Source organism: Archocentrus centrarchus, chromosome 15, assembly GCF_007364275.1.
Source record: "Archocentrus centrarchus isolate MPI-CPG fArcCen1 chromosome 15, fArcCen1, whole genome shotgun sequence".
NCBI classification, from domain to species: Eukaryota; Metazoa; Chordata; class Actinopteri; order Cichliformes; family Cichlidae; genus Archocentrus; species Archocentrus centrarchus.
In genome coordinates this window covers 380,876-452,964 of record NC_044360.1, presented here as the reverse complement: position 1 = coordinate 452,964, position 72,089 = coordinate 380,876, and the positions used below count along the sequence as shown (strand labels likewise).

At 45.6% G+C, this 72,089-nt stretch overlaps 1 protein-coding gene and 1 long non-coding RNA gene across 2 annotated transcripts; both read left to right on the top strand.

Annotated features, from left to right (window-relative positions):
- Window positions 1-18,928: 18,928 nt before the first annotated feature.
- prkn (parkin RBR E3 ubiquitin protein ligase) lies at window positions 18,929-71,062 on the top strand. Its single transcript, XM_030747733.1, has 11 exons — window positions 18,929-19,535; window positions 20,666-20,829; window positions 42,857-43,121; window positions 51,209-51,324; window positions 51,412-51,495; window positions 51,872-51,987; window positions 52,081-52,217; window positions 52,471-52,532; window positions 70,229-70,459; window positions 70,537-70,654; window positions 70,722-71,062. The coding sequence occupies exons 1-11, from the start codon at window positions 19,529-19,531 to the stop codon at window positions 70,823-70,825; spliced, it is 1,404 nt and encodes a 467-aa protein (XP_030603593.1). The 5' UTR covers window positions 18,929-19,528; the 3' UTR covers window positions 70,826-71,062.
- LOC115793029 (uncharacterized) lies at window positions 54,858-56,046 on the top strand. Its single transcript, XR_004021090.1, has 3 exons — window positions 54,858-55,198; window positions 55,302-55,314; window positions 55,851-56,046. It is a non-coding gene; the product is annotated as an uncharacterized LOC115793029 (long non-coding RNA).
- Window positions 71,063-72,089: the final 1,027 nt, after the last annotated feature.

Sequence of the window (72,089 nt, the reverse complement as noted above, 5' to 3'; positions counted from 1 at the left end):
TTGATATAAAGTGCTTGTCCACTCTATGGTTCAACAGAAACTTTTCTAACTGGTGAGATTCTTCTGAAAGATTCAGAGAGCCAGCTTTCCTCAGGATGTAATGTCTAATCTGAAGATAGCTATAAAAAATCTTATTTGACAGGCGATATTCAGACTTCAGGGATTCAAATGTTTTGAAACTTCATTATCAAACAGATCATATTTTCTTCTTATTCCTGTCCTTTGCCAACCTGTAAAGGTTAATCCCATGTTTTGTAATGAGAGCTCTGGGTCATCCAATGTTAATAAAATATTAAATGAGCTACCTTTAAACATTGTTGTCATGTCCTGGGCCGTTGGCCCAGCGTTTTGTGTTAATTTATTTCCTGAGTTTGTCCTCCCTGTATGTTTGTCATGTTCCCAGTGTTGTGACTTGTCTGCGTGTTCCTTGGTTTATCACTTCCTGTTTTATTTTGCCAATGTGATTTCCTTGTGCTTTGTGTTTAGCTTTGCTTCCCCTGTGTAATTAGTTTCATTTGCCTCACCTGTTGTTCCCTGCTGTTTCCTCTTGCCCTGATTACCCATTGTGTATTTAAGCCCTCAGTTTTCATTTGTTCTCTGTCGCGTCGTTGATGTTTTGTGCCCGCCTGTTCCTGTGTTCCCTGTGCCTGCCCTTCGTCTCCCTGTGACTCCCTTCCAAGGTTTTTGTATTTGTGTTTCCCCGTTGAAATAAATCCCCTTTTTAGTTATGTTTGCTTCTGGAGTCCTTCATGTGAGTCCTTCCTCGTCCGTTTCCTCCCCGGCCATGACAGAACGACGCGACCATTACAAAACCCCCTCCGGCTCCAATTTTTTCGACGGCACTCGTCTAGCGCTGGGGGGCCCGGCGTCTTTGAACAGTCCCCGTCATCGTCACTCACCTGCCTCCCCTTTCGCTGATCCCTCCCTTCCTCGGCAGCCGCGGAGGAGAGGGAGTTCCCGGCAGCAACGGCGGAAGGCACCCCGAGACCCGAGCGGTATAACGCCGCGGACCGCTTCACCACTTCACACCCAATCCTCCGTTTCCGTGAGTAACACTGGCTTCAACGCTACTATGCCTGCGGACAATTATTCCCGTCACCCCCCTGCCTTTCCCCTCCCTGAGGTGGCAAAGCAGACCATTATCTGTTGGGTGGATTCACTGGTTATGGACCTTCTGGCTGACCCATGTGAGCAGGAACAGCAACAGCTCACGGCCCAGCTGCAAGGGCTAGTCGATGATTACCCTTGGTTATTTGGCTCTCTGCATGGGTTAGTGCAGGATTTCTTAACCTCCACCCTTCACCTACAGCAGTCCCCAGTGTCAGCTCATTCTCAGTCCCCAGTGTCAGCGCATTCTCAGTGCCCGGTGTCAGCTGTGTCTCAGTCTCCCCAGTCAGCTGTGCCTCAGGCTGCTTCCACGCAGTCAGCTCCTCTCCCTAGCTCACAGTCAGTCTCCTCGCAGTCAGTCTCCTCGCAGTCAGTCTCCTCGCAGTCAGTCTCCTCGCAGTCAGCTCTAACGCCCTTAGCTCCTGCTCTCTCTAGCTCGCAGTCTGCTCTTTCTGTCTCCCGGCCTGCTTCCACGCGGCCAGTTTTGACGTACTCAGGCCCCTCTAGCCTTCAGTCGGTTTCCCTAATGTCTGTTCACCCTAGCACTCTGTCAGTTCCTCCAGTGTCAGTTCCTCCAGTGTCAGTTCCTCCAGTGTCAGTTCCTCCAGTGTCAGTTCCTCCAGTGTCAGTTCCTCCAGTGTCAGCTCCTCCTCAGTCGCAGTGTTCCCAGTCAGCTGTAGCTCCAGCTCCTCCTCAGTCGCAGTGTTCCCAGTCAGCTGTAGCTCCAGCTCCTCCTCAGTCGCAGTGTTCCCAGTCAGCTGTAGCTCCAGCTCCTCCTCAGTCGCAGTGTTCCCAGTCAGCTGTAGCTCCAGCTCCTCCTCAGTCGCAGTGTTCCCAGTCAGCTGTAGCTCCAGCTCCTCCTCAGTCGCAGTGTTCCCAGTCAGCTGTAGCTCCAGCTCCTCCTCAGTCGCAGTGTTCCCAGTCAGCTGTAGCTCCAGCTCCTCCTCAGTCGCAGTGTTCCCAGTCAGCTGTAGCTCCAGCTCCTCCTCAGTCGCAGTCTCAGACCCCTCAGTTAGCTCCAGCTCCCTCTGCTCACCCTGCTCCCGCTCCCTTGGCTCCAGCTCCCCCTGCACCCGTACCTGTTCCGCGGGTGGGGGCAGCCACGGACGGGCTGACCTCTGCACCCGTACCTGTTCCGCGGGTGGGGGCAGCCACGGACGGGCTGACCTCTGCACCCGTACCTGTTCCGCGGGTGGGGGCAGCCACGGACGGGCTGACCTCTGCACCCGTTCCTGTTCCGCGGGTGGGGGCAACCAGGTCCAAGCCTTCGCATCGGTTTTCTGTGTTAGCTGCAGCAGCAGGGTCTCAGTCAGCTCTAGCTCCAGTCGCTCTCCCTCGCCTTCAGTCAGCTCCAGTAACTCTTCCTCGGTCCCCAGTGTCAGCTGTTTCAGTGCCCTCTCAGTCAGTTCCCTCAGCCCCTGTCTTAGTTCCTTCGGTTTTGGTCCCAGTTCCCTCAGCTCCTGCTCCTTCTGTAGCTCCAGTAGTGTCAGCTCCCTCTCAGGCCCCAGTGTCAGCGAGCTCTCGGTCTGTCTCCACGCAGCCAGATCTCCCTAGCTCTCGGTCTGTCTCCACGCAGCCAGATCTCCCTAGCTCTCGGTCTGTCTCCACGCAGCCAGATCTCCCTAGCTCTCGGTCTGTCTCCACGCAGCCAGATCTCCCTAGCGCTCGGTCTGTCTCCACGCAGCCAGATCTCCCTAGCTCTCGGTCTGTCTCCACGCAGCCAGATCTCCCTAGCTCTCGGTCTGTTTCCACGCAGCCAGATCTCCCTAGCTCTCGGTCTGTCTCCACGCAGCCAGATCTCCCTAGCTCACGGTCTGTTTCCACGCAGACAGATCTCCCTAGCTCACAGCCCGCTCTCTCTGGCTCCCGGCCTGCTTCCACGCAGCCAGTCGTCTCCCGGCCTGCTTCCACGCAGCCAGTCGTCTCCCGGCCTGCTTCCACGCAGCCAGTCGTCTCCCGGCCTGCTTCCACGCAGCCAGTCGTCTCCCGGCCTGCTTCCACGCAGCCAGTCGTCTCCCGGCCTGCTTCCACGCAGCCAGTCGTCTCCCGGCCTGCTTCCACGCAGCCAGTCGTCTCCCGGCCTGCTTCCACGCAGCCAGTCGTCTCCCGGCCTGCTTCCACGCAGCCAGTCGTCTCCCGGCCTGCTTCCACGCAGCCAGTCGTCTCCCGGCCTGCTTCCACGCAGCCAGTCGTCTCCCGGCCTGCTTCCACGCAGCCAGTCGTCTCCCGGCCTGCTTCCACGCAGCCAGTCGTCTCCCGGCCTGCTTCCACGCAGCCAGTCGTCTCCCGGCCTGCTTCCACGCAGCCAGTCGTCTCCCGGCCTGCTTCCACGCAGTCCCCTGCACCTCTGCTATTCCTCGAGCAGCCCCTGCTGCTCAATAAAGCAGCAGTGTGCCCTGTTCCGCGGTCCCAGCCTACGCATCCGGTGCCTCACTATGTAGGCCCCGTTCAGCCCATGGGCTCAGCTCACTCCAAGCCGATGGGGGTCGCCGCTCATTCCGAGCCGATGGGGGTCTCCGCTCAGTCCGAGCGCTCCGCGCCAGAGGGTCCCGCTCAGTCCGAGCGCTCCGCGCCAGAGGGTCCCGCTCAGTCCGAGCGCTCCGCGCCAGAGGGTCCCGCTCAGTCCGAGCCGATGGGGGTCGCCGCTCAGTCCGAGCGCTCCGCGCACGAGGGTCCCGCTCAGTCCGAGCCGATGGGGGTCTCCGCTCAGTCCGAGCGCTCCGAGCCAGGGGGTCCCGCTCAGTCCGAGCCAGTGGGGGTCTCTGCTCAGTCCGAGCGCTCCACGTCACCCGAGGGTTCCCCACCAGAGCCCGGGGTCGCCCTTCTCCGCCGCCGCATGCCCCGCGGTCGGCCTCCAGAGTCTGCTCCCCGTCGCCGCCGCCGCACGCCCCGCGGTCGGCCTCCGGTGACCCCTCCTCGTCGCCGCCACCGCTGGGAGCGCGGTCGGCCTCCAGTGACTCCCCCTCGTCGTCGCCGCCGCCGCTGGGAGCGCGGTCGGCCTCCAGTGACTCCCCCTCGTCGTCGCCGCCGCCGCTGGGAGCGCGGTCGGCCTCCAGTGACTCCTTCTCGTCCTCGTCGCCGCCGCCGCTGGGAGCGCGGTCGGCCTCCAGTGATTCCTTCTCGTCCTCGTCGCCGCCGCCGCTGGGAGCGCGGTCGGCCTCCAGTGATTCCTTCTCGTCCTCGTCGCCGCCGCCGCTGGGAGCGCGGTCGGCCTCCCTCGTTGGGATTTTGCTTTGTGGCCCCTTGGCCTCTGCGGCCTCCTGAACTGTGTTTTTTGTTTTTGGATTTCCCACTGACTCCCCTGAACTGTGGACTGTTTTTTCCCCTGCTGTTTTTTGTTTTGTCATTGCTCCTGGACTGTTCCTTGTTTCGGCCCCCTGTTTTGGACATTGGAGCTCTCCGGCCTTGTGCCGTCGCCTTTTGTTCTGGTCCTGTGTTTTTGTTTTCTTCCTGTCCGGGTTTGATTTGTTTTGTTCACGCCCTGTGATTTCTGTTTTGCTCCCTGTCTTTGTTTTTGTTTCGGGCCCTCCCTCCTGGTCCCCCGCCTCCCGCCCTTGTCTGGTTTAGTTTCTGGTTTTGGCCGTCGGGAGCCGGCCTTTGAGGGGGGGGTACTGTCATGTCCTGGGCCGTTGGCCCAGCGTTTTATGTTAATTTATTTCCTGAGTTTGTCCTCCCTGTATGTTTGTCATGTTCCCAGTGTTGTGACTTGTCTGCGTGTTCCTTGGTTTATCACTTCCTGTTTTATTTTGCCAATGTGATTTCCTTGTGCTTTGTGTTTAGCTTTGCTTCCCCTGTGTAATTAGTTTCATTTGCCTCACCTGTTGTTCCCTGCTGTTTCCTCTTGCCCTGATTACCCATTGTGTATTTAAGCCCTCAGTTTTCATTTGTTCTCTGTCGCGTCGTTGATGTTTTGTGCCCGCATGTTCCTGTGTTCCCTGTGCCTGCCCTTCGTCTCCCTGTGACTCCCTTCCAAGGTTTTTGTATTTGTGTTTCCCCGTTGAAATAAATCCCCTTTTTAGTTATGTTTGCTTCTGGAGTCCTTCATGTGAGTCCTTCCTCGTCCGTTTCCTCCCCGGCCATGACAATTGTTTTCATTTCCCCCCATGCCCATATTACATTTTTTATTAGGAAGTTGTCTTTAACCATACATGGTAATTCATTTGGGTGTCTCCCTAACAAGTTTAATGAGGACAAAGGTCTGCATATTGCTGACTCCAACTCTATCCAAGGACATTGTAGATGTCCATTAGTCCAGGGAACTAACTGGCCTGAATGGCCAATATATAGTATTCTATATTTGGTAAGCCCCATCCTCCCTGTACCTTTGGCAGTTGTAGAGTAGCTAATTTTACTTTAGGCTTCCTGCCAGCCCAGATAAAATCTGTCATTGCTTTATTGATAACTTTAATATCCTCCAATTTTAATATCAAAAACAACATAGATATGGGATATATAATTTTTTGGGAGTACTGACATCTTAATAAGATTAATTCTGCCTAGAAATGATATTGGGAGATTCATCCATCTGTTTAGACTGTCTTTAAGTCATTTTATCAAAGAGTTAATATTTTTAGCATACAATTGGTCAATTTTCTGTATTATTCTAACTCCTAAGTATACAATACCACTGGCTCCCAGCAGAAGGGCTTAACAGATATAGGTTCAGTGCTGCCTCTCTCACCTAAGGACATAATCTCTGATTTGTCCATTTTAATTTTATATCCAGATATTACACCGAACTCTCCAATACACTCAATCACAGCTGGTAGTGATTTACTTGGATCTGTTAATGTTAATAGGATGTCGTCTGCATATAATAGAATTTTATGTTGCTTCATACCCACTGTTACTCCTTGAATATAGGGGTTTTGTCTAATGGACATTGCCAAAGGCTCAATATCCAGAACAAAGAGGAGAGGTGATAGTGGACTTCCCTATGCTGTGCCTGTGTTTAATTTAAAGAGAGCCATCAGGAGACCATTTGTTAAAACTGAGGCCATTGGAGCTCTACATAAAAATTTGATCCAAGCCAAATAATTTGGTCCAAATCCAAATCGTTATATTATCTCGAACATATTTTCCTACTCAATTCTATCAAATGCTGTCATCAGCATCCATAGAAATGATTGCCCCTGGCATCTATTAACATTCAGATAGTGAATAATATTTAAGAGCCATCTTTTATTATAATATGAGTTTCTTCCTTTAATAAAACCTATTTGATCTGCATCCACGACGAACGTCAAAACCTGCTCCAGTAACAGGAATGTGTTCATTCTCCAGGAAAATGAATGTTCAACGGCTTTTATGGAGCACATGGCCAAATTTACAGGTGCACGATCCAAGATAACTATACGACCGATATCTATCTGATCAACCAAGTGGTCAAGACCTCCAGACATAAAAATATAGTCAATCCGGGATGCCAACTGATGTGGCTGAGAATGGAATGTATACTGCTGTGCCAGGGGATTATGCTGCCTCCATACATCTCTAAGATCAAACTCCTGTATAATATTTAAAAGAACCTTAGCATTTTCAGATTGATCTATCTGTGAAGGATACCTATCCATTTGGGGGCATAGTGCACAATTAAAATCACCTCCCATAATTATATTGATATAGTCCATAGCTGCAAGTTAGCAGTATAAGGATGTATAAAATCCTTCATCTTGGACATTAGGTGCATATATGTTTCCTAACAAGATATCCTCTCCATACAATATTCCTCTTACTAGGACAAATCTTCCGTCTGTATCATTATAGGAGGCTGTGGCAGTAAAAGGTAAATTTTTTATGTATTAGGGTAATCACCCCTCTCTTGTTAGTTGAATAAGATGAAAAAAAGATCTGCCCCACCCAATCTCTGCAATACTTTTTTTGCTCTTCATCATATAAATGTGTTTCCTGAAAGGAAAGCTATCTGTACCCCATCTTTTTAAAGAGTATTTAGAACAGATTTTCTCTTTACTGCATTGTTGGATCCCTGGATATTCCATGTGCTTACCGTAACTGACATCATACATAGGCTACATCCCGAGCTAATGACTTTAACCAAAAAGCCTTTATATGACCAGTCTATGACTTCTAATAGAACAACACTATAATTAACAACACTTAATTGCACCTTAGACCTGTAAAAGTGCAATTACCTGAAGCAGTCTGAACCTTCAGCTCCATGGATTCACTTTGGAGATGGCAGTTTGTTAACATAGTCGTTCATTTGCTCCATGTTTGTAAGGGATCTTGAAGACTGCTGGGTACAGAAAAGAGTACCTTATCCCTGCTTCACGTAGCACTTGATGGGCATTTGCAGACTCCTTCCTTTTTCTTACGTGACCCCCCGAAAATGAACTTTTTAAATCTCTCAGATGCTGGCAGGAGAGGGTCACTCCCGAACATCTCCCTATCACCTACAAGAAAAACAAGATTGATCCAAGATGGCGCCGGTGCGAGTGGCTTGCCGTCAGCTATCGTCAGCTGTGTTTGTGTTTTTGTTATTCGTCATCAGAATAACTCTCTCTGACGGTGTATGATCGCCAGGAATTATTGGATATTCAAAACCTCACTAAAAACTTGATTGGTTATGACCAAAAGAACCAAAAAAGTGGTCTCCCTCCGTTTTTAGCAAATATACCATATTATCTTCTTCATAGACCCATAGATCACTGCCGTAGAGAGGGCATCTTTGGCACCGTGGAAAATGCAGCGGCCGACTAGTTAGGCTGAAAATCTTCCTGGCATCGTACCCTCTGACTAGCTGGCCCGCTCATGCCTTCATAGCCAAACATGGATCAATGCATTCCTACTCTGTCTCTTGGCCTCCCGTGGGGTCTGCTAACATCTGGTTGGTTCCTGCTATCAGCTTCGATGGAGGGAGTGTTTTTCCTCGCCGTCGTTCACTTTGCCGTTGCAGAGGGGGAGCTAACCACTGTAACCTCCGATCGCTGTGACCAGCACCTCGGACGGCTCATCTCCCGCCCCCCACATGGTTTGGTCTGGTTAACGCAAGATCCCTTTCAAATAAGACATTTGTTTTAAAGGAAAAACTGGTAGAGGGGGAGGACTTACGGTGGTTTTTAAGAAAACTTATAGCTGCAAACCACTGTGGAATGTCCAGTTCTCCAGCTTTGAAATATGTATGTTTGAGCTGGGTCGATCTAACCCAGTATTGTGTGCAGCTATTTATCCATCCATCCATCCATTTTCTTCCGCTTATCCGAGGCCGGGTCGCGGGGGCAGAAGCCTAAGCAGAGAAGCCCAGGCTTCCCTCTCCCCAGCCACCTCCTCCAGCTCATCCGGAGGGACCCCAAGGCGTTCCCAGGCCAGCCGAGATACATAATCTCTCCAGCGTGTCCTGGGTCTACCACGGGGCCTCTTCCCGGTGGGACATGCCCGGAACACCTCACCCAGGAGGCGGCCAGGAGGCATCCTAATCAGATGCCCGAGCCACCTCAACTGGCTCCTTTTGATGTGGAGGAGCAGCGGCTCTACTCTGAGCCCCTCCTGGATGGCCGCACTCCTCACCTTATCTCTAAGGGAGAGGCCAGCCACCCTTCGAAGGAAACTCATTTCTGCCGCTTGTATTCGCGATCTTATTCTTTCGGTCACTACCCAAAGCTCGTGACCATAGGTGAGGGTAGGAACGTAGATCGACCGGTAAATCGAGAGCTTCGCTTTTACGCTAAGCTCCCTCTTCACCACGACGGACCGGTGCAGCGTCCGCATCACTGCAGCTATTTATCGTGCTCCCAAATACAGCAAGGACTTTATAACTGACTTTTCCGAATTCCTGGCTGGGATTATGCTGATCTATGACCGGGTTTTAATTGTGGGTGATCTGAATATTCATGTCTGTTGTCCGACTAAGCCACTGTCCACGGACTTTTTAAATCTTATTGATGCTTTTAACCTTGTACAGTCTGTCACTGGTCCAACACATGAGCACGGTCACACGTTAGACCTCGTTTTATCATACGGCCTGTCTGTTAGCAATGTTGCAGTTTCTGAAGCTGTTTTCTCAGATCATAACCCAGTTTTATTTGAGATTTCGCTTCCCTGCTTGATACCTAATAAGTGTATTCGCACCTGTTGTGTTGTTAAACCTACAATGGCTGTTCAATTTCAGAATCAGAATCAGAATCAGAAGGTTTTTATTGCCATATGGGTGAACAGGTTCACAGCATTAGGAAATTGCTGCGGTACTTCGTGCTTAAAGAAAAAACAAATAAGTATAAAAACTATAAGACAATATACAAGTATACAAATTGCAAATATACAGAGATATTAGAGCTATAACTATAACACAATATTACAAAATTACAAAATATACAGTGCAGAGACTAATTAAAAGATAAAAGAATGTAGACTATATTCCACTAATATGTACATCAGTGCAGTCAGACAGGTGCATAGACATAGGGTCATCAGCGTTTGTGGAGGGTGGTGGTAACAGTCTTAGGGTTATTGTTCATGAGTCCAACAGCAGAGGGGAAGAAACTGTTCTTATGGCGGGAGGTTCTGGTCCGTATGGACCGTAGCCTCCTGCCTGAGGGGAGAGGGTCAAAAAGTCTGTGCCCAGGGTGAGAGTGGTCGGCTGTGATCCGACCTGCACGCCCCAGTGTCCTGGAGGTGTACAGGTCCTGGAGAGATGGGAGGTTACAGCCAATCACCTTCTCAGCAGAGTGCACAACGCGCTGTAGTCTCTGTTTGTCCCTAGTGGTGGCTCCAGCGTACCACACAGTGATGGAGGAGGTAAGGATGGACTCAATGATGGCAGTATAGAACTGCACCATGGTCCTTGCTGGCAAGTTGAATTTCTTCAAGTGCCGCAGGAAGTACATCCTCTGCTGGGCCTTTTTGACGACAGAGGTGATGGTGGGCTCCCACTTGAGGTCCTGGGTGATGGTAGTTCCCAGGAAGCGAAAAGAGTCCACTGTGGTGATGGGGGTGTCAGTCAGGATGATGGAGGGTAGAGGGGCTGTGTGCTTCCTAAAGTCCACTATAATCTCCACTGTCTTCTGGGCGTTCAGTACCAGGTTATTGTGGCTGCACCAGGACACCAGACGTTTGACCTCCATCCTGTAGGCCGACTCGTCCCCGTCTGAGTTGAGTCCGATGAGAGTCATGTCGTCTGCAAACTTAATAAGCTTGACAGACTGGTGGTCAGAGGTGCAGCAGTTGGTATACAGGGAGAAGAGCAGAGGAGAGAGGACACAGCTGTGAGGAGTGCCAGTGCTGATGGTCCGGGAGTCCGAGACATTCTTCCCCAGCCTCACGTGCTGCTTCCTGTTCATCAGGAAGTCAATGATCCACCTGCAGATGGGATCTGGCACGTTCATCTGGGACAGCTTGTCTTGGAGGAGATCAGGGATGATGGTGTTGAAGGCAGAGCTGAAGTCCACAAACAGGATCCTGGCGTAGGTTCCCTGGGAGTCCAGATGCTGTAGGATGAAGTGCAGAGTCAGGTTGATGGCGTCGTCCACAGACCTGTTGGCTCTGTAGGCAAACTGCAGGGGGTCCAGAAGGGGGGCTGTGAGGGACTTGAGGTGGGACAGCACCAGACGCTCAAATGACTTCATGACCACAGAAGTCAGTGCCACAGGTCTGTAGTCATTTAGTCCAGTGATCCTTGGCTTCTTGGGGACAGGAACAATGGTAGCGGTTTTTAAAGCAGACAGGCACGTGGCAAGCCTCCAGTGAGGAGTTGAAGATGTTCGTGAACAATGGGGCAAGCTCGTTAGCACAGTGTCTCAGTGTGGCAGGTGAGACACCATCTGGACCTGGAGCTTTGCGAGCTTTGACACTCCTGAACTGCTTTAGCACCTGGTCCTCCTGAATACAAAAGACTGTGGGGGTGGGGGAGGAGGGGGACTCTGGGGTGGGAGTCCTTGATGATGTGGGCTTCTCTGAGGTGTGGGGAGTGGGGGAGGTTGGGGGGTGAATATTTGTGTTGGCTGTATTGTAGTTGGGACTGGTGGAGGTGTGAAGGCTGCTGAACTGACCATCAAAACGACAATAGAACTCGTTCAGTCTATTTGCAGTTTGTAGGTCGTCTGTGGAGTGGGGGGTTTTAGGCTTGTAGTTGGTAATCTGCCTAAAACTTTTCCATACAGAGGCCGCGTCGTTCTCTGAGATCTGCTGCTGTATATTCTCAGAGTGATGTGATCTAGCAGTGGCCACTTCCTTGCTAAACCTGTACTTGGCCTCTTTGTAGCAGTCTTTGTCCCCACTTTTAAAAGCCTCCCTCTTCTCTATCCACAGCTGCTTCAGTTTGGGAGTAAACCAGGGTTTGTCACTGTTATAACACACCCTGGTGCGTGATGGCACAATGCTGTCCTCGCAGAAGTGGATATACGAGGTTACAGTGTCCGTGTAGTCATCCAGACTGTCACAGGCAGCCCTCATTGAGTCCCAGTCTGTAGTTTCGAAGCATGTGCGGAGCTCCTCCAAAGCCTCACGGGTCCACTGCTTTGTTGTCCTCACCACAGGTTTTGAGAGCTTCAGCCTCTGTCTGTACGCGGGGATCAGGTGGATCATGTCGTGGTCAGAGAGGCCGAGTGCAGCGCGGGGCACTGCGTGATAAGCCCGGCTTATCGTGCTGTAGCAGTGGTCTAGTGTCTTCTCCTCTCTGGTCGGACATGTGATATATTGTTTATATTTGGGAAGTTCCTGTCTCAGGCTGGCTTTATTAAAGTCCCCAAGTACGATGATAAGAGAGTCCGGGTATGTCCGCTCCATGCACAGCATCTTTTAACGCTGATACCGAAACCGAGAAGCCCTTCCCGTGTTTACAGACCGAGGAACTTACTTCCTTGTTTCTCTCATCTTGTAAAAACATCCTTGATACTATTGCTCCGTTTAAAACCATACGGCTTAGGTCAAAACCTGAGCTGTGGGTAAATGATATAACTCGTGCCGCCAGATGAGAATGTAGGAAGGCAGAACGCAAATGGAAGAAGGATAAACTACAAGTGTCTTATGATGCTCTCAAGGAAAGCTGGCGGAGCTATCAGAAAGCTATGAAGGCTGAAAAAACTACGCACCAGACTGGTATTATTTTAAATAATGCTCACAAACCAGTTAAGTCTTATCTTAAACCCCTCAATATGAATCTTTTATTTTTTTTCAGCCTCCTGCGAAAAAATTCTCCAGTTCTTTGTGGATAAGGTTACTGTGATCTGAACAAACATCTTGGCTCTGATCTATTGATCCATCTATTCCTGTTGAATGCCCTGCTGTTTTCAGTCAATTTGAACCGGTGTCTCTCCCTTTTCTTGAGAAAATAATTTCTGAGCTAAAACCCTCAGCCTGTCCCACTGGTATTATTCCGACTCGCTTATTCAGGGAAGTTTGGGACACCATCAGGCCTAATATACAATCTATTATAAACAGTAGTCTTGTTTCTGGTGTTGTTCCCTTATGACAGACACCCTCTCTATTTTTAAGATTAGGCTTAAAACTTTCCTCTTTGATAAAGCTTATAGTTAGGGCTGGATCAGGTGACCCTGAACCATCCCTTAGTTATGCTGCTATAGGCCTAGGCTGCTGGGGGGTTCACATAATGCACTGTGTCTTTTCATTCACCTTATTTACTTTGTTTATACTCCACTCTGCATTTAATCATTAATTGTTATTAATCTCTGGCTCTCTTCCACAGCATGTCTTTTCTCTCCCCTCAGCCTAACAGGTCGTGGCAGATGACTGCCCCTCCCTGAGCAGATGACCCCCCCCCCCCCCCTCAGCAGATGACCCCCCCCTCCCTGAGCCTGGTTCTGCTGGAGGTTTCTTCCTGTTAAAAGGGAGTTTTTCCTTCCCACTGTCGCCAAGTGCTGCTCATAGGGGGTCGTTTTGACTGTTGGGTTTTCTCTGTATTATTGTAGGGTCTTTACCCACAATACAAAGCGCCTTGAGGCAACTGTTTGTTGTGATTTGGTGCTATATAAATAAAATTGAATTGAACTGAATTGAATTGAATAAGTAGTCCTGTTTAAATGATGTAGTGGAGGAGCGGAACCTTTGTGCCCCTCTCAGTCCCAGCTGCATAAACTGGTGCAACGTCCTGCTCACGTTTATACGCAGTCTGGAGAAAGAAAAGAGTGTTGGTGTGCTTCTTACTCTTCCACTCTACATTTATTTAACAGACGTTCTTTTTGTTACCGGAGTGTCTGTGTCAGCTGGGACCTGCAACACTGACAGTGAGCCCAGCTGTGGTCAGCTGACAGTATCATGTGACCAGAGACCGGACAACTTGTTACGAGTCGAACAATGAATCTTTTTTCTGATAAACAAACAACAGAACGAGGATGTGTGAGTGTTGACCGAGGCTTGTGTGACTCACTGGTTTCACTGGTCTCTACCTTGGAAGTGAGGGGACTTCTGCTCACTTTGATCAGTTTATTCTTTGGTCACATGATCAGTGCGCAAAGCTTCAGCTGACAGACTTAAAATATGAGAATGATGATCAGAATACCACCAAAGAACTACAGTTCAGAAGAGTACTATAGAGTACTGGCATGTAATACAGAGTACTGAGGGGTAATATGGAACACTGGAGTACTTGTACGGGCACTTTGTTTTCAGAAGAATTTGTGGAATGACTGAAATCTGTGGATCTCTCTGCCCACTCTGGGCTCTGATTGGTGGGAACAAGCAACATCACTGTCATGTGACCTTTAGGTGACCTTCAGACTGTGTAGGTCACATTAATCTCAGATCAGAAGGTCAAAGGTTTAAGGCTGCACTGATAGAAACACAGCCACCTCTGTTGGTTTGCGCAGAGCTGAAGCAAGGGACCTGGGATTGGTTCCATCTTTGAGGTAGAGAATGTGCTGGTTTGAGGTTCTTCTCCTTCTGGTGGATCCAGAAAGTTGTGAAACATCTCCACTTGTGACTCATCTGTGTGGAGTTCAGTAACCCTAAAAGCTTCTTAGTTATTGCTCATCATTATCATCCCCTTTCTGACTTTGTCCCCTGCAGCTGCAGCGTTACCTGCAGATCCTGGGTGAAGTTCTCCTCACAGCGAAGCTAATAATTCTGAGATTTTTTTCAAACTAACCTTCAGATTCAATCATATCCACGGCCCTAAGTCTGATTTTTCTTTAGATGATGATGATTTAACAGTTTATAAATAGTTTATAAATATTTTGCACAGTCTGTCATGGTGTGATGTGTGGCAGATGAGGTTGGACCTGGAATGCAGGACTCATCAAAACTGAAACTTAGCATGATTTTATTGAGAGAATAGGGCAGAAAATAATAAACACAACTACACTAGGGCTGGACAGGTGCCAGAACTAAAACTAAGGAAAATACAGATGGGAAGACACACAGCAGGGAACTCGACAATGATGCAACAAAGAACTGACACAGACTGAGGACTTAAACACAAACACAGGATAACGAGAGGATTGGGAACAGGTGGAGACATGGCTGGGAACAAGGGTGTAGGAATGAGTTTACTATTGGGGGGGGACACATATCGAAAACTCGACAGATCCATAAATACTCTGAGCAAAGCATAAAAAAATGCTATATTGATCACGTCTATCGCAATACATATTGCTATTGATTTATTGCCCAGCCCAAAGATGTATACATTACATCTCATACGCTGTCAACTCTGTTTACAGCATCACCTGACCCTTACAGTAAAAGTTTTCATTTGTTTTAAAACCTGACCTCGAGCCCTGTACCACCCTCTCCTTCTCCTTTGTGCTGCATTGCTGCTCCTAAACATACAAAATGGTTTCAGAGATGAGGAGCAGCTCCTGAACCTAAAGGTGGCTCATTTTATACTAAACGAGAAAAAAATCCACTTATTGGTCACTCTGTACACTCTGCACATGCACACAATCACTTTGCACTACAGCTGCTACAATATCTTATTCTATTTTATGTGTGTATATATAATATATCATGACTCTACTTTATTTCTATCTGTATATTGTCTTTAGTCTCTTTTTATATAGTTTAAATAGTTTTTATATTCTATTTATTTAAGTGTTAGTTCATGTGCAATATTGCTTTGGTTTATATGTGAAATATTGTGGGGCCTGGGCCTAAGAGTTTCATTACTGTTAGTGATGTGCCATTGTTACCTGGACATGATTATAAACTAAATTAAACTATACGTGAGAACATATCTCCTAATCTTCCTTTGGTGCATTTCCATGCATTGATCTTCAGCTATAGCCAGTCCTTAAGTCTGATGCATTTCCGGGTTCAAATGCTCCTAAATAAACAGCAATGGTTTAACCAATGATTGTTCACTGTTAAAGATGATTGTAACATACCTTATCAACTGCAGCCATTTCCGCTTCTCTTTCTCATCAGTAAAATCACAGCTGAGTGTATTTTTTTCGAGTCGGATCGTTAAAATAACCAGGGACGCAGCATTGCGGCATATTGATCACGTGACAGTTTGGACCCGGAAATGGAATTCTATGTCATCACTTAACAACCAGATATACCCACAGATACATGATTTCATCATTATTATACGTTCACACATGTGCACTCACCTGTATACACACCTCATACTCACCTGCTGCAGGTTCTTCTGCTCGTATAAATAGCAAAGATCACTGGGTTCAAAGTTTCATTTATTTCATAAAAATATCAGAATTTCTCATTTTGGATCCTCTGTTTTAAATATTTTAAAGAAAATACAAAAACCACCAAGCCAATCACAACTCAGCCAATCACAAGTCACACCTCAACTCATTATGATGACCCTCACACCTGGCTGTAGTACAGCAAGTACTTTGTGTAATATTACTGTATCAGTACTGTGTATCTCTGTATCTCTTTCTGTCTCTCTGCTAAAGGTAGCGCCGTTGAGAAACGGTTGCATGACCTCAGACATCTGTCCCCCCCCCTGTCTGTGTTATGTTTTTGTTTTGGATGGATGTTCTGTTAACTGCAATTTCCCCGTTTGTGGGACTAATAAAGGCATTCTTGATTCTTGATTTAGTAACACTTTAGCAGTAATATGTGTAGTAGTACTGTAGCAGTCCTGTGTATAGTAGTACTGGTAATTCTCTGTGTGTTGATGAATCTTTTCAGGCTTTGGTTCCTGAGAAGGTGCAGCAAGTGTTCCTGCTCCCATTGGTCCCTCCTCTCTGAGACTCCTCCTCCTTCTTTTCCTTCTCTGTCTGATGGAGTGTGATGTATGGAGGAGGTCCTGGGAAAAGGTCGTGGTTGGTCTTGGCCCAGGTTTTGGCCCAATGTGGTCTGATGTGGTCCAGCCAGCCGAGACCCCACAAATCACCACAAGATGCTTTCATTAAAAGAGCAGCTCCTCTTAGGTAAGTGAGGAGGAGGAGGAAGAGGAGTCAGGGAGATGCCACCATGCCCTCCTCTATCTTTCAGATTTTCTCCCACAGTCGGGTCTTTAAGGCGTTCTGGATTAGCTCTGGGGTGTTTGGGTTCCATCCAGACCTCCACATTGCTTAAAAGGAGGTCAGGGTGCTCCCCCTCCTCCTCCTCCTCCTGGTGTCTTTGTCTCTGTTCTCAGCAGCTTCAGAGTCCTCAGAGTGTCTTTCAGCAGGGAAGAATGGCAAATTGTCTTCATTAAGGAAGACTGCTTGTTTCAGGAAGTCCAGGCTGGGGGAGGGGGGGAGGGGGGAGGTGTGTGTGTGTGTGTTGGGGGGGGGGTGAATGTCACAGTGAAGGAGTCTTTGTGTCGGGTGTTTTCCGCCCAGCGACAACTGATTCATATTCAAATGGAGCTTCTGAATGGACACACACACACACACACACACACACACACACACACACACACACACACACACACACACACACACACACACACACACACACACACACAGTGTGATGTCATTCTGGGAGCAAGAGAGAAATCAGGAGGCAAGCGTGAGGTCTTGAAGAAAATCATGTTACAAACATGTCACATGACCATTGTGCTCCACCAAACCAGAACATCAGAACCAGAACCAAACCAGCAGCTTCTCATTGGTCCAGCAGCCTCAGCCAGCTGTGTTCTCATTGGACACTCAGGGTCAGGTGGGTGGTCCCTTGGTTTTGAGTTATCTTGTGATTCCTGGCTTGTTTTGTTATATTCATATTTCTGGGTTCTTTTCTGGTTCTGTTCATGGTTTCAGTTATATAGTTTTCCCTTAGTCTCTGTGTATTCTCGTCTCCTTGTGTTTCCGAGTCTGGTCCTGGTCTCTGATTTTTTTATTTATATTCATGAATCAGCTCCTCAGACGGAAATCTCATGAAACACAGCAGCTGAATTTCCTGCGATGTGATGATGTTTTTCCTGTTAAAGTTTTTGTTTTATTAACAAAGTCCAAACAGAATCTGAAAAACATCATTCATCTCAGCACATCCTTCATAAACACTTCATATTCATTCAGTAAGGTGAGAGTTTTTGAGGCGCTCTGTCACCTTGCTCTGCACACTGATGATGCATGAAACTACAGCCCCCAGGATCTAAAGAAACAGGTGATTCTGGACCTGCAGTACCACAGTTAAAAGGATGTGAGATGACTGAGCATCAGCAGAAAGAACGGCTTTGCAGAAGGCTCACGGGAAGGAAAGGTGGTGCTCCAGTGTGGCCCCACCTTTCTTCAGTTTTCCTCAGTCCAAACAGCCGACCACATTTACTGCATGAGGCACTCCTGCTGCATTCTCACCAAGTGAAGAAGGAAGGGTAATTAAGTTCATTTGGGTACCAGCACACATGGGCTTAGGGCAAAGAAAATGGCAGATACTGGGGCAAGACAGGCAGCTAAATGTGACAAGGTGCAGGTGGAGGGTCTGTGTGCTTTATGGTTATTTGCTTTAAAAACGAAAAACACATCGTTTCTTTTTTTTTCATTTCATACTCCAAATCCATATGATGTAAAACAAATTTTGTTACTTTTTTCTGAAATCAAAACATAAATTCACAAAGAAACAGAAAAACGGTCCGTCTTTTATTTTTCTCAAACCGGAAATACGTTTTTTGGCATCAGAGAAACTTCTCATTGATCACCGTGAAGTTACTGCAGGATGGAGCAGTGCGTTGTTTGTGTCTTATGGGCTCGACACACGGGGAGCGACAAACGACAGCGACGAATGGGTCGCATCGCCACTGGGGTGAAACCGAACACACGGGACGCGATAGCGACGGCAGCTTTGCGAATCGCGCTCTTACGTCACTCGTCTCCAAGAAATGTGATTGGTTATGAAACTGGAGGGATTTAGACATTTTCAAAGCAGTCCGTGTCAGACACGGCAATAAAGATGAGGAGTCTGAAGATTTTATTGGAACTGACAGAAATCTTGCTGTTAAGTCTCCTCTACAAAAGAAAAAGACGCGTTCATCCTATATTAGCACAAAAGTCCTCTCTAGCGGTCTGTTTAACGTTAGTCTTGCACCAACACGTTCTCATACGGCTGCCTTTTATGTTTAACTCGATAATCACTGCGTGAAGTGTCATATAATATAGGAAAGTCAAACACAGCTAAAACGATGCTTTCCTTCCTGCTGAAAGTGGTTGCAGACTGTAGCATGTAGCATACTCTTCGCTCATTGGTCAGTCAATGAAACTCTTGCTGATTGGTTTAGTGCCACGCGACAGCGACAAAAGTAGAACATTTTCCAACTTTGTTGCGTCGCGTCGCCTGGTCGCGTGTGCACGTCTACGTGTACGAGCTCGAAATTTCACATGCACGAATGTCGCCGGTCGCTTAGCTGGAGGAGGGCAAGCGATTGTCGCCTCATCGCACAAGCTCCATAGGAAATGAATGGAGAGCGAGCGACGTCGCTCCCCGTGTGTCGAGCCCTTTAGACTTTTGACACCTCCACCTGCAGATGTGCAGTCCACTTGAGCCACGCTCCTCGGGGAGAACCTCCTTTTTCTCCATTGCGATGCGAAATAACCGCAGGGTTGGCTGTAGCAGAGTCCCCTTCCTGCTGTGGCTCCAAAGCCGTCCTAACCGACAGCTCTGAAAACCGTAAACTGCAGCAAGCGTCAAATACGCGCCTTGAGTTTTCTTGACGACGGTGTTAAACTTCCGGTTTGAGGAAAATAAAAAGACGGGCCGTTTTTCTGTTTCTTCGCGAACTTATGTTTTGATTTCAAATGGAAAAAGGAAATATAATTCGTTTTACATTGTATGCATTTGGAGTATAAAATGACAATTAAAAAACGACCTGATTTTCGTTTTTTAATATCCGTTTTCAAAACGGAAAAACGAATGACCAAAAGGTACACGGACCATTTGTGACTGGCAGTCATTATATCCCTGGAGTCTCCTACCATCACCCCAGCCCAGTAGGTGGCGGTAAGACACCTGATTGTTGGAGTGAACCACCGAGGAAAACGAAGAAGATGAGAACTTCAGCTCCCAGAGTGCATCGCGGGCCACAGATCGTAAACACACATGAAGGACGAAGAGAGCAGAGAGAAGCATGATCGGTGAGTTCTACCGAATCGGACCGGTTCCGCTACTGATCCGGGTTCCGCTGAGGGTTCTGTGTGTAGATCAATAATAATCAATAACCTGATCAGAGGTCAGGTGAAACACACACTGACTGACGTTTTTACTAACCCTAACACGTGAGCAGGTGATCCCCGTGAAGCGTTTTGAGTAAAACTTCGACAGGTGACAGGTTAAAGCTGTTCACGGATTAAGAAACGCGCCTGTGTCTGCGGATTAATACATTTGACCTTTTAAACTTTCCAGTGAAAACAGAGAAAGTTCAGTTTAAACCCAGTTTCTCAGTTCAGGTGGACCAGAGGAGCAGCTGCCGATAGTGAGGGTGACGTTTAAAGATAAACGCAGAGAAGAGCTGAGCAGGCGCTGTGAGACCCACAGCTTCACCCGAGGTTTAACTTCAGTGAGGAAAGACTCACCTATGATAAAACACACTGAGGCCTGCAGGTAAAAGGATAAAAATGAAATAAACTGATCACACGACGAGAAACAAAAGATACAAAGTATCTGTTTCTGCCCCCAAATCCAATTTTACCTTCAAACTGTGAGAACAGTGACTGTTATCAGTGACACCTGAACCTCACAGTGAACATCTGGACCCGGGTTACAGGTGTTTGCATATCCAGGTTACAGATGCAGAATCATCTGTCTGAACATATGTGCTTTCAGGAAGGGTGAGGTGAGCTCAGGTGCAGAGGAAATGTCTCCAATGTTAAATCATCAGATCTATAGTGTTTTCTCTGAGCTGCTCTCTGATTGGTTCTTCCTGTTTCAGCATTTCTCTTCCAAGTTTCCTTTTTCATTTTGCCGGTGAAGTCACTAACGTGTAGCACTGCAGGTAAATGACACCTGAGTGCATCTCCTTCTGTGGCAGCATGGGCGCCACCGTGAGAGCAGAGTTTCTGCTGTGAGTTCTTTGCTGACCTTTGACCCTCAGGAGGAGCAGAAATGTCCTGGTGCTCCTTATAGTCAGTCAGCCGCTAGCCAGAGGGGAAGGAGGAACATCTGGAACCTGAACTGAGACACAACTGGAGGAAGAGGAATCTGGTTGAAACGCTCTGGTTCATCTGTGTGTGTGTGTGCGCGCGCGCACGCGTGTGTCTCTCCTCAGTGTTTGTGCGCTTTAACCTCGGCCCTGGCGTCCCCGTGGAGCTGCAGGAGGAGGCGAGTGTGGCTCAGCTGAAGGAGTTGGTGGGGAGTCAGCAGGGGGTGCAACCAGAGGACCTCAGGGTGCTGTTTGCTGGGAGGGAGCTGCAGAGCACCGCCACCCTCCAGGTATTGTCAAGAGTCAGAGGTAAGAGGTCATTTCAAACACCAGACTTTGGGTGTGTTCCAAAAGCCTTCTCCTATCTTCTTTTCCGTGACCTCAGTGACATTTTCCTTGAGGTCAAGGAAAGGTGGGTTGGAGAGTTGATATGGACTTAGGAAAAGAAAAGCACTGAGAATTGGAATGGCCTCACATCCGTCTCCTTAATAATGTGCACCGGATGTCTGCCATGTTGGAACCAGGTACTGACTCGCCTCAAACTGAGAAACACTCAGATATGAAGTTAAATGTGAGGACTGTTTAATGGAAAAAACTTTCTAAACAAAGGCATCTGAACCCACTAATCACATTCATCAATAATGCCTCAATAATGAATCAGTTAAAATCTAAAATGATAATAATATATCCATCCATCCATTTTCTTCCTCTTATCTGGGTCGCGGGGGCAGAAGCTTGAGCAGAGAAGCCCAGACCTTCCTCTGCCCAGCCAGCTCCACCAGCTTATCTGGGGGAACACCGAGGCTTTCAGCTGAGAAATATAATCTCTCCCGTGCATTGTGGGTCTGCCCCGGTCCCTCATCCTCCTGGTAGGACATGCCGGGAACACCTCACACAGGAGGTAGCCACCTCAGCTGGTTCCTTTCGACGTGAAGGAGTAGCGGCTCTACTCGGAGCCTCCCCCGAATAGCTGCACTCCTCACCCAATCTCTAAGGCAGAGCCCAGCCACCCTTCGGAGGAAGCTCATTTCTGCTGCTTGTATCTATGATCTCATTTTTCATCTTTAAAATAACTAACAATTTTAGGCCTATTAAAAATTTCAGGCCTAGATTAACAGAGTTATGGCTTTTTCTATAACCTCTGGAGCTTGAAAAAGGCGACTGGACTTCTTTTTGTTTCTTGAAGACGTTTCACCTCTCATCCGAAAGGCTTCTTCAGTTCTCAACCAAAAGGTGGAGAGACCCAGGTATTTAAACCCCTGTGGGCGTAGTCCCCTGGAGGTGGTTATGACCCTCTATTGATCATGTGCGTGAACACATGTGCCCAGGTCTGAAGGGGGCGTGGGTCATATTTAATCAGTGGTTTCAGTTGAAACCAATTTAGGACTCCGCTCCATTGTTTCCTGTGGCCTATTGAGGTCACTGGAACAAAGGTGCGAATGGGGGTTGAGACGTCTGGGAAGGGAGCTCAGGACAGCACTGTAAGCGGGGGAAAGTTGGTGACGTAATCCACCTCCTCTGTTCAATGATGGTTGTTCACAGTGGACATAGATGGCTTCTTTCACTCCTCTTTCAAACCATCTGTTTTCCCTGTCCAAAATGTGGACATTGGCATCCTCAAAAGAGTGCCCTTTTTCCTTCAGATGCAGATGTACTGCTGAATCTTGTCCTGTCGAGGTGGCTCTTCTATGTTGTGCCATTCGTTTGTGAAGAGGCTGTTTGGTTTCACCAATGTAGAGGTCTATAGATCATGTGCGTGAACACATGTGCCCAGGTGTGAAGAGGAGGAGGAGGAGGTGGATTACGTCACCAACTTTCCCCCGCTTACAGTGCTGTCCTGAGCTCCCTTCCCAGACGTCTCAACCCCCATTCACACCTTTGTTCCAGTGACCTCAATAGGCCACAGGAAACAATGGAGCGGAGTCCTAAGTTGGTTTCAACTGAAACCACTGATTAAATATGACCCACGCCCCCTTCACACCTGGGCACATGTGTTCAAGCACATGATCAATAGAGGGTCATAACCACCTCCAGGGGACTACGCCCACAGGGGTTTAAATACCTGGGTCTCTCCACCATTTGGTTGAGAACTGAAGAAGCCTTTCGGATGAGAGGTGAAACGTCTTCAAGAAACAAAAAGAAGTCCAGTCGCCTTTTTCAAGCTCCAGAGACTACTATGACCTGGATGACTGAGAATCTACACAGACATACTTTTTCTATAACGATGTCAGGACTGCAGTTCCATCTGGTGGCAGATTGCTGCGTAACATTTAGGACAGTGAACATCAACTGGCGGTCCGCGAGTCACATCCGGTCCACCAGAGATTTCCATCCGGCCCCCAAATATTATTGACATCAAGACTAGCCTAGTGAGGAGGAAAAAATATGAAGATTTCAGATGCAAAAACCATTAGATGCCACCTCTGACAAAAAAGAGATGCTATTTATGTAATCCTTTCCACACGTACGCCAAACAATCATGTCGCGTCATTACCCGTTATACACCCGTCTCTGACTAGTCTGAATTATCAAAAGTCTCAAAACACCATAAAAGCCTCCATGTCCCTAGAACAAATCAGAATGCAAGATCGGACCATGTGACTTGAAGTATTTTCAGCACTGCACTGCACTGAGCAGCTGGCTTTTGTTGGTGGTGATCAGATTGTTAACACAGCCGAAGGTGAGTCTAACCTTGTTTTGTGTAGATAAATGTTTGGCGATTAAACTTGTTTAACTAAAGGAAGTAAAAGTCGTAACGAGATTTCCGTCGGTCAACCTGCGGAAGGATCGTTACTGGTGTAATCCCCGGCCTGGGCGTCTCCTGTTCTGTGAGGGTCTCTCACACGGTCTGCTCTCGGGGGACCGGATGGGTAGGCGGCTCGGCGTGTACTCGCATGCGGTCATAGTCACAAACCACGCAGGCTATTGTCTAATATTCTGTTATTGTTAAAATAAATGTGCTGCCATTTTGTGCCATTGCGGTTGTACTGTGTGAATCTATGTCAAAAATCTTTTTTATCATAGTCTGATATTTGGGCTCTTTGCTTTCATTCACACTGATCAGAGGACAGACTGAAGATTTTACTGATTTTGCCTCAAAACAAAATATTATTTATTAAAAAGTAAGTAAATTACTATATTTACATTTTTTTTAAAGGCATCTCACATCACCTGTGAAATGAAATTAATCAAATTTACTATAAGATCCAGATAAAGAAAAATGCTCCTTTAAAAGAAAACAGTCCAGGCAGAGTTAGAGGGCTTTGCATCTGAACTCTTCACGTTTCTATATTCATGTAAAATAAAATCAACAATAAAAACGCTCCTGAAAAGTAGATTGTGCAGAGATAAACTCGTTCTCATGTAACATTACATATTCCTGTGCTCATCATATCTATAATGAGGACATCTGCAGCGTTTACATAACAACCGTCAACATAACAGAGAAGAACATGTGAGTGTAAGACTTGCACATCACATCATTAAAAATAGTATAATTTTGAAAGGAAAATTGGTATATTAAATGATAACATATTACTTAGGATACAATATTAATTTTATTTTGCTTTATGAGGGCATCTGGCCCTCACAGGGTCTGCAGAGAAAAATTCTGCCCCTTGGACAAATGTAGATGATGACCCCTGATTTAGGACAAAAATTTACTGGCATTTGGCATCAATTACAATCTGAATTAAAACCGCAAGCGGTGATATCGGGCCCTCGCACCCGGCGCGCGTCGACCCGTGGCGCGCTCCAGCCAAGCCGCGCGTCGACCCGTGGCACGCTCCAGCCGAGCCGCGCTCTGAGTTTCTCGCAGACGAGAGAGTAGTGGGCTCACCCGGCTGCTGACGGCTCAGCAGGCTAGCTGTACCTCCCGTCATTCGTCTCCCGCTTCCACTAGGTGGCGTCGGTGAGTGCCCACTAATGAAAGTATCACAATGCTCTATGTAATGCCCGCAGCCATCAATGAAATTATAATGATCATAGGATAATGGTTATCAGTATTCTACTGATTTCATGTCACCACTAGGTGGCGTTATGAGTGTGAAACAAAGCTGATAGATGGGTGTGTCCAGTCTCCCTTACCCTCCCATTAAGCCTGTGAAGTTTGAGGCACATCGGACAATGTATGTCAGAGATGTAACAATTTGGTGCACTGTGGTATATGAGTAAAATCCCACATTTAGAGGGTTGCTACGGCAACACCGTTCAATGTTCTACAAAACCATGAATATCTTTTGATGGGCTACTTGTGTAGATGATCTGGAGCCATTTTGGTGTGACTGGATGAAAAGCTGTAGTAGAAGATGATTGAAATAGCAGGCCTGAAAAATGTGAAAAATGCTGCAAAAATGACACCTTAATTAGAACATGTCAGGCTTCCTGTTGGATTTCGGCTATCGGTCCAAGAGACTTTTTTGTACGTGTTAGGATGTTACTTCAGCATGCACGATTTCAGGTACACAGACCAAGCACTGCCCTGGGGCTGATGTTTAGAACCTATCTGGGCCTGAAATGGAAAAAAAGTCCAAATTCAGAGGGTTGCTACGGCAACACCGTTCAATATTCTACAAAACCATGAATATCTTTTGATGGGCTACTTGTGTGGATGATCTGGAGCCATTTTGGTCTCACTGGGTCAAATGCCCTAGGAGGAGTTGAGGCAAAAAGGCCTGGAAAAGGCGAAAAATGCTGCAAAAATGACACTTTAAAGTGAACGTGGCTGACTTCCTGTTGTGTTTCGGCTATCGGTCCAAGAGACTTTTTTGTAGATGTTAGCATTTTACATCAGCAGGCACATTTTCAGGTACATAGAGAAAGCACAGCCCAGGGGCTGATGTTTAGAATTTCTGTGAATTTGAAATTGAAAAAAGTCCAAATTCAGAGGGTTGCCATGGCAACACCGTTCAATATTCTACAAAACCCTGAATAACTTTTGATGGGCTACTTGTGTAGATGATCTGGAGCCAATTTGGTGTCACTGGGTGAAATGCCCTAGGACAAGTTCGTTCAAATAGCAGGCGTGGAAATCGCAAAAATGGACACCTTCAATTGAAGAAGGCCGACTTCCTGTAGGGTTTGGGGTATGGGTCCAAGAGACTTTTTTGTACGTCTTAGTATGTTACATGAGCATGTACATTTTCATACATGTAGATAAAACGTAGCTCCGGGGCTACTCAAAAAACTTGCTATTTTAAGATATTCCGAGCTGCCACTAGGCGGCGCTCTAACGTTTATGGACTTTATGCATATGAGTATGTTCAGGGCAGCATGCTTATCACACCACTGAAGTTTGAGCCAGATTGGGCAAGTTGGCTTTGAGTTACAGCCATTTTTGTGTTCATGGCGAATCATCGAACTTTGCCGTCCCATAAGGGTCACGCCCTTTTGTGAAAAACTCACAGTTTTGAAAACACAGTAAGTCCAACTTCTTAAGGCTTTCCAGGTGAAATTTGAGATGGTTCTGCTAAACCACCTTGGAGCTGGACCTCCAAGTGTAAAATATGACATTTCCTGTTCCCACTAGGTGGCGCTGCGACTGATATTAAATATTGTCATATGTATGTGTTCAGGGGGGCACCCTCATCCTACTGGAGAAGTTTGATGCACATTGGATCATGTAGGTATGAATGAGAGGCAATCAAAATTTCATGGCGAATGATCAAAGTTCAAAGGGGCATAAGGACCCCTCCCCCTTGGCAAAAACTCACCATTTTCGAGATTTAGATTCCCCCGGGGGTGTAGGTTAGACAAACCAAATATGAAGATGATAACGTCTAAAACCTCTGAGTTATTAGAAAAAGTGTGAGGGCTGCAAATCGCCAAATTTGCATAATTAATTCAAAATGGCGGACTTCCTGTTGGGTTTAGGGCATGGCTCCAAGAGGATTTTTTGTGCGCCTGGACATGATATACATGTGTATGAAGTTTCATTCATGTACGTGAAACACAGCGGTGGGGCTCCAGTTTAGGGGGCGCTAGCGAGCCATTTGGGCGCGCCCTTGCCCGAGCCCATTAAAATACTTAAATTTTCACCAGGTGTGACGCATGTGCAAAGTTTCATGAGTTTTTGAATATGATAAAGCCCCCAAAAAGCCAATTCATTTGCCTGAATAATAATAATAAAAATTAAAGCCGCAAGCGGCGATGAGCGGGCCCTCGCACCCGGCGCGCGTCGACCCCTGGCGCGCTCCAGCCAAGCCGCGCGTCGACCCGTGGCACGCTCCAGCCGAACCGCGCTCGGAGGTTCTCGCAGACGAGAGAGTAGCTGGCTCACCCGGCTGCTGACGGCTCAGCAGGCTAGCCGTACTTCGCGTCGATCGTCTCCCGCTTCCACTAGGTGGCGTCGGTGAGTGCCCACTAATTAATATGTCACAATGCTCTATGTAATGCCTGCAGCCATCAGTGAAACTGTAATGACCATAGGATGATGAGTATCAGTGTCCTACTGATTTCCTGTTGCCACTAGGTGGCGTTATGAGTGTGAAACAAAGCTGATAGAGGGGTGTGTCCGGTCTCCCTTACCCTCCCATTAAGCCTGTGAAGTTTGAGGCACATCGGACAATGTATGTCAGAGATGTAACAATTTGGTGCACTGTGGTATATGAGTAAAATCCCACATTTAGAGGGTTGCTACGGCAACACCGTTCAATGTTCTACAAAACCATGAATATCTTTTGATGGGCTACTTGTGTAGATGATCTGGAGCCATTTTGGTGTGACTGGATGAAAAGCTGTAGTAGAAGATGATTCAAATAGCAGGCCTGAAAAATGTGAAAAATGCTGCAAAAATGACACCTTAATTAGAACATGTCAGGCTTCCTGTTGGATTTCGGCTATCGGTCCAAGAGACTTTTTTGTACGTCTTAGGATGTTACTTCAGCATGCACGATTTCAGGTACACAGACCAAGCACTGCCCTGGGGCTGATGTTTAGAACCTATCTGGGCCTGAAATGGAAAAAAAGTCCAAATTCAGAGGGTTGCTACGGCAACACCGTTCAATATTCTACAAAACCATGAATATCTTTTGATGGGCTACTTGTGTGGATGATCTGGAGCCATTTTGGTCTCACTGGGTCAAATGCCCTAGGAGGAGTTGAGGCAAAAAGGCCTGAAAAAGGCGAAAAATGCTGCAAAAATGACACTTTAAAGTAAACGTGGCTGACTTCCTGTTGGGTTTGGGCTATCGGTCCAAGAGAGTTTTTTGTAGATGTTAGCATCTTACATCAGCAGGCACATTTTCAGGTACATAGAGAAAGCACAGCCCAGGGGCTGATGTTTAGAATCTCTGTGAATTTGAAATTGAAAAAAGTCCAAATTCAGAGGGTTGCCATGGCAACACCGTTCAATATTCTACAAAACCCTGAATAACTTTTGATGGGCTACTTGTGTAGATGATCTGGAGCCAATTTGGTGTCAGTGGGTGAAATGCCCTAGGACAAGTTCGTTCAAATAGCAGGCGTGGAAATCGCAAAAATTGACACCTTCAATTGAAGATGGCCGACTTCCTGTAGGGTTTAGGGTATGGGTCCAAGAGACTTTTTTGTACGTCTTAGGATGTTACATGAGCATGTACATTTTCATACATGTAGATAAAACGTAGCTCCGGGGCTACTCAAAAAACATGCTATTTTAAGATATTCCGAGCTGCCACTAGGCGGCGCTCTAACGTTTATGGACTTTATGCATATGAATGTGTTCAGGGCAGCATGCTTATCACACCACTGAAGTTTGAGCCACATTGGGCAAGTTGGCTTTGAGTTACAGCCATTTTTGTGTTCATGGCGAATCATCGAACTTTGCCGTCCCATAAGGGTCACGCCCTTTCGTCAAAAAGTCACAGTTTTAAAAACACAGTAAGTCCAACTTCTTAAGGCTTTCCAGGTGAAATTTGAGATGGTTCTGCTAAACCACCTTGGAGCTGGACCTCCAAGTGTAAAATATGACATTTCCTGTTCCCACTAGGTGGCGCTGCGACTGATATTAAATATTGTCATATGTATGTGTTCAGGGGGGCACCCTCATCCTACTGGAGAAGTTTGATGCACATTGGATCATGTAGGTATGAATGAGAGGCAATCAAAATTTCATGGCGAATGATCAAAGTTCAAAGGGGCATAAGGACCCCTCCCCCTTGGCAAAAACTCACCATTTTCGAGATTTAGATTCCCCTGGGGGTGTAGGTTAGACAAACCAAATATGAAGATGATAACGTCTAAAACCTCTGAGTTATTAGAAAAAGTGTGAGGGCTGCAAATCGCCAAATTTGCATAATTAATTCAAAATGGCGGACTTCCTGTTGGGTTTAGGGCATGGCTCCAAGAGGATTTTTTGTGCGCCTGGACATGATATACATGTGTATGAAGTTTCATTCATGTACGTGAAACACAGCGGTGGGGCTCCAGTTTAGGGGGCGCTAGCGAGCCATTTGGGCGCGCCCTTGCCCGAGCCCATTAAAATACTTAAATTTTCACCAGGTGTGACGCATGTGCAAAGTTTCATGAGTTTTTGAATATGATAAAGCCCCCAAAAAGCCAATTCATTTGCCTGAATAATAATAATAATAATAATAATTAAAGCCGCAAGCGGCGATGAGCGGGCCCTCGCACCCGGCGCGCGTCGACCCCTGGCGCGCTCCAGCCAAGCCGCGCGTCGACCCGTGGCACGCTCCAGCCGAACCGCGCTCGGAGGTTCTCGCAGACGAGAGAGTAGCTGGCTCACCCGGCTGTTGACAGCTCAGCAGGCTAGCCGTACTTCGCGTCGATCGTCTCCCGCTTCCACTAGGTGGCGTCGGTGAGTGCCCACTAATTAATATGTCACAATGCTCTATGTAATGCCTGCAGCCATCAATGAAACTGTAATGACCATAGGATGATGAGTATCAGTGTCCTACTGATTTCCTGTTGCCACTAGGTGGCGTTATGAGTGTGAAACAAAGCTGATAGAGGGGTGTGTCCAGTCTCCCTTACCCTCCCATTAAGCCTGTGAAGTTTGAGGCAGATCGGACAATGTATGTCAGAGATGTAACAATTTGGTGCACTGTGGTATATGAGTAAAATCCCACATTCAGCGGGTTGCTACGGCAACACTGTTGAAGATTCTATAAAACCATGAATATTTTTTGATGGGCTACTTGTGTAGATGATCTGGAGCCATTTTGGTGTCACTGGGTCAAATGCCCTAGGAGGAGTTGATTCAAAAATGAGGCCTGAAAAAGGCGAAAAATGTTGTAAAAATAAGACCTTTATTTGAACATGTGAGGCTTCCTGTTGGGTTTTGGGTATGGGTCCAAGAGACTGTTTTGTACGTCTTTGAGTGTTATGTCAGCATGCATAATTTCAGATACACAGACCAAGCTCAGCCCTGGGGCTGATGTTTAGAACCTATCTGGGCCTGAAATTGAAAAAAGTCCAAATTCAGAGGGTTGCCATGGCAACAGCGTTCAATATTCTACAAAACCATGAATATCTGTTGATGGGCTACTTGTGTAGATGATCTGGAGCCATTTTGGTGTGACTGCCAGAAATCCTTAAGTAGAAGATGATTCAAATAGCAGGCCCGAAAAAGGCGAAAAATTCTGCAAGAATGACACATTAACTTTAAAATGCTGGACTTTCTGTTGAGTTTTGAGTATGTGTCCAAGAGACTTTTTTGTACGTGTTAGGATGTTACTTCAGCATGCACGATTTCAGGTACACAGACCAAGCACTGCCCTGGGGCTGATGTTTAGAACCTATCTGGGCCTGAAATGGAAAAAAAGTCCAAATTCAGAGGGTTGCTACGGCAACACCGTTCAATATTCTACAAAACCATGAATATCTTTTGATGGGCTACTTGTGTGGATGATCTGGAGCCATTTTGGTCTCACTGGGTCAAATGCCCTAGGAGGAGTTGAGGCAAAAAGGCCTGAAAAAGGCGAAAAATGCTGCAAAAATGACACTTTAAAGTAAACGTGGCTGACTTCCTGTTGGGTTTGGGCTATCGGTCCAAGAGAGTTTTTTGTAGATGTTAGCATCTTACATCAGCAGGCACATTTTCAGGTACATAGAGAAAGCACAGCCCAGGGGCTGATGTTTAGAATCTCTGTGAATTTGAAATTGAAAAAAGTCCAAATTCAGAGGGTTGCCATGGCAACACCGTTCAATGTTCTACAAAACCCTGAATAACTTTTGATGGGCTACTTGTGTAGATGATCTGGAGCCAATTTGGTGTCACTGGGTGAAATGCCCTAGGACAAGTTCGTTCAAATAGCAGGCGTGGAAATCGCAAAAATTGACACCTTCAATTGAAGATGGCCGACTTCCTGTAGGGTTTGGGGTATGGGTCCAAGAGACTTTTTTGTACGTCTTAGTATGTTACATGAGCATGTACATTTTCATACATGTAGATAAAACGTAGCTCCGGGGCTACTCAAAAAACTTGCTATTTTAAGATATTCCGAGCTGCCACTAGGCGGCGCTCTAACGTTTATGGACTTTATGCATATCAGTGTGTTCAGGACAGGGTGCTTATCACACCACTGAAGTTTGAGCCAGATTGGGCAAGTTGGCTTTGAGTTACAGCCATTTTTGTGTTCATGGCGAATCATCGAATTTTGCCGTCCCATAAGGGTCACGCCCTTTTGTCAAAAACTCACAGTTTTGAAAACACAGTAAGTCCAACTTCTTAAGGCTTTCCAGGTGAAATTTGAGATGGTTCTGCTAAACCACCTTGGAGCTGGACCTCCAAGTGTAAAATATGACATTTCCTGTTCCCACTAGGTGGCGCTGCGACTGATATTAAATATTGTCATATGTATGTGTTCAGGGGGGCACCCTCATCCTACTGGAGAAGTTTGATTCACATTGGATCATGTAGGTATGAATGAGAGGCAATCAAAATTTCATGGCGAATGATCAAAGTTCAAAGGGGCATAAGGACCCCTCCCCCTTGGCAAAAACTCGCCATTTTCGAGATTTAGATTCCCCTGGGGGTGTAGGTTAGACAAACCAAATATGAAGATGATAACGTCTAAAACCTCTGAGTTATTAGAAAAAGTGTGAGGGCTGCAAATCGCCAAATTTGCATAATTACTTCAAAATGGCGGACTTCCTGTTGGGTTTAGAGCATGGCTCCAAGAGGATTTTTTGTGCGCCTGGACATGATATACATGTGTATGAAGTTTCATTCATGTACGTGAAACACAGCGGTGGGGCTCCAGTTTAGGGGGCGCTAGCGAGCCATTTGGGCGCGCCCTTGCCCGAGCCCATTAAAATACTTAAATTTTCACCAGGTGTGACGCATGTGCAAAGTTTCATGAGTTTTTGAATATGATAAAGCCCCCAAAAAGCCAATTCATTTGCCTGAATAATAATAATAAAAAAAAAAAAAAAAAAATAAAAATAATAATAAACGAAGCAATTACAATAGGGCCTTCGCACAGTTCGTGCTCGGGCCCTAATAAACGAAGCAATTACAATAGGGCCTTCGCACAGTTCGTTCTCGGGCCCAAAAAAAAAAAAAAAAAAAAAAAAAAAAAAAAAAAAAAAAAATAATAATAAACGAAGCAATTACAATAGGGCCTTCGCACAGTTCGTGCTCGGGCCCTAATAATAAACGAAGCAATTACAATAGGGCCTTCGCACAGTTCGTGCTCGGGCCCTAACAATTAGATTGAATGACTAATACATCTACTAACAGAATGGCAGTGGTGCAGTGGGTAGGCGCTCGCCTTGCAGCCGGAAGGTTGCAGGTTTGAGCCCCTGTCCCTGCGCTGTGTTGTGTCCTTGGGCAAGACCCTTAAACCACATTGCTTAACGGTAGCGCCGGTCTCTGGCTGCATGACCGCAGATGAGTGATTTGGAACGATCATTTTTTTGTGTGCCTTGTGTGCACAATGATAGTGAGTTGAATCAAACAACTAGTAATGTGCATGCCTAGTTGGAGGTACAAGGTGCAGAAGATCCATCCATCTAATTTCTTCCGCTGGTCCTTTTCAGGGTCACGGGGGTGGGTGGTGGTGGAGGTGGAGCCTATCCCAGCTGTCATAGGGCGAGATGCAGGCTGCACATGTACAAGTCTCCAGCCTGTCACAGGGCTAACAGAGACAGACAGACAACCATTCACATTCATATTCACACCTATGAGCAATTTAGATCACCAGGTAACTTAACCCCAGGAATTGCATGTCTTTGGACTGTGGGAGGAAACCGGAGTACCCACGCAGACACGGGGAGAACATGCAAACTCCACACAGAACAGAACAGCGCGGTTAACACTGTTTTTTCACAGAAAGAAGGTCCTGGGTTCAATTCAACCTTGTCAGCAGAAGATGGACTACAAAATGATCATGTTATATCACAGTTTGCTCTCACCCGGCTGTTCTCAGCAGGTCATTTAGATGAAAATGACAGAAGCAGGAACATTCAACCTGCAGCAGCTCAGAGCCTCTTCAGATGCCACAAAGCTGCTGAAGAGGTTCAGCGCCAGTCTGATATGTACTTGTTTCCCTTTCAGGAGGAGAATATTTAAATGAGTCACTCAAATCTGAATTACAAAGTCTGCAGCACACAATTGACTGCAAACTGCACAAAATGTAACAGTGAAAATGCAGCTGTTGATGAATCCGTGTTAGTGTGCTAGATTCATGCCTTATGCTGCAGTGTGCTGTTAAATAAAGTGATGTGGCAGTAGCACAGGAACAGGGACACTCTGACCTAACAGTGAATGGTGTTCATGTGCAGGTCAGCTGGCCGCCTCAGCGCTCCACCTGAGTCTCAGTCCGCAGGACTCTCTGCACAGTCCCAGCATCTTCTATCAGCAGAGTTCTCCCTTAAATCAAAAGCATGTTGATCCTCCTTCAGCCTCCTCTCACTGATCTGAGCTGCCAAACAGTTACCAAACAGTATTTGTAGAAAAGATAAAGATAATCACAGAATATCTCTGACAGCATGATTACAAGAGTTTTCATTTAATGAGTTTTGTAAATACTGAAAATGTATTTTGTTGTAATCTGTATGATATCTTTACTAAGTAGAAGTATCTGGATCATTCTGTGGAAAAGTAAAAATATTGGATCTATCTTTCATTAGCTCCAGTTTTCAGCATCATAATTGCTTTAAAAGCATTAACATAACTACCTCTCTAAATTTCTGGAATATCAACAATTGAGGTCCATCATACAGGCAAAATATAATCTCAAATTTAGAAATGCCTACGTGGGTAGTAGAATTTCTAAATCTCAGTACCCCTAAATTATTATCAAAACTGTCTAAGTCACTGTTAAATATTGATATTTCAGTTTCTCTCCCGATTGCAAATGGGAACGTGATCTCTCTATTAATCAATTCAATTCAATTCAATTTTATTTATATAGCGCCAAATCACAACAAACAGTCGCCTCAAGGCGCTTTGTATTGTGGGTAAAGACCCTACAATAATACAGAGAAAACCCAACAGTCAAAAACGACCCCCTATGAGCAGCACTTGGTGACAGTGGAAAGGAAAAACTCCTTTTAACAGGAAGAAACCTCCATCAGAACCAGGCTCAGGGAGGGGGGGTCATCTGCTGTGACCGGTTGGGCTGAGGGGAGAGAAAGACATGCTGTGGAAGAGAGCCAGAGATTAATAATAACTAATGATTAAATGCAGAGTGGAGTATAAACAAAGTAAATAAGGTGAATGAGAAACAGTGCATTATGTGAACCCCCCAGCAGCCTAGGCCTATAGCAGCATAACTAAGGGATGGTTCAGGGTCACCTGATCCAGCCCTAACTATAAGCTTGATCATCCAGATCAAAAATTCTCGACACAAGTTTGTTTAAACACTTTCAAAATGATAAAAAGTCCAAACTTACAACTCACACAATATAAAACTATTCATAGAACACACTATACAGCAGTGTTTTTCAACCTTTTTTGAGCCAAGGTACATTTTTTTCACTGAAAAAATCACGAGGCACACCACCAGCCAAAAATGTTAAAAAATGATACTCTGTAGCCTATATTAACAATATAGTCATTCTTATTAAAGTGTCTTGAATAGGAATCAAATAAACACAAAAAGAACTTTATCATATAATATATATCTTCTTTCAAATAAAAAGTGCACTTAACATGTCCACTTCAAAAACACAGCTTGACCATAACAAATGCCACAACAATGTGGTCTTATAGTAGGGATGCGCCGATCCGATATTCAGTATCGGTCCGTTACTGGCCTAAATTACTGGATCGGATATCGGAGAGAAATAAAAAATGTAATCCGATACATTAAATAACGTTTCGCTCACATTGGCTGCATTACAGTGCTCCGTCGTCTTCTTCTTCTTGTGGGTTTGCGGCTAACCAACCAGCTTAGAGCTGCATTACCACCACCTACTGGATTGGAGTGGGGGGGATCAGGAGTTAGGAAAAAACCCTCCGCACATTCTATAAAGGTCGCCGTCGCTGTGACGGATTCCCTTTGACAGTGAGCGATCATCGCTGACATGTTGTTCCGCCTCCACCGCTCTCTGTCTTGTTTGTGTGTTGTGCTCACTGTGCTAAGAATCAGCTGTTATTTTTTTTTTTCTCTACTTCAGCCGAGTGCAGCTATTAGCACCGGTGACCGTCCGGTACCGGAAGAACCCCTTCCCCGTCAAAATATTTTTGATACTTTAATCCCTGATTTGTGACTAAATATAGACCTGCAGTAGAAACGTATTTAGGAGAATGCTTGTGAATATAAAGCATTACAAGATTACGCTCACGCAGCCCCCAGTTTGTCAACACTGATGACAAAACAGCAGCAGTCAGCTGATTTACGAGCAGTCTGTCTGCACAAAGAGGCAGAGCCGGCTCAGATGGAGCGGAAGGAAATTTTTTTTCGTCTTTTTCGTCCCTGTAACCTCCATAAACCTTTACTGGGAAACAGCTGGAGGTCCTTCATCAACCACCTGATCAGCAGGTGAAGAAAAGAGAACTTTGTAGCTGCTCCATCCACCCTGTTTGTTTCACACAGGGAAAAACTACAGTACAGAAGTTAAAATATGCAGATGAACTGTTGAAAAAAGTATTTCTTATCCAGTTACTTAGGTAATCAATATAAATAGAATAGTCAATTGCTAAAATAATCAATAGTTGCAGCCCTAATGAAATTTGCAACATACCATAAGCCAATGCATCACCTTCTCACACAGAAGCAACAGGATTCAGGTGATAGTTATTGTTGTAAGTAAGTGAAATTTATTTATATAACGTTTTTCACAGACAGAAAGGCACTGTACAATAATTAAAACACAATATCAACCCCCCACCCCCACCCCCAGAAAACACTATGTTGAAAACATAATAACATTACCATATTAAAAGAATAAAAATAAAGTCAGAAACCAGAAAGCCTGGTTAAACAGAAAAGTTTTCAACTATTTTTTAAATGATGCCACAGAGACGGCTAAATGGAGCTGGAGTGGTAAACAGTTCCAGAGCTTTGGTGCCACTGCCTAAAAAGCTCTGTCCACCCTGGTCCTTAGTCTTGTATGTGGGACAACTAAAAGACTTTGATTTTGTTGTGTGAGAGACTGTTGACTTCTTTTTTAAAATTTTTTTTTAAAATGTTTTTAAATGCCTAGATAAATTTTAAATATCGGATTTATATCGGTATCGGCCGATATCCAAATTTAAAAGATCGGTATCGGACATAAAAAAGTGGTATCGTGCCATCCCTATCTTATAGTAGAAAACTTCATTCTATTACCAGGAATAACACAACAATACATGAGAAAGAGGCAAGCTCACAGCTAATGCCAGTTTAATATCATCATCATGCATAAGTCCCCGTACAATGTTTTAATTCAAGATTCAAGATTCAAGAAGTTTATTGTCATGTACACCGCAAAACACTGTGGTTATGCTGAGCAATGAAATTCTTACTTGCGACTGCTTTACAAACAATTGAAATAAGCAACTAAGTTAAAATAAAATTTAAGAACTAGTATATTAGGAAAGTAAAAGTAGAAAATAAAAATAAATAAATAATAAAGCAAGTGCAATATATACAGATATATACAGATGAAAGAAAGGCAGGTAATCACAGTTTGGTAATCAGTCAGTGGTTCAGTAGCCTGATGGCCTGTGGATAGAAACTGTTTTTTAGTCTGGTTGTTCTTGCTTTTACACTCCTGTAACGTTTGCCAGACGGCAGGAGTGTGAACAGAGTGTTCTGTGGGTGGGTACGGTCCTTGATGATGTTGTGTGCCCTCTTTATTACCCGGGTATTATAAGTGTCCTGTAGTGATGGGAAGGCAGCTCCACAGATGAATTGTGCTGTTTTGATGACACGCTGGAGAGCCTTCCTGTCCTGACTGGTGCAGTTTCCATACCACACCGTGATGGAGTTTGTCAGGATGCTCTCCACAGCGCATCTGTAAAAGTTGCTGAGGAGCTTGGGGGATAATCCGAATTTCCTCAGTTTCCTTTAGAAGAAGAGTCTCTGCTGAGCTTTCTTGACAGTCTGTGCTGTGTTGTAGGTCCAGGTGAGGTCTTCACTGATGTGGGTGCCAAGGAATTTGAAAGTCTTCACTCTCTCCACCTGAGTCCCGTTGATGAATAATGGAGCATGCTGGTCTCTTTTTTTCCTCGGATCAATAATCATCTCCTTAGTCTTCTCTGTATTTAAGGAGAGATTATTTTCCTGGCACCAGGACACCAGCTGGGCCACCTCTTCCCTGTAAGCTGCTTCCTCTCCCCCAGTAATCAGCCCAATGACGGTGGTGTCGTCAGCAAACTTGACGATGGAGGTGTTGCTTTGGGAGGGGATGCAGTCGTAGGTGAAGAGGGTGTACAGGAGAGGACTGAGCACACAGCCTTGTGGGGTCCCAGTGCTCACTGTCTTTGTTTCTGATGTCCTGGTACCAACTCTGACTGCCTGAGGTCTGTCTGTAAGGAAGTCCAAGACCCAGCGGCAGAGGGAGGGTGGTATTCCGAGGGTGAACAGCTTTTCAACCAGCCTGCTTGGGATGACGGTGTTGAAAGCTGAACTGTAGTCTATAAACAGCATTCGAACATAAGTGTCCTTATTTTCAAGGTGTGAGAGGGCTGTATGGATGGCTGCATTAACAGCATCATCAGTTGAACGGTTCTGACGGTATGCAAATTGCAGGGGATCTAATGTGTCCGGAATGGATCCTTTAATATGGGACATGACCATCCTCTCAAAGCACTTCATTACAAGTGAAGTGAGTGCAATGGGACGATAGTCATTCAAAGAGGTTGTGTTGGTTTTCTTGGGGAGGGGCACTATAGTGGTGGACTTGAAGCATGTGGGCACAGATGATTGGGAGAGGGACAAATTAAAAATATCTGTAAAAACCTCGGCCAGCTCTGAAGAGCAGACCCTCAGAGCACGGCCAGGGATGTTGTCGGGGCCAGGTGCTTTTCGGGGGTTGGTCCTCCTCAGGGCCTTGCACACCTCAGTCGATGTTACAGTGGGTGAAGAGCTCTGTGTTGCCTCCGGTAGTAGAATCTCTCTACGTTGGATGGAGTTGAGGGTGTCAAAGCGAGCATAGAACTGGTTCAACTTATCTGGTAGGGCGTTGTTGCAGGCTGTGATCCTGCTGTTCCTCTGCTGAAAGTCAGTGATGTGTTGCAAGCCCTGCCACATGCGTCGGGAATCAGAGTGTTTGTAATATCCCTCCAGCTTCAGTCTGTACTGCCTCTTGGCTTCCCCGATGGATCTACGTAGGTCATATCTGGTCTTTCTGTAGCCCTCCGTGTCACCAGAGGCAAATGCAGTTGAGCGTGCATGCAGCATGGAGCGTGCCTCACAGTTCATCCATGGTTTCTGGTTGGGATATATCTTGCAGCATTTGGTGGGGACAATATCATCAACGCATGTGCTGATATAACTGGTAACCACTGATGCATATTCCTCTAAATCCACAGAACTGTCCTCTCTCAGAGCAGCATTCTTAAACACATCCCAGTTTGTGGCATTAAAGCAGTTCTGAAGCAGCAGATCAGTCTCTTCACTCCAAACTTTAATGCTTTTAATTGCTGGGGGGGCTTGTTTGAGGAGCTGCCTGTACTTTGGATAGAGGAACACAGAAATATGGTCGGACTGTCCAAAATGTGGGCGGGGCACAGCCTTGTATGCATCCCTCACATTGCTGTACACGTGATCCAGAATGTTGTTATTCCTTGTGGGAAAGCTCACATGTTGATGGAACTTAGGGAGAACAGTCCTGAGGCTGCAATTGTTAAAATCCCCGGCAACAACAAACACAGCATCTGGGTGGGCGGTCTCATGTTTGCTGATGATGTCGTGCAGTACTCCTAGCGCTGTGGTCCGATCGGCTCGCGGCGGGATATAAACAGCCAGCATTAACACAGCACTGAACTCCCTCGGTAAATAAAAGGGTCTGCACTTCACCATCAACACTTCGATGTCAGTACAACAGTGTTTCTCCACCACCTGAACGTCCACACACCATCGCTTGTTGACATAAACACATACACCGCCACCTTTGTTTTTACCCGAGGCAGATGTGCGGTCTCCGCGGTGCACTGAGTGGGTCTGTAGTTGAATGGCCGAGTCCGGCGTAGTTGCAGTGATCCAGGTTTCCGTGAAGATCAGAGCACAGCACTCCCTGATCTCCCGCTGAGCTATTGTCCTAGCTCTCAGCTCGTCCATCTTGTTTTCGAGAGAGCGGACATTAGCTACCAAAAGGCTAGGCAATGGTGGTCGTGTGGCTCTAGCCTTTAGTTTAGCATGTAGCCCTCCTCTCTTGCCACGCTTCCGTCTTGGATGCGCTCGTTGTCGGCTGCTCTGCCTGCCTGAGCGTGATCGTGGTGTTACGGCCTGCTGGCTGGAGCTGGCATGATCCAAACACAGAAGAAGGCTATGGTCCAAAAGGTCTAAGCTAAGCCCATGGGAAACTTTTCCAATGTCCAATAGTGTTTCTCTGCTGTACGTGATCCTTGAGTACAAGCACTGAATATTAGCCACACAAACTAGCACTAGAATAAACAACAAATACAATTGGTGTAGGGAGCGCGTCGCAAACACGTCTGCCACGGAGGGCGCCATGTTGATAATGGATGAAGATTATCATTAACTATAACCCTATACCACCGAACATGTCATAATTGGCTCAGTGTACTTCAGAAGCGCCACCGTTCATGGACTTAGGGCAACAATTACCGTAATAACACCACAGTAATCCCCTATATTGGTTGTGAAGTGCAGTTTCTCAGCGTTCAGAAACTGTTTGAATTTTTCCAATAGGTCGCGTTATTACGGTAATTCAAAGTTCCTTTGATCAGCCGCCTCAGGCTCTGTGCTAACCAGCTGTTCGGCTAGTAGCGGCAATCGCCCGGCTGTATAGGGTTATAATATGTATCCTGTGTGTGTGTTTCAAATGGCTCTCAGCTGCAAACTGTCGGTCTGGGCATTCAGCCGGTGCTCTGCGTGCCTCCAGTTTATTGTTGTGGGTTTTTAAAAATGATTGTGGTGAAGGAGTCGCTCTCATGCCTCCGCTAGTGACGATACTCCCTGGCCAATCAGTGGCATGCTGTACTCCGCGTCATATTTTTGTATCACCTCGGATCGCTTAGAACCTCGGGTGAGTGTGTACGGAAAAAGGACCGGCAAAGTGTACCTGATTCTAATGGAGATGCCGTCAAATCGCGGCGAGTCGTTCCGTATGGAAACGCGGCTTAATTCTCTTGTTTCTATGTACAATGCAATTCGCTACCTGCTGCTATCTAGTCTAGTGATATGGAAGTATTACATGATTATGCTTCAGTCACTACTACAGCACAGACACTCGTGGCATATTACGTGAAACTGGATAATTTCCCACGGCACACCTGACAATCTCCCATGGCACACTAGTGTGCCGCAGCACACTGGTTGAAAAACACTGCTATACAGGACAAAGGATGTTCCACACGGGTCTTGCACACTCAAAACATGTACCTATGGTGCAGGCAATACTCTCGAGGACTTCATGCATGCTATATGATCTTGTACGTTTTGGCAGAAGATATGTGAAGACCTATCTACATGGTTTAGTTGCAATATCCCAACCCCACCCACACTATGCATTTTAGGTGATGTAAGTGAATTACATAGAGAACCAAATATATCACACATAATTCTTACTGCATTATCTATCACTAAGAAAACTATTCTAATGAATTGGAAATCAAAAAATAATTTATTTGTTACACAATATAGAAATTTACTTTTAGACCACTTTAGTTTGGAGAGAATGTCTGCCACCTCAAAAAACCAATTAAATGAATTCAGTTCTCTCTGGTTCCCATTGATCAATTCCATTACTGTTACGGGGTGTGAGCCGTGTACTAAAAGACTCAAGTGTGGTAACCAAAAAGAGCAGTCAAGTAACTCTTCAAGACAGATATTTATTCACAAAAATGCTAATGCATCACAGAAACTCAAAGGGGGCTGAACAGTTATCCTCTAACAGGGCTAGGGGGTCACAGAGCCAGTCATTCAGGTCAGCACGGTGCGTTTGCAAAAGGGGAGCTGGGGCATTCTTGACGTATCCAGAAATCCGGGTCCAGGAGGGGAATAACAAGTTGGTGTGTGAATGTAATCCCACAATTGTGGGATGAGGAAGGGCAGGCAGGTGGTGACTGAAATCTGATCCAAGAGTGGGTAGCAGATTCCCAGGTGAAGAGTAGAGGATCTCACTGGTCCTTACATACTGGATTCTTGATGAGCCAATAAACTTCAGGTGTGACAGCCGGCTGCAAGGGACGAAACTCCACCCAAAGGGAGCAGAGCCAACCAGTCCTAACCACACGCCATTACAGTTACGTAATGGGGGTGGTCGGCCATGGTCTTGCCTCTCCGTGCGCCTTATTGGTGGCTGGGGGTGGACTTTGGGCTGTGGTGCCTGTGGACTACACAGTGCTGGGGGGCTGTGACTGCTGCTTTGCAGCATCTGTGGGTCTGCCCCAGTTGTTGGTGGTGGGGGACCTGTGTGGGTGTTGTTTTGTGGTCTTGGGGTGTGGGGCCTGGGGTGCTTGTGGTGGCGGGTGCCGGCTCTGGGAGGGGTGGCTGGCCTCTCCCGCGCATGTCCGGATGCGGGGCCTGGGGCCCTGGTGCCCTGGTGCCTGGGGTCGCCCGTCTCCTGGTTGGGTCCCTTGTTGAGTGGGGGTGGTTCATTTCACCCCTGAGTGGTTCAACCCGCACCCCTGAGTGGTGTGGGTTGGCCCATGTCGGGTATCCAGTTTGGGGTGCCTGCTGATCCCCTGGGAGGGGGGTGTCAGGTGAGGGAGCGGCTGTCCTCAGTCGTGGGATAGCATAGGAGGGTTGGGAGCAGCTGTCGTCACAGGCCCCGGGCCTACTCTCCGCTGCCGTGTGGTGGAGTGTGGAAAATGGGGGTATTTATGCTACTTTCCCACCGCCGAGGAGCCGGTTTGCGTGCCAGTGCTCGTGCTGTTCCCAATGAACCGGTGAAACGCTTAAGAACGGGCCCGTGTTTCCACCACGTTTCTGTGAGCTGCTCCTTTACGTATGAGTGTGGGCGGGTCCTCGTCTGGACATGAAGTCGAAGCGCACAAACGTGGGAGAACACGCTCCCCTTTCTGTGCGTTTTAGGGTCCAAACCAAACTACTGCAGCATCTGTGTGCAGCACAGAGCGAAACACAGACAGCGATTAGAGCAAGACGACAAGTACGCACTTTGTGTCCTTTTATCTGTGATATGAACTGATACAAAGCAGCAAGTTCAGCCTTAGAGCCCAACCTAATTCACAGCTGTGAAAATCGCTTCGCTTTTCTCCTGTAATACACATGTAATATGGTAGAAAGCTGGATGTTGAGACGGCAGAGTCACGCCCTTCATCACGCGCTCTTGGTTCGAGACCAGCCAGTTTGCGGGGCTGGAGTTGAACCCGTTTTTCGATCGAGCACCGAGTGCTTTGGCGGTGGAAAACCCACCTAACGGTTCAAATAAAGGCACCGGCTCCGGAACCCTGTTGGTGGGAAAGAGGCTTCACTGAGCCACTTAGCTGGTTTTCTCCTTCTGGGGTAGTCTTCTACTCCCGGTCTTATGTCTCCTGCCCCCCCCCCACCCCCCACCCCACTCCCCACATCACTCACATCACTGAATTCAACTGTTCAATCTGACCTTAAAGCTGTGGTGAAAATATCAGCGTTAGGAGCAGGAAGTTGTTACAGATGCGCTAACCCCGCCCAATAAGAGGGTTTTATGGGTTTACTGCATGAAGTGTCACCATAACTGTGACATGACATGTTACATGTCGGTAAAAACATGACAATAGAGACAATTTTACAAAACAACACAACCTCCTCTTCCTCTCAGGGCTGCGACCTCCCAGAGCAGAGCACTGTCCACATCGTTCTCCCTCCATCAGGCTCCTCCACTTCACAGCTCCTCCTCCTGCAGGGTCACCTGGCTCAGGGCAGACAAGAAGAGGAGGAGGGCTCTCTGACCAGGCTGGACCTTAGCTCCTCTCGACTCCTTGCCACCTCCCCTGGAATGGCCATGGTCCTGGAGAGCAGTGAGGGAGGCGTGTGTGGAACAGAGGGGGAGAGTCTGGATGAAGTGCAGGCTGCAGCTCGGAGAGGTCAGTATGTCAGTACTCTGAATACTCTGAGTACTCTTTATGTACAATCAGCAGGCTCATGGTTACAGGTGCTTTAAGACTCCGCCCCTTGCTGTACATGATGCTGCTGCTGCTGAAATTCCTCAAATTTAATCTTCAGCAGTAAATGTGATTTTAATCTTTTATTATGAAACAAAAACAAAAAAAATCAGAGACACGAGAAGTCTTGAGTCTGCGGCTGATGAGTTAAACTGATGTGATTTATCTTTACGATTTCTTCTTATTTAATAACTGATTTATTTATGGAATTTAAACAGTGGTATAGAAACTTTTATTTGCTGATTTCAAACTGCTGCAGTGAAATATTTACAGCAGAAAAAGGTGACAGGTGTTTCCTGTTTTAAATCCTGCCTGTTCTTTTATTTAACGGTGGTCTGAACCTAACATTTTTTGGTCCTTCGAGAGCCGGTTGGGCAGTGAGGAGGTTTTTCCAGCGACTACGGAGGGACGCTGGCAAGCCTGTCCGTACAGCCAGCTGCAATAAAGGCGCTGCACAAAGACCTGGGACGCAAAAAATTTGTCGCCAGGCCCGGCTTCATAGGTTTCTCTGCGGTCGCTGGGAACGCTTTCCTCGAGACCCGATCCACCAACGTGAAGACGACAGAAACCAGTTAGGACAAATCATAGACTATTGAGTCGGACCGGGTCCGATTGCCAGGATAACTTTCAGGGAAAACTAGTCTACGTCCTCCGAACAGGGTTCGTGAGGTAACCGGCCAGAGCTTTTCAGGGAAAAGCACAAACAAATCGTACACTACTGAGTCGGACCGGGTCCGATTGCCAGGATAACTTTCAGGGAAAGTTGGCTTTTCAGGGAAAAGCACCCTCAGAACAGGGTTCACAAGGGGCACCGGCTGAAGTAACTTTCAGGGAAAGTTAGCTTTTCTGGGAAAAGCGTAGAAAAATAAAGTATAAAACAGTACCGTAGGTGTTCTCGCCGAAAGGAGAAAGTAAATTGGTAACTCTCACCCAACGGAGAGGTTTTAATTTGGCCTTAATTCAGAATTTTGGTGTTCTCGCCGTGAACAAAGATTTAAAATAGGCGCCATAAATACGCGTATGTGTGTGTGAATGTGAGTGACTGAGAGTGAAAGCCGTCATTGGAGTGGAAGCAGCAGCATGACGAAAAACCTCACGGTTTTCACCTTCATGATCTGTTGAAGTACACAGTGAAGGGCGGATTTGGGTTTAGGTCTCAATAAAGACACGTGGTCTGTACGGAACTAAGCAAGGGGAGTAAAATGGGGATTACGGACAGCAAACAGAGTACGCCTGACCTAGAAGGGAATTTAAAATATATGGAGAGATACTCTCCGGGCAGCACAACATTTTGCAATAAATGGCAGAAACAGTATGGTTTTAGTGGAAAATTGGAGTTAAGGGAATGTGATGATTAGGTGGGAAATTTAAAAATAAGTGTGGCAACAAAGGAAGGGAAGAGGAAAGTTGAAAAAAGACAGTTAATGGTGGCAAAAACGTGGTTAGAACAGGCACAAACAAGGGCCGCCGTTAGAGAACAAAAGAAGGGAAAACAAACTTCCTGCAATGTGCATGCTGATTTGTTGAGGCCTGAGCATGAGACTGTTAGGCCTCTTAGGGTGCAGCCCCCAGCTCAACCACCTCCCCCAGCTCAACCACCTTTCCAGCTCAACCACCTCCCCCACAGCCACAGTTGGTGGTTCACAGATTGAGGAGGAGGGGGAATTAAACAGCAGGAAGGATGGGGCGACAGGAATCTTGTCTCTCTCATTTGATAAATTTCCATAACAATTTTGGTGATTGTTGGTAGGATCCAGTAAGTTCTTCCACAAAGAAGTGACGAGTCTCTGGCCAGCTGAAGAAAAAAAAAAGCTTCAGTCCTCCTGCATTTGCAAATTATAGAGGAACTCGAATTTTCACCCTTTGCTGGACAGCTGCCTGGATTCAAGGACCCTGCCTTAGAGGCACGGCCGTGACAAAAATCGAGTGAGAAAGATTCAAAATAATTTCAAATAGACATTGGGAGTCTGCTTAAAAAGGTAACACCCATTGGCGAATGGGTGGTACGCAGACTGGGTCGCGTGTAAAAGAGGTTAAAGACAAATTGTGTTCTTTAACCTAATGTGATTAAGCGTCCTTGAACGTGTCCTTTTTTTCTGTCTTCTTACACATAGAAGAACTGTGAGAGACGTCTCACTAGGAAAAAATGGAGATGGGAACACAGGAGTAGAAAATTAATAGTTAAAGAACTCGGCGGAGAGCGAGATCTTAATGGAGTTTTGAGCGGCAGAACAGCTGATGCCCTAATTAATGGAGTGGCGGTTTTGGGGCCACCTCCATTTGCTGTTACTTGTGATACCTCATCTCTCTATGCCCTTTTGCAGGCAAATTTACAAGTTCTGAAAATCTCTGACCCAGATCTGGACTCCTGCCCTCTGATCACACATCGTCCGGACCAGAATGATCGTCGGTAAACACGAGATCCACCACCTCCACCTCCTCATTGAGTCGCTGCCGCACTGCAACCTGCAGACAAGCAGAACAGCTCCACCTCAGAAGAGCCCTCAACGCTGCTCTCCCCTGTATGGAGACGGAGGAGATCGGCTGCTCAGAGCAGAGACCTGAAGTGTGACAGTCGTCACACTGAAGTGAGCGTCATGTGCAACATGCGCAGAAGACGGTTAATCAGAAGAAGAGGAAGAAGATAAAAAGGACAAATAAGATGCTGATAGAGAAAAGCAACATTTACTCTGTATTCAGCACTCACCACTGGGCAAAGTGTTGCCCATGGGAGAGGATGTGGACGAGGGCAAGGAAAGAGCGGGGTGACTTCTCTCGGATGTGCTGTCCGAGATGACAGATAACAACTGCGGCCTGACGGGTCATTGGCGAAATAAATGCCCATGAATGGTGAAGGGAACATGGACTAACCTGACTGTGTCACACTGATCGGAGAGGAGGACTCCAGAGAAGTCAGATGAGGGCGAGTTGCCTGATCAGCAGAGAACGGAAATGAGATATCACCTACAGACACACACACACAACTCACACTCATTACTGACGTATAGCGCCTAACACACACACGCAGCCTAGCACACATACAACAACCCCATGGCAATGACAGATGTCATACAATGGACAAGAGAGGCTGGAGAAGCTTTCACAAAAGTAAAAGAAGCACTGGTAACAGACTTAGTGCTGCCTCTTCCAAATTACAAAACAGATTTTGTCCAGACTGTAGATTGCAAGGATGGGTTTATGACCTCAGCTCTGTTACAGTCTTTTGCAGATAAATTGAGGCCAATTGCTTATTACTCCAAATGCCTAGATGCAGTCTCAGGAGCATTACCACATTGCTCTAGGCCACCTTCGTCTCAAACCCGTGAAGAAAACAACTGAATTCCCCACTAAATAGGGATGGCTCATTCATGTGCAAAGACCACGTGGAACGGGATCTGCACCCTGGGCGCATTGATGACCATCGCGACTGCAACACCACTGAACCACCTCAAGTACCCACATGCCTACGCAACTAACGAATGGTGGTTACTGATGAACGCAACAGCTTATAATAAAAACTACACCAATTGCTATGTGTGCTCCCACATGCCGGTAGCAGCCCATAATTAAGGCCTCAGGCCATATAATGTCAGGTGGACAAAGTCGTGGTGCCTGTACGGCCTGTCAACCCACCCAGGAAGTGGTAGACTGTGGCAGAACTCTAACTTCAGTCAACCATTAAAAATCAATTGGGCCAGAACACCAATCACTAGAGCTGAATGTACCCCAAACGAAGATTTGGTAGCATGGCCACAGCTGTCTGTAGCACTACCAGAAGTATTAATGCTAACCCATCTTCCCAGAAAGGCTTTCCCAGCATGCGTGGTTAACAATGGAACCCGAGAGGTGGGGAAGCTGCCTCACACGTTGTGTTAACAGTACGTTTTCTTACTGTCCACGAAAGAACGAGACGAAGTGCATGTACTGCCTCCAGAATCCCACGTGTGCAAAGAACAGTATGCTCCAAGAGGCAGCATGTGCAATGACCAACCGTTACCATTACCACTGGAAGATGGAAGTCACTGCTCCCGCATAGCCCCTGGGCCTAAAGGAACCCGGGTACTGATGGACTGGTATTTTGTATGTGGACACAAAGCATATGTCTCCTTACCACCTGACTGGAATGGACTGTGCACCATAGCATCGTTATCAGACCACGTGTTCTTTATGCAAAGAACAAGCACAACCAGCAGGCACCTCCGTGAAGTGACTGAACGGGTCGAGGATGTTCCCAAGGAATGGAGAATATGGGGAACCGGGGAAAAGATAGGACAGAGCCTGTTTCCATGGGTCGGAGTTGGACTGGTTCGGGATCATGTCGAGATAAACAGGTACGCCCTACTCCGTCTGATAAACGCCACAAGAACTTTGGGCAAAGGAACTACATGGGAGTTGAGCGCCTTGCGTGCAATGGTGATGCAGAATAGAGTGGTTTTGGACTTGCTGGCTGCTCCGCAAGGAGGAGTATGCAAGATAATCGGACAGACTTGTTGCACCTTCATCCCTGATGAAAACAGTGATGGGGGGGAGTATCCACACTGCTTTGTCTGACTTAGACACCCTGCAGCAGTATGTAGAACGGCAGACACCTGGAGGGAGTCAGGACTGGCTCTCCTGGCTGACTACTGGAGCCTGGTGGCAAGTTCTGCTGAAGGTCTTAGTGCCACCAGGGGTCATTCTGCTACTCTTTTGTTTATTTTTCAGTTGTATTGTTCCATGTTTAAGGAAAATGATGACAAATGTTTTCATTTCAGCTTTCTATCAGTATACCCTTGTGCAGGGTGGGCAGGAGGGTGAAACAGAAGACCGAATATGAAACCCCCATTGAAAATGGGAGACCAAGTGATGGGGGTGGATGTAAACTAGTTTTCAAACTAATGTTTGAAATTTGCATATGTATGTAGGTGTTTCCTCGAGTGAGACTGACTAGCAGTGGCTGCCATGAGCGGCGGGGCCGTTGAGGAGTTTTCCTGTCTTGAAAGAATAGAAAGTAACTTTGGGTCAAAAGAAGGGTAGACAGCTGCACGACAGGTTTTTCGCCTCAACCTCATTCAGGGTAGTATGTGCTATGTTCATGATAAACAGGGAGGAAATGTAGGAATAGATAAACATTTAACTGTTTTCCTATGTATCACAATGTGTTTATCATAAGCATGCACATGGAAAGCAGGTAACGCCTGTTTCCTGGGGACACACACGCACATACACATACACATACATGATACATACATGATGACGGAGACTCTCCCTGCAGGTAAAAAGATCAACTACGGGTTTCTGTGTCTTTCCTTATTTAACAGTGGTCTGAACCTAACAGAAGCCTTCCTCCACATGGCTACGCCTAGAAATTCTGTCCATAAAAATTATGAACAGAATCGGTGACAAAGGGCAGCCCTGATGAAGTCCAACACCTACAGGAAATGAGTCTGACTTACTGCTGGCAATACAGACCATGCTCTCGCTGCAGGTGTTCAGTGACTGAATGGCCCACAGCGATGGACCAGACATCTCACACTCCCAAAGCACCTCCCACAGGATACCCCAAGGGACACGGTTGAATGCCTTCTCCAAGTCCACAAAACACATGTAGACCAGATGGGCAAATTCCCATGCTCACTCAAATATCCTCGAGAAGATGAACGCTCCGTTACACTTTGTGTGAATCATAACCAAACAAATCGCTGCAGTGGAAGCTCCACTTTGATGAGAATATTCTGTACAGGTGGGACTTTTTATCCACTTTCAAATTTCCATGTTCACCAGAGGAATTTTACCTTGTTAAGGATGCAATTCCCAATGGGGTAACTGTGCTTTTTAAAGCTACTACGACCTTACCTTGAGACTACCTGTTTGGTGCCTTCTTACACACCTGTGGGAAAGATGTGCGTCCCTTCACACTTAATCTGTTAACTGGCAGTCCCGCAAGACGTTTATGGTGCTTTCCGACTTTGAAGCCTCATACCGTCACAGTAACGCTGCAGTCTGCGCTTATGATGGTTTTATATGACAGAGTAGACCCTTCGAATTGGATTGACACCTCTTTTGGCCAATCATGTTATGAAATGGGTTTTCCAGAGCCGATAATAACCAGGCAGCGTCATGTGACTTTTCTGGACATGCCCCAAATACTCTCCAATCGTTCTGACTGGTCAGCTCTGACCCAAATTCTAAAACCACAGATGTATAGCCAATAAAATTCGTGACGGGTGGGTATATGGCATCTTGGGGTGTGTTTTCACATGGATCACAAAGTTGCTGCACAATGAGTGCGTATTACGTGCATAAAGTCAAGCCGGAAGTAAGGCTCTGTGCGCTGTAGTGACTCGAGTGTTTACAGTACTTTTTCTCACTAACGGATTGTATAAATATCTCAAAACAAGCTATTTTTCTTCAACGAAGTGACAAAGTGACTCACGAAAGTGGATTATTTATTAGAGGACTTTGTCGCCGATTTGACCGTTTTATCGCTGCAGAATGAACACGAACGAACAGCTGTTACTCAGAAGGCATTTCATAGTAAGTCTAAGTTTTTATTCCCAGCTCGTGCTCGATGAGCTTTCACGGCGGTTACACAATGGCTAAGAGCAATGTTTATTGATATTCATGATATTCTCTTTGTGGTGGGCTTTGGGTTCCTTTGTGTTTGGGGGTGGGGTAATTGTTTGCGAGGAGGTTGTAGGTTGTATATCAGGACAATTGAGAGGATTGTGGTTTTTTTATGTGTATATGTAGTGTTTACATTTACTGTAACTGTTGATCAGTATACAATTTATTTATTTTGGGTGGAATCACTGAAAATAGACGGGGGGGGGGGGGGGGGGGGGTTGTGAATGAAGGCCAAGCATTTTCCTTCTTTTACCAATTAGGGCAACCTCTGATTTACATGTCTATACTTATAATTAATTCACATTATCAGTAACTTTGTGTATAGCAGAGGATCCCTCAGGGTCGTATCTTTGATTAGAGCCTCATTGATTACTGTATGTTTAAGCATTGAGGAGTTACAGCCATTTGAAGTCTGCATATCAAAGGCTGCTAACATGTGAGACCACGCCTGGACATTAGCACACAAAAACCTTTACAAAACAGCAAGTTTTTGTGCTATCTTGATGAAATTTGAAATACACAGTAAAAAGACTTCATTCTACAGCTTCATTATATTTTCCAGTCCATACCTTCTACACTCAGTGTGAAGTTACATAAAAACAAACAGGAAAAATCTAGGGTACACCCTTTACAGGTTGCCAGCCTGTTGCAGGGCTAACACAGAGAGACAGACAACCATCCACACTCACATTCACACCTATGGGCAATTTAGAGTAGCCAATTAACCTAACCCCAGTAAGTGCATGGGGTTAGGTTAATTGACCATAGGTGCGTTTATAACACACTTGTAAAAACTGTAAAATATTTTTGTATTTAAAAAAGAATAATAATAGAGAATAATAATAAATGAGACCCACAGGAACCGATGATAGCACATACAGCTATTGCATATATTTGATTCAGTTTTTAGATCCGAACAGCATCCTCTAAAAACAACAAATGAAAAAAACATTTGCTGAGATATGAATTGTATTTGTGTGTGATTTTTGTGTAGGGTTTGTAGTTCACTTTGCATTATTTTGAGTATTTTAATTTAAAATAGAAAAAGACAATGAATTATCGTTTGGTACCAAATTTCATCGCGGTAGATGAAAAATTGAATGATAAGAGAGGGATGTTTTTTAATGTTTGGAAATTTGAGTGACCTTGACCTTTGACCTTGAAAATGTTGGGCCCCTGAGGAATATTTCATCAGTTTAGAGAGTTTCATCAGTTTTGAACCAAAACTGATGAAACTTTATATTGCTGACAGACAGACAAACATCACCTCCTTCCACCTGTCAGTGGGTGAGGTCATAAATATTTCAAGACAAAAAAATACCCTCAGAAATAGTTTTTTAGAACTGAAATCCTTTTTAGTGCACGCAGTACTTTATTACCCTGACTGTGTTCTGTGTGTACAGGTGCACGTACCTGCAATACTTTCTTCGTGTTCTGTAAAAGCTGCAGGTCGATCCAACCGGGAAAGCTACGAGTTCGCTGCCGAAGCTGCAAACAGACGACGCTGACGCTCAGCAGGGTGGGAGACAGTACCTGTATAAGTACTTATACTAGCACCTGTGTGTGACCACAGGGGGTGCTGTTTCACTGATGGTCTGTGTTTCAGGGTCCCTCCTGCTGGGATGACATTCTCCTCCCCAGTCATATCCATGGCATCTGTCAGTCAGAAGGTTGTCAAGGCCACGAAGCGGTAAGGGGGCAGGGCTTCTATCAAATGAGTGATCAATAAATCTGTATTTCCTGTTGTAGTGATGAAATTAATGATCAATTAGTCAGAAAATAATCAGCAGAATAATTTACAATTATCACTAGGAGGAGCTCAGAGATTAACATATCAAGAAATATTTGTAAAATATTCATCAGCTGTTAGAACACAATGTGTAAAACTGAGGAGTAACTTATATACCCGAGGAGGGTGGGTGTGACACTGAGGGGCGGAGACAAGGGGCAGGGCCAAACTTTAGTTTTTCTGGGAACTATTCCTCCCTGTGCTTGTTTCCACATGGACATGTTTAACAGAAAACCTAATTATCTGATGAGCTGTGTGTGTGTGTGTGTGTCTGTAGGAGTTCTACATGAAGTGTGCGTCCCACCCCACATCAGATAACGACCTCTCCGTGGCCCTCGACCTGATCATGACCAACACCAGAAGTGTTCCCTGCATTGCCTGCACTGATGTCCTGTAACGCATGCATGCACGCACACACATACACATACACATACACATACAGTTTGGATGTCAGTCTGCTGTAACCCCGCCCCCTTTGCCTCTCAGGGACGTGGTCCTAGTCTTCGAGTGCTCGGATCGTCATGTGATCTGTCTCGACTGTTTCCGGCATTACTGTCAGACACGACTGAATGAGCGTCAGTTTGTTTACCATCCTGTGATTGGCTACTCGCTGCCATGTGCAGGTGAGAGAGGGCAGGGTCAGTGTAACCTTTACTTCCCATGGAAATACTTTAGAGTAATGCTGTCTGAGAATCTGATTTTATTTTCCTTCAGTGATTGATAGTGATTGATTGCAGACAGGAGCTCATTACAGCTTGCTTTTATTGTGAAATTCTGACAGATTGAGACTGAAACACAGACTCCACCCCATTTTCATCATCATCCTCATCAAAAGTCAGTGTAAACATGTTTCATGTGCTGTGAATGTGTTTGCAGCCGGCTGTGACGACTCTCTGATTAAAGAAGTTCATCATTTCAGGATCCTGGGAGATGAGCAGGTACACACAGTACTTTTACTGCGTATCAAATATAGGCATGCAGTACACACAGTACTTTTACTGTATATCAAATACAGGCATAGTACTTGTACTGTGTATCATGACTGATGTTTCCCCTGAGGGAAATATTCTGAAGTTTGTAAACACTGAACTAGAAAAAAATTGATTCTGAAGACAAAATGCGAAATAACAAAAACAACCAAAACAAAATAAATAACACAAATATCACTTAAAGGTAAAATGTGATGAAACGATGATCCACCTGTACTGAGCGCACAGAGACAGATGTGAAAAACACAAGCTCAGCAGAAAACAGAAAACTTCTGAACAAAGTGACCCAGTGAGAGACCTCAGCCTTTATCCTGGCAAAGTGAACACAAAGCAGAAACCGTGGCAGCAATAACAACTAAATCCAAGAAAATGTCAAAAATAAGAAGCACTCAGAGTGCAAACCTCCACCAAGGAGGCTCATCTCTGCATAGGATTTCCTGTTAAAGGAATAGTATTGTAGTTCGTAGATATTTGTTTGGTTTTCTTCGTTCTTTTTAAACATACTTTAACAAGTTTATTGAGCAGTAAAAACAAAGTTCAGGCTTTTGTTATTAGCCCTGTAGACACCCATTTTAATATACTTGACACCATTTTGAGCATAATTCTTTTTTATTTATGTGGATTCATTCTGTTTCTCACAACAACACTTTATTTAAAAATAAAACACATTTTGGGGCAAATTTTTAAAAAAAGTGAAATTTAAAAGTGAGGTCAGAGGTCAAATGTGACATATTTGGATGCAAACTATAAAATGATATTTAGAATCTCCAAATACCAGCATCATTTCCTCAGTCCTGCCAATACAAACAAAGGCAGCAGAATTTAAAACAGAGTTTTAAAGATATGACATTTTATGATTTTATGATTATATTTAGACTCCCCATATATCATTCCCTATATGCCTGTATGCTGTCAATACAAACAATGTCAGTGAGAAACAGTTTTAAACAGTTCTATATAGCATTATTATCACTGTGACCTTCAGATCAATCTATTGACCTTGAAAGAGACATCAGAAGTAAAAACCCACAGTGGTCACAGCAATAACTTGAAACTGACGAATGTCATAATAAATAATAAAAATAAAAATTTACTGAAAATTAACTCATGAAAATGAGACATTAGTTTGAAATGTGGTTCAACAGAATTATTTTACAAAACAAACTAATGCTTCATTGTGGTGGAGGGGTTTGTGTGTACCAGTGATCCCAGGAGCTATGTTGTCCAAGGGGCTTTTGCCCCCTGGTAACATCTCCCAAGGGAAATTGGTCCTGGGTGAGGGGACAGACAAAGAGCAATTCTATTGACCCTTGTGAAAGAGCCATCAAGGGAACAGTTTACCCTGCCCAGGATAGGGTTACCAAGGCCCACCTTGGAGCCAGGCCTGGGGAGGGAGTTCAAGGGAGAGTCCCTGGTGGCCAGGCATTCGCCCATGGGGCCTGGCTGGGCACAAACCTCCTGTAGGCCCACCACCTGCAGGAGGAGTTGTAGGGGTTGGGTGCAATGTGTGTCAGGTGGCAGCCAAGGCCCTGGCAGACCAATCTCTGGTTATCAAGGCTGGCTACTGTGACATGGAACATCACCCCTCTGGTGGGGAAGGAGCCTGAGGTAGTGCAGGAGGTTGAAAGATGCTGGCTAGATATAGTTGGGCTCACCTTAACACACAGCCTGAGCTCTGAAACCAGAATCCTGGAGAGGGGCTGGAGTTTGTGAGAGGTGGCGAGTTGGGGTGGGTATTTTTGTATCCCCTTGGCTTAGTGCCTGCACTTCTGAGTTTTCACCAGTGGATAAGACTGTCCTGACTGTAGTTTGTGCTTATGCACCAAATTACAGTTCAGAATACCCAGCCTTCTTGGTGTCGCAGAGTGGGGTGCTCAGGGGTGCTCCATCCGGTGACTCCATTGTCCTCCCTGCTGGGAGTCCTGAGGGATGTGATTGGGTGGAATGGCCTGCCTGATCTAAACTGGTGTTCTGTTATTGGACTCTGTGGAAACCACAATTTATCCATAATGAACATCATGTTAGAACATAAGGATATCCATAAGTGCTCATAGTGCCAGGAAACCCTAGGTTGCAAGTCAATAATTGATTTTGTAATCATATTATCAGATCTGCGGCCGTATGTTCTGGACACCTGGGTGAAGAGTGGAGCTAAGCTGTCAACTGATCACCTGGTGGCGAGTTGGATCAGGTGGCGGGGAAGGATGCTGGACAGACCTAGTGCACCTAAACGTATAGTGAGGGTGCACTGGAAAAGCCTAGCAGAAGCCCCAGTCCACGAGATCTTCAACTTCCACCTCTGGCAAACTTTGACAGCATTCCATGGGAGGCTCCCATTCTACTTTTTTTTTTTTAATTTATTTTTTTGTATTTTCAGTGAAAGAAATCAAACACATCTCAACATACAACCATCAACAAAGGAAGCATACCATCCATTGCAAATCAAAGTTTTGAGTCCTGAACTATATTCTTAAAGAAAGTCCATCCGAAGAGGTTTCACGTACTCAGTCCACTTGGTCCAGATTTCATAGAATCTGTCTTTTTGCATCCTGAGGGAGAAATACAACTTTTCCATGACATATATATCGTGTAATATGTTTATCCAGTCTTCAAAGGTAAGGGGCTCCACTTTCCACCATTTTCTTGTGACAGCTTTCTTTCTTGCGACAAGTAGCATATTCAGTAGTCTTTTATCTCCATTGCTCCATTTGGACACAGGTACATCACCCAGGTACATTGTTTCACATTTGAGGGGAATTTTAGCCCCAAATATATTATTAACATGTTCACCTATTTCTTTCCAGTAGCTGGTTATAACCTGACAGTCTCAGAAGATGTGGTAGTGGTTAGCCCCCTTGGTCCCACACTGTCTCCAACATGCGTCTCCGCTACCTAGGTGGCATTTTTGGATAGGGGTGATAAAATATCTAATTATGTTCCTCCAACTGAATTCTCGCCATGTGTTAGACCCCGTTGTTGTCCATTGTAGTTGGCATATTTTAGTCCAACTTTCCTTGGAGATAGTCATATTTCCCTCATTTTCCCACTTTTTCTTTATACTTTCAGTGCTGTCATGTTTGCTTTGCTGGATTCCTTTGTATAGCCTAGATATAATGTTGTTATGTGGTTTGAGCTCAAGGATAGAAATATCTGCAGAAAGCCTGGCTCCGTCTTTTCAAAGATTACTTTCAAGTTATGATTGAAATGGTGTCTCACTTGCAAATATCTATAAAGGTCATTCTGTGCTAAACCATGTTTTTTCTGTAGGGTCTCAAAGCTTGAAAAAAAACCCTTTGCGGATGAAAGAGAAATAGGTTGTTAATCCTTTTGGTATCCATCTTTTAAAACCATCGTCCTGTGTATTGGGTGCAAACTATCCAACGATCCAAGATGGCGCCGCGAATGGATGCCCTGGTACTTCGGTGCGCTCTGTTTTGTTTGTTTTTGTGCGTTATTTCTGTGTCTGGACACTCTTCTGGGTATTCTTACACCAGAGAAGAGCTTTTCAACATTAGGTCCACAACACCTTCGGATTTATTTCCTGTTTTTGTCGCATCTGCGGCGGATTTATTACACACTCTGGCCCAGAAAGTGAGACGCCGAAAGAGAGGGAAGCGCGCTGGCGTCCTTGTGAGGCTAAGGAGACGTGGATTACGCACAGCCTTACCTGGGATTTTCCTCTCCAACGTGCGTTCACTTAGGAACAAAATGGACGAACTGATACTGATGAGGAGCATGAATAGAGACTTTTCCATATCCTGTGTGTTATGCTTCACGGAGTCATGGCTGTGTGAGGAGATACCGGACTGCGCGCTCCAGTTGGAGGGATTTCATCTCCTCCGCGCAGACCGGCAAGCTGCGCTTTCCGGCAAGGCTACAGGTGGAGGAGTCTGCTTCTACATAAACAGTGGCTGGTGTACGGATGTGACAGAGATTGCTAAGCACTGCTCTCCCTCACTGGAATATCTTTTCATTCACTGTAAACCGTTTTACTCTCCGCGGGAGTTCGCTTCATTCATACTGGCTGCTGTTTACATCCCGCCGGACGCGGACGTGCACGAGGCCCAGTGCGCGCTCACAGAGCAGATTCTGTGCATGGAGCGGACATACCCGGACTCTCTTATCATCGTACTTGGGGACTTTAATAAAGCCAGCCTGAGACAGGAACTTCCCAAATATAAACAATATATCACATGTCCGACCAGAGAGGAGAAGACACTAGACCACTGCTACAGCACGATAAGCGGGGCTTATCACGCAGTGCCCCGCGCTGCACTCGGCCTCTCTGACCACGACATGATCCACCTGATCCCCGCGTACAGACAGAGGCTGAAGCTCTCAAAACCTGTGGTGAGGACAACAAAGCAGTGGACCCGTGAGGCTGTGGAGGAGCTCCGCACATGCTTCGAAACTACAGACTGGGACTCAATGAGGGCTGCCTGTGACAGTCTGGATGACTACACGGACACTGTAACCTCGTATATCCACTTCTGCGAGGACAGCATTGTGCCATCACGCACCAGGGTGAGTTATAACAGTGACAAACCCTGGTTTACTCCCAAACTGAAGCAGCTGTGGATAGAGAAGAGGGAGGCTTTTAAAAGTGGGGACAAAGACTGCTACAAAGAGGCCAAGTACAGGTTTAGCAAGGAAGTGGCCACTGCTAGATCACATCACTCTGAGAATATACAGCAGCAGATCTCAGAGAACGACGCGGCCTCTGTATGGAAAAGCTTTAGGCAGATTACCAACTACAAGCCTAAAACCCCCCACTCCACAGACGACCTACAAACTGCAAATAGACTGAACGAGTTCTATTGTCGTTTTGATGGTCAGTTCAGCAGCCTTCACACCTCCACCAGTCCCAACTACAATACAGCCAACACAAATATTCACCCCCCAACCTCCCCCACTCCCCACACCTCAGAGAAGCCCACATCATCAAGGACTCCCACCCCAGAGTCCCCCTCCTCCCCCACCCCCACAGTCTTTTGTATTCAGGAGGACCAGGTGCTAAAGCAGTTCAGGAGTGTCAAAGCTCGCAAAGCTCCAGGTCCAGATGGTGTCTCACCTGCCACACTGAGACACTGTGCTAACGAGCTTGCCCCATTGTTCACGAACATCTTCAACTCCTCACTGGAGGCTTGCCACGTGCCTGTCTGCTTTAAAACCGCTACCATTGTTCCTGTCCCCAAGAAGCCAAGGATCACTGGACTAAATGACTACAGACCTGTGGCACTGACTTCTGTGGTCATGAAGTCATTTGAGCGTCTGGTGCTGTCCCACCTCAAGTCCCTCACAGCCCCCCTTCTGGACCCCCTGCAGTTTGCCTACAGAGCCAACAGGTCTGTGGACGACGCCATCAACCTGACTCTGCACTTCATCCTACAGCATCTGGACTCCCAGGGAACCTACGCCAGGATCCTGTTTGTGGACTTCAGCTCTGCCTTCAACACCATCATCCCTGATCTCCTCCAAGACAAGCTGTCCCAGATGAACGTGCCAGATCCCATCTGCAGGTGGATCATTGACTTCCTGATGAACAGGAAGCAGCACGTGAGGCTGGGGAAGAATGTCTCGGACTCCCGGACCATCAGCACTGGCACTCCTCAGGGCTGTGTCCTCTCTCCTCTGCTCTTCTCCCTGTATACCAACTGCTGCACCTCTGACCACCAGTCTGTCAAGCTTATTAAGTTTGCAGACGACATGACTCTCATCGGACTCATCTCAGACGGGGACGAGTCGGCCTACAGGATGGAGGTCAAACGTCTGGTGTCCTGGTGCAGCCACAATAACCTGGTACTGAACGCCCAGAAGACAGTGGAGATTATAGTGGACTTTAGGAAGCACACAGCCCCTCTACCCTCCATCATCCTGACTGACACCCCCATCACCACAGTGGACTCTTTTCGCTTCCTGGGAACTACCATCACCCGGGACCTCAAGTGGGAGCCCACCATCACCTCTGTCGTCAAAAAGGCCCAGCAGAGGATGTACTTCCTGCGGCAGTTGAAGAAATTCAACTTGCCAGCAAGGACCATGGTGCAGTTCTATACTGCCATCATTGAGTCCATCCTTACCTCCTCCATCACTGTGTGGTACGCTGGAGCCACCACTAGGGACAAACAGAGACTACAGCGCGTTGTGCACTCTGCTGAGAAGGTGATTGGCTGTAACCTCCCATCTCTCCAGGACCTGTACACCTCCAGGACACTGGGGCGTGCAGGTCGGATCACAGCCGACCACTCTCACCCTGGGCACAGACTTTTTGACCCTCTCCCCTCAGGCAGGAGGCTACGGTCCATACGGACCAGAACCTCCCGCCATAAGAACAGTTTCTTCCCCTCTGCTGTTGGACTCATGAACAATTACCCTAAGACTGTTACCACCACCCTCCACAAACGCTGATGACCCTATGTCTATGCACCTGTCTGATTGCACTGATGTACATATTAGTGGAATATAGTTTACATTCTTTTATCTTTTAATTAGTCTCTGCACTGTATATTTTGTAAGCTCTAATATCTCTGTATATTTGCAATTTGTATACTTGTATATTGTCTTATAGTTTTTATACTTATTTTTTTTTTTTTTTCTGTAAGCACGAAGTACCGCAGCAATTTCCTAATGCTGTGAACCTGTTCACCCATATGGCAATAAAAACCTTCTGATTCTGATTCTGATTCTGAAACTCAGAATCGTAAGCACACCACCTCAAAATTTTTGAGAGATCACCTAGTTTACACTTTTTGACTGATTTATTCCATGAATTTTGTAGGGAGTCAAATATGAAATCCTCCACAAGCGTTGTGGTCTTTTGCAGTTTGATATCTGTCAATATTGCCATATTTGGAAATTTTAACACCTTGACTTCTATTTCCTTCCATCCCGCAGAGTAGGAAGGGGAATTCAGACAGACTAGGGGTTTAAGCTGGGCAGCTAGATAGTATTCCTTAAGGCATGGGAGGCCCATACCGCCTTTTTCTTTTAGCATTTGAAGTGTTTTGTATTTAATCCTTGCCCTTTTATGCTGCCATAAATATTTTGCTATCAACCTGTCCCATTCATCAAAATGTTTTGGAGGTATTTTAATTGGTAAGCACTGAAAGAGGTAAAGCATTCGAGGAAGGATATTCATTCTTATGGATTCAACTCGGGAGTATAGATTTAAGAAGGGAACAGAATTCCATCTTTGTAAGTCAGATTTTATTTTGTGGGTCAAGGGTCCGTAATTGGCCTCGAATAATTTAGATAGGTCTTTTGTCAGGATTACTCCTAAGTACTTAATGTGTTTTGAGTCCCACTTCCAATTGTACTTATTCCTTATTTCAGTTGTCGGGTTATAGTTTAGGCTTAATATCTGGGTTTTGTTAATGTTAATTTTGTATCCAGAGAGTGATCCATATTCCTCTAGTCCTGTCATTACTCTGGGGAGTGTCTGGTTGGGCTGTGTTACATACATCAGCACATCATCTGCAAACAAGGCCAATTTATGTTCACCTGATGCCATTGTAGCCCCTTTAATATCGGGCCTTTGTCTGATCCATTGAGCCAATGGCTCTAAGAATAGGGCAAACAGGAGTGGAGAAGCACCGCAGCCTTGTCTTGTTCCTCTCTGTAAGGTAAAAGCATTCATCAGATCTGCATTTACTTTAACCCTTGCTGTGGGTTTACTGTACAGAGCGGCAAAAGTGTCAACTATGTTGCGGTGGAAGCCGAATTTTGATAAAACTTTATATAAGAAGGCCCAGCGTACCGAATCAAAAGCTTTTTCAGCATCCAAGCTCAGGAGTACAATCTCCAGATTGTTTTGTTTAGCGTGTTTCATAATGTGCAGTCCCATTCTACTTTTAAGTATCCTAGGAACTGACAGCTAAGTGCTCTATTGGGGTGATACTGTACTATGAGTTCTTTAAGATAAGATGGGACCTGATTATTATTATATATAAGATTTGTAGGGCTGAGTACAAGAACTTCAGTTTTATCTGAATTTAGAAGCAGGAAATTAGAGGTCATCCAGGACTTCATGTCTTTAAGACATTCCTGCAGTTTAACTAATTGTCATCTGGCTTCATTGATAGGTAAAGCTGAGTATCATCTGCATAACAATGAAAATGTATGCAATGCTTTCTAATAATACTGCCTAAGGGAAGCATGTATAATGTAAATAGAATTGGCCGTAGCACAGAACCCTGTGGAACTCATTAATTAACCTTAGTGTACAAAGACAACCTCCCTAAAAGAACAAATTGGAGTCTATGAGATAAATATGATTCAAACCACTGCAGTGCAGTACCTTTAATACCTATAGCAAGCTCTAATCTCTGTAATAAAATGTTATGGTCAACAGTATCAAAGCTGCACTGAGGTCCAACAGGACAAGAACAGAGATGAGTCCACTGTCAGAGGCTCTAAGAAGATCATTTGTAACCTTCACTAATGCTGTTTCTGTACTGTGATGAATTCTGAAACCTGACTGAAACTCTTCAATAAACCGTTCCTCTGCAGATGATCAGTGAGCTGTTTTACAACTACTCTTTCAAGAATCTTTGAGAGAAAAGGAAGGTTGGAGATTGGCCTATAATTAGCTAAGACAGCTGGGTCAGTGATGGCTTTTTAATCAATGGTTTAATTACAGCCACCTTGAAGGCCTGTGGTACATAGTCGATTAACAAAGATAGATTGATCATATATAAGATTGGACTATTAATTAATGGTAGGACTTTTTTGAGCTGTCTAGTAGGAATGGGGTCTAATAGACATGTTGATGGTTACCTATTCCTAAGTAACTACTGAAGTTAACTCAGAAAGATCAATCAGAAAGTCTAAACAAATACCAGCAGTGCTGAAAGCAGCTGAACATGAAGAATAATCTTTGAGATGGTTATGAATCATTTTTTCTCTAATGTCTAAAATGTTATTTGTAAAGAAATCCATGAAGTCACTACTAGTTAACGTGAAAGGAATACTCCTCTCTACAGAGCTCTGACTCTTTGTCAGCCTGGCTACAGTGCTGAAAACAAACCTGGGGTTGTTCTTATTTTCTTCAATTAATGATGAGTAGTAAGATGTCCTAGCTTTATGGATGGCTTTTTTTTTATAGATATATAAATATATCTATAATTTTATGATTTTATATAGCTTTTTCCAGGCTAAATGAACATCTTCTAAATTAGTGAGACCCCATTCCCTCTCCAGCTTATGGGTTATCCGTTTTAAGCTTTGCGTTTGTGAATTATACCACGGAGTCAGGCACTTTTGATTTGAGGCTTTCCTTTTCAGAGGAGCCACAGTATCCAAAGTTATACGCAGTGAGGATGTAAAACTATTGACGAGATAATCGACCTCACTGGGAGCAGAGTTTAGGTAGCTGCTCTGCACTGTTTTGGCACATGGCACTGAAGAGCATAATAATGAAGGAATTAGATCCTTAAACTTAGTTACAGCACTTTCACAAAGACTTCTACTGTAATAAAACTTATTCCCCACAGCTGTGTAATCCATTAAAGTAAGGACAAGATCCAGAGTATGATTAAAGTGGTGGGTGGGCTCCTTTACATTTTGAGAGAAGCCAATTGAATCTAACAATAGATTAAATGCAGTGTCGAGGCTGTCATTTTCAGCATCTACATGGATGTTAAAATCACAGGTTGCTCTATCGGAAGATGGCGCCGGTGTGTATGGCTTGCCGTCTGTCACTACCTTGTCTGTTTGCGTTGGTGTTATTATCGACGCTTGTTTTTCAAAATGTTTATATCAGCACTCTACTAGTCTACGATCGCCAAACTCTTCTGGATCTTCGACCCCTGGCAGAGACAAAATTTATGTATGGTAACCAAGAAACTTTGCCTCCGGTTCTGTCGGAGGTTCCCGAATACCTTCTCTGCGCTCTGGCCCCTTCCCGAAGAAAGCGCCACCGTTCATGTGGGAGACGGAGCGGGAGGCTGGTAAAGTTGAAGGCCTGCTTATCGCAGTATGGTGAGGCGACTGTAAGAAGTTTGTTCTGGTGCTCTCGAGAACCTGTCTACACCTGGTTAGTGCCTGTAGCTGGCTCAGAGGATCTGTTGCAGCGGTCGCGGCCTCACCATTTTTCCTCGTGTCGCTCCAAGCAGCAGGGAGTGGATTTGAGGAATCTCCGGGCTCTCCGTCGGGATGTTTGCAGCACTAGCGACCCAGCCCTGCCGGTTCCTGTTAGGATTGGCTTGATAAATGCTAGATCCCTTTCAAATAAAACTTTTATCCTTAAGGATTTCTTCACTTCAAATGGATTGGATTTCCTTTGTGTGACGGAGACCTGGGTGAATGTTGGTGACTTCAGCGTTTTCTCAAAACTATTACCGTCTGAGTGTGATTATTTAAACTGTACTCGGACATCAGGCCGTGGAGGAGGGATAGCGACTCTTTTCCGAAACGTGTATAAATGTAAGTCGCTGTCTCCATCGCTTTCTTCCTCCGGCTTTGAACTGAGTCTCTTTGAGCTGGGTCGCTCTCACCCTGTGTTGTGTGCTGTTATTTACAGGCCACCCAGATAGAATAAGGACTTTTTAAATGACTTTTCTGAACTGTTGGCAGATATTATGCCCAAATATTATCAAGTCCTTATTGTTGGAGATTTTAACATACATGTGTGCTGTCCTGACAAACCAATGGTTGCGGACTTTTTAAATTTGATTGATTCTTTTAATTTTATGCAGTGGGTGTCTGGGCCCACACAGGAACGTGGTCATACACTTGACCTCGTTTTATCATATGGGTTGTCTGTTTCCAACTTAGTGATTTGTGAGGCTGTATTTTCAGATCATAAGCCTGTGCTATTTGACATTGTTCTGCCCTGTAACTTAGTTAAACCTCGTGCTTCTGCACGGCGCTGTCGCATTGTAAACCAGCTCACTGCTACTGGCTTTTCTGCTGTTCTTGATCAGAACTGCAGCATCCCTGAGTCTATATCTTCTGATACAGAGATGCTCACTTCTTGGTTTTATTCTGTTTGCCAGTCCATTTTAGATGAAGTGGCCCCACTAAAAACCAGAAAACCTAAGATTAAATTAGAACCCTGGTTAAATGATACGACTCGTGCTGCTTGACGTGAATGCCGAAAAGCCGAGCGAAAGTGGAAAAAAGATTCAAGTGTCGTTCCAAATATTAAAGGACTGTTGGCATCACTACCAGCTAGTGGTGAAAGATGCCAAACGGGAGCACTTGTCTAGCATCATTCTGCGTAACTGTCGCAAGCCTCGTGTATATTTAATATTATTGATAATGTTTTAAACACCCGTCAGTGTACTGGCATTGAGACTTGTGAGAAATTCTGCAATTTTTTTTGTGGATAAGGTGAACAGTGTTAGGGCTCATATATTATCCCCAGCCTTTGACCCCTCAGTCTCTGTTCATCGCTCTACTGCTTTGTACCAGTTTGAGCCTGTCACTCTGTCTTCCTTATGTGAGACTGTTGGCCACCTGAAGCCCTCAGGCTCTCCGACTGACACTATCCCACCTCGACTTTTTAAGGAGGTTATTTCTGTCTGAGGCCCACTTGTCCTGGCTCTCATTAATAGTAGCCTGTCTACTGGCGTGGTTCCTAAAGTTTTTAAATGTGCAACAATTCAACCACTGATCAAAAAACCTGGTCTTGATCCTTTTGTTTTATCCAATTATAGGCCCATTTCTAAGCTTCCTTTTCTGTCTAAAATCCTAGAGAAAGTTGTTTTTAGCCAATTGAAAACCTTCCTAGATGACAATAATATCCTTGAGGTCTTTCAATCTGGCTTTAAACCTCTTCATAGTACTGAATCTGTGTTGCTGAGGGTTTTTAATGATATCCTTTTAGCTACAGATGCAGGAGACTACGTGGTTTTACTTCTCTTAGATTTGACAGCTGCCTTTGACACTGTGGATCATAGTATTTTAATTTCTCGTTTAGAGCAGTATGTGGGTTTCCAAGGCACTGTCTTAGAGTGTCTTAGGTCATATTTGGCTGATAGGTCCTTTTATGTTAACCTAGGCGATTTTAGATCATCCCCTGCTCCTTTGTCGTGTGGAGTGCCACAGGGTTCGATACTCGGACCTCTGTTGTTTTCTTTATATCTACCCCCCCACGGCTCCATCCTTAGAAGGCATAAAATTGCTTTCCATTGCTATGCGGATGATACACAGATTTATATGCCCCTAAATCGCAAGGAAGCCAACTCTGTACAGATTTTAATTAAGTGTCTTGATGACATTAAATCTTGGATGGCTCTAAACTTTCTAAATTTTAATGACAAAAAGACAGATGTGAGTGTTTTTTGCCCTAGTACCACTAGTGGATTTCCTCCCGTGGACCTGGGTCCATTATCACAATATGTAAAGCCGTTTGTCACAAATTTGGGTTTTATGATGGATGAGAGTTTTAAGTTGGAGGGCCAGATCAGTGCAGTGGTGAGATCTAGTTTCTTTCATTTGAGGCAGCTGGTGAAGATAAAAAATATTTTATCAAAAAAACACTTTGAAGTAGTGATCCATGCCTTTATCACAACTAGGCTGGATTATTGCAATGCATTGTATGTTGATGTTAGCCAGTCTTCCCTATCTCGTCTACAGCTGGTTCAAAATGGTGCTGCACGGCTCTTGACGGGATCACGGAGGAGGGAGCGTATTACTCCTGTTTTATCCTCACTGCACTGGCTGCCCGTCCATTTTAGAGTCCATTTTAAAATTCTTTTATTTGTTTTTAAGTCATTACATGGCCTTGCCCCAGCATACTCAGATCAGCTGAACAACTGTACCTTGATGTGCCGAGGACACAGCGGAGGCTCAGAGGAGACAGAGCCTTTGCTGTGGCAGCTCCTGAACTCTGGAATTCACTGCCATTGGGCATTAAACAGGCCTCGTCATTGGCCAATTTTAAATCTGCTCTTAAGACATATCTTTTTCATTTGGCCTTTGACTAGTATGAGCTGCTGTTTTATTTTGTTTTTATTTTACTTACTTATTTTTTAGGATAAACTGTGTATTTTATTGTTTTTATTTATTAATTTTATTCTATTTATGTATGCATTTATTTATTTTTTAATTACCTTTTTAAATTTTATCTTCTCTTGTCCTGATATGTTTTATGTACAGCACTTTGGTCAGTGGTTACTGTTTTTAAAGTGCTTTATAAATAAACTTGGCTTGGCTTGGCTTGGCACCCACTATAATTATTTTATCTGAACTGAGCACTAAATCAGATAAAAAGTCTGAGAAATCAGACAGAAACTCTGAGTAAGGACCAGGTGGACGATAGATAATAACAGATAAAACAGGTTTTTGAGTTTCCCAATTAGGGTGGACAAGAGTAAGAGTCAGGCTTTCAAAAGAATTAAAACTTTGTCTGGGTCTTTGATTAATTAGCTGGAACCAGGTGGATGGTGTTATGGTCGGCAGAGCCCAGAGGTGGGAGAGCTACCGACCTGTATGCATCAGGGACTGACCCAAAGCATTTATCCAGTGTCTTCCCCATGCGAGTGGTGCATGTAATATATTGCTGAAAGCCAAAAGTTCAGAGAGAGACGGCCAAAAGTTCAGTGTTTTTGGTACACAGCTCCTCCCTCACCACAACCGTCGAGCACCAGCGTGTGTTTACATACAGGCAGACGCCGCCGCCATGTTGTTTTCCAGTTAGCGCTCCATCTCTATCCAGCCTCAATGGAGGGGAAAAGCCATCTATATGCAATGTTCTGTCACAATCGCTTTTATTTAACCAGGTCTCCATAAAAGTGAGAATAGATGCAGTCCTGTATTCATGCAGGTGGTGTATGTTTGCTTGAATCTCATCTAATTTGTTTCGGAGTGAGCGCACGTTGGCTAAGATAATGGGGGGAAGCGGTCTTTGTTTACAAGTCTCCTGCTTAAGCCTGACTCTTATTCCACCTTTTTTCTTACCTCTTCTGGTCGTTTTATATTTATGGTGAGTGTAGTTACTGTGATGGGATGAGTCCTTGCGGAGTATTTCCTTGGGAAACGAGTCTGTGTTGATGGCGTGGTTGTTAATGCCAAGCTGCAGCAGGAAGTCTCTGGGGTAAACAATCCGCTGGTCGACAGAGAAATATATTTTGTTGGTGGAAACGATCCTCCGCGAGAGGAGAAAAAGCAGCATGAGTAATGTCCAGGAAAGTCCACAGATATCCATGGCGAAGGAAGAATTCCGGTAGAGTCCTTAGTGGCAGAGAAGCTATCGCTAGCATCAGCGTGTACGCATGGCAGTATGTTTTGTTCTCGTGTCTACAAGTTTTTTTAAAAAAGAGAACAAGAGCGCGTAAGAACTAAGTGAGATATAATATGGAAAACAGAAATAAAAATGCTAAAAAACACTAAAAGATTGCTCTGCGAGCTGACCGGTCACCCACACGAGCAGTGACCCAGAAGTCCAGAACTCGAAGAAGAGTTGTTTTTGTTTTTCTATCTCTCCTAACAAGACCAGGTTTTCCCTAGAAAGTTTCCCAATTATCTATAAAGCCCACATAATTTTTTGGACACCACTCAGCCATAAATTCAAGGAGAACACATGGCCAAACATGTCACTCCTGGTCTGATTGGGAGAAAACTACAGAGTCCGACATTGTTTTTACAAAGTTACACACTGATTCAATATTAACTTTAGTGATCTCTGACTTGCATAACCAGGTGTCATTACTGCCGACATGAATTATTATTTTACCAAATCTAGGTTTAGCCTTAGCCAGAAGTTTCAGATTTCCTTTTACGTTGCCTGCTCTGAAGCAGAATTTGTTCCTCGGCGGGTGTGTTGCCGAGTGGAGAAAAAATGGTTTGAGATTTGAACGGTTTCGCCTATCACTGGGAGTGAGGTCACTGAGGTAGTTAAACAACTCCTTGGTGGCAGGGCCCCTGGGCTGGATGAGAGTTGCCCTGAGTTCCTGAAGGCTTTGGCTGTTGTAGGGCTGTCTTGATTGACACACTTCTGCAACCTTGCGTAGAGATCTGGGGTGGTACCTCTGAATTGGCAGGCTGGGGTGGTGGTTCCCATCTTCAAAAATGTTACAGCTGTTGTGTTGTGTTTTATTTTGTGTATGCGAGGGTATGTTGTGTTTTCTCTCTCTCCCCTCTGCAGGAGCTGTCATCCTTTTTCCAACAATGGGTGTTCCCATTCTCAATTAAGGTCACCCTGTTTAAAGAGGTGGAAATGGGTTGATGGGCTGTTTTTTTTGTTTGTTTTTTTTGGGGGGGGGGGGGGGGGGGGGGGGGGGGGGGGGGGGGGGGCAGTTGAAGCAGTGCTTTGGGCTGTGTGGATGTGTGAAAGTGAAACGCATGATGTTGTGTTAACTCGCTGTGGAGAGTGATTTTTTTCTGTTGGTTGACAATAGATGTGCGCTGGTACTTCCTAACCCCCCTAGAACCATGGGATATAACAAAGAAGGAGGACCGGAGGGTGTGTTCCAACTATCAGGGTATCACACTCCTTAGCCTTCCTGGGAATGTCTATGACAGGGTGCTGGAAAGGAGAGTTCATCTGTTAGTCAAACTTCAGATTCAAGAGGAACAATGCAGTTTTTGTCCTGGTTGCAGAATGCTGGACCTGCTCTATATCCTCTCGAGGATATTCAAGTGTGCGTGGAAGTTTGCCCATCTAGTCTACATATGTTTTGTATACCTGGAGAACACATTCGACTGCATCCCTTGGGGCATCCTGTGGGAGGTGCTGGCCTGTTGTTGTGGGCCATTCAGTCCTTGTACAACCGCAGAGAGAGCTTGGTCTGTATTGACAGCGATAAGTTGGATTCGGTTTCTGTGGGTGCTGGACATCACCAGGGCTGTCCTTTGTCACAGATTCTGTTCATAATTTTTATGGACAGAATTCTTAGGTGTAGCCAAGTGGAGGAAGGCTTCCACCTTGGTGGCTGCAAAATCTCATCTCTGCTCTTTGCAGATGATGCGGTCCTGTTGACTTCATCAGGTGGTGGCCTTCAGCTCGCAGTGGAATGGTTCACAGCTGAGTGTGAAGTGGCAGGAGTTTAAGCATCACTGGGTCTTGTTCATGAGTGACAGGCGAAGGGAGCAGGAGATGTCAGGCAGATTGGGGCTGTGGCTGCACCGATGCGTCATGATAAAGAGAGTGCTGAGCGTGAAAGTGAAGCTGTCAATTGATTAGTCAATCTACTTCCCTAACCTCATCTATGGTTAAGAGCTTAGAGCAGTGACTGAAAGAATGAAATTGCAGATGCAAGTGGCAGAAATGAGCTTCCTTCAAAGGGTGGCTGGCCTCTCACTTAGAGATAGGGTTAAGAGTGCAGTCATTCAGAAGGGGCTCCTGCCCCCACAACCCGGCCCTGGATAAGTAGAAAAAAATAGATGGATGAAACAAACTAATGAAACTGACCACGGACAAAAATGATGGTACCGCTGTAAAGGATATAAATTAAACATAGGGACTTGTTAAACTAAGGTGCCGTTTACACGAAGCCGTTTTCACTGGAAACGGTGTCGTTTTGATGCGTTTCAGCCTTTCGTTTACACGATGGCGTTTCAGAAACGGTCCGCGTTTACACGATGATATGTGAAACGATGGAAACGATGTAGTTCCCATGCCAGGCCACAAGTTGGCGTTGGTTTTCTCTTTGCAAAGTTTGTTTATGCAAGACGCGCATGCGTGGAGTGACACAGTAGGTAGTGCGGCAAATTGTTCATTACTTACAAAACTGCCAATGTGAGAGGTTTTGTGTGGACTGACGATGAGGTTGGATCGCTGCTGCACACAACGCTGAATTACAAAACGGTAAAAACACAAGAAAAGCATAAGAAGCACTCGTGAATCCACGAGTACTGTTTATCAATTTGCGCGTGCGCGAAAAACTGTGGCCGTCGCAACCAAAGTGCGCATGTGCGAGTCGAGCGTTTTCAAATCACCCCGGTTTCAAGTGTTTACACGAGAACGCAAGCCGGTGCGTTTCTGAAAGGCTCCACTCTGGACCCCGTTTCTGAAACACATCGTTTTCACTCTGTTGTCGTGTAAACAGAAGGGCGAAACGCATCAAAACGACGCCGTTTCAAAATGAAAACGGTCTCGTGTAAACGGCACCTAAGGTGTGTCTTGTAATTTGCATCACAGGTGTCTTCTAACTTGTGGTCAGTCTGCCTATTTAAAGGGTGAAAAGTAGTCACTGTGCTATTTGGTATCATGGTGTGTAACACACTGAACATGGACCACAGAAAGCAAAGGAGAGAGCTGTCACAGGGAACGATTATTGACAAGCATCTTAGAGGTAAAGGCTACAATACCATCTGCAAACAGCTTGATGTTCCTGTGACTACAGTTGCACATATTTAGAAGTTTAAGGTTCATGGGACTGTAGACAACCTCCCTGGGTATGGCTACAAGAGGAAAATTCATGAAAAATTGAAGAGATGTAAAATGTGCTGCCCAGAAAGCTTTGTCTCAGTCACAGGTCGTAGGTTCTCCAACAGCTATCACGTTTACAGACAGAATGACACACAGACGCTACCAAAAACATAACTTCCTTGGCTGATGTAAAATAATCTTGTCTCTAAGATTGAAGTTTATTCAGCCAGAAACAAACAGAGCCTGTGAGCATGCTCCACGTGAATCAGGTAAACCACATGAACAGCAGGTGTAGCCATAGTCCCTCTCACTCACCTGTGTGTCCCTTCAGTATGGGCGGTACCTGCAGTATGGTGCTGAGGAGTGTCTGCTGACCATTGGAGGATTGATGTGTCCATCACCTGGCTGTGGGGCAGGGCTTCTTCCACCTGACAACAGCAGGAAGGTGAAGTGTGACCAACAGCTTGGCTGTGGCTTCATCTTTTGCAGAGTCTGCAGGGGGGAGTACCATGAGGGGCCATGTCAGGTGCTGACAGCTCCACCCACAGTGGAAACTGCACAGGTGAGCTGACCAATCACATATAGATTGCATAATGATGATATTGATGAAGAAGTAGTTGTCTGACTCCTCTTTCTCAGGGTTTTGTGGTCAGGGAAGAGGCATCTCTCAGGGGGAGGTGGGAGCAAGCATCTCTGCTCTTCATTGCGGAGTCAACCCGGCGCTGCCCAACATGTTTGGTTCCTGTGGAGAGAAACGGTAAGTGTCAGATATCATATGTGTTGGTTGTCATGTGACATGACTGATTCTCTGTCTCCCCCTGCAGGTGGCTGCATGCACATGCAGTGTCCGCTGTGCAAAGCTGAATGGTGCTGGCTCTGCGGTGTCCCCTGGAACAGGGAGTGTATGGGAAACCACTGGTTCGGATAAACGGGTCACATGACTGCAGAGTTCACCCTGATTGTACAGCTGCTGAACAATCATAAAAAGGACTGATGACTTTCAAATCAAAATCAAATCAAGTCAAAGTTTATTTGTCACATAGGTACAGGGTACAACTAGCAGTAAAATGCTTTGACGACTGCCCTTACATTATAGCACAAGATGACAAACTTGTTTGCAGAAGCTCCTTCACAATAAAAGTCAGATGATGCTGACTGAAACTGATGTTATTGATCTCTGACTCATGATTGATCTGTTTTTAAAACCAACAAAAGGTGGGTGTGTATGTGTGTGTGTGTGTGTACCTGATTGAAGCTCAAAACAAGAGTCAATAGCAGAATAACTAATGAAATTAACTAATGTAAATCAGACATTGCTTTTGAATTTAACAGAATAATTTTAAAAACAAACTAATGAAACTGGCCTGGATAAAAATGATGGTGCCCATAGAATGAAAATACACTGACCATAGGGATGTTTAACTAAGGTGTGTTCTATAATTAGTATCGCAGGTGTCTTCTAACTTGTCAGTCTGCCTGTTTAAAGGGTGAAAAGTTTTCACTGTGCTGTTTGGTATCATTGTGTGTACCACACTGAACATGGACCACAGAAAGCTAAGGGGAGAGCTACCTCAGCAAATGAGAAAGACGATTGGTTTGAGAACTGAAGAAGCCTTTCGGATGAGAGTTTAAACATCTTCAAGAAACAAAAAGAAATCCAGTCAGCCTTCCAGGCTCCAGAGATGAGAAGGACACTGGCAGTGGCGCAGTGGGTAGGCGCTCACCTTACAGCCGGCAGGTTGCAGGTTCGAGCCCCTGTCCCTGTGCTGCATTGTGTCCTTGGGCAAGACACTTAAGCCACACCGACCTAACGGTTGCACCGGTCTCTGGCTACATGACGGCAGATGCTCGTCTCTGGATGAGTGATCTGGAACGATCATTTAGTTGTGTGCCTTGTGTGCACAATGACAATGAGTTGCATCTAAGAGACAATTATTGACAAAAGTAAAGGCTATAAAACCATCTCCAAGCAGCATGATGTTCCTGTGACTACAGTTACATATATTTAGAAGTTTAAGGTTCATGGGACTGTAGCCAACCTCCCTGTACATGGCAGCAAGAGGAAAATTCATGGAAAATTAAAGAGACAGCTAATACAAATGGTAACCAAAGAGCCCAGAACAACTTCCAAAGAGATTAGAGGCGAACTGTGGTGTTGCTGAGCTGCTCAGTGCATTCATTGTGGTGCTCTC

What these genes read in the sequence shown, in the direction of transcription:
- prkn (XM_030747733.1), top strand. An exon ending in GTTGTCAAGGCCACGAAGCG is followed by an intron (nt 51,496 to 51,871) that starts GTAAGGGGGCAG and finishes GTGTGTCTGTAG; the next exon opens with GAGTTCTACATGAAGTGTGC. An exon ending in GGTTCCTGTGGAGAGAAACG is followed by an intron (nt 70,655 to 70,721) that starts GTAAGTGTCAGA and finishes CTCCCCCTGCAG; the next exon opens with GTGGCTGCATGCACATGCAG.